General features: G+C 48.1%; 3 protein-coding genes across 9 annotated transcripts in view; all 3 read right to left on the minus strand.

The window, feature by feature from the left end:
* Celsr3 (cadherin EGF LAG seven-pass G-type receptor 3) overlaps positions 1-6,626 on the minus strand; it is a 27,013-nt gene extending 20,387 nt beyond the window's left edge. For all 6 annotated transcript variants that reach the window (XM_041676759.1, XM_041676758.1, XM_041676756.1 and 3 more), the window contains exons 1-2: positions 2,634-6,626; positions 295-945 (exon numbers count right to left, since the gene is read on the minus strand). In XM_041676759.1, coding sequence (XP_041532693.1) covers positions 295-945; positions 2,634-6,366 — 4,384 coding nt within the window. In that variant the 5' untranslated portion in view covers positions 6,367-6,626. The remainder of the gene's footprint in view (positions 1-294; positions 946-2,633) is intronic.
* A 12,710-nt stretch (positions 6,627-19,336) lies between these two features.
* Nckipsd (NCK interacting protein with SH3 domain) lies at positions 19,337-29,744 on the minus strand. Of its 2 annotated transcripts, none has more exons than XM_041677546.1 (13): positions 29,466-29,744; positions 26,912-27,021; positions 26,411-26,615; positions 26,187-26,277; positions 25,435-25,925; positions 24,056-24,226; positions 23,855-23,941; positions 23,637-23,775; positions 23,448-23,528; positions 23,139-23,267; positions 22,951-23,043; positions 22,635-22,807; positions 19,337-20,649 (listed from the first exon to the last, which is right to left on the minus strand). In XM_041677546.1, the coding sequence occupies exons 1-13, from the start codon at positions 29,634-29,636 to the stop codon at positions 20,446-20,448; spliced, it is 2,145 nt and encodes a 714-aa protein (XP_041533480.1). In that variant the 5' UTR covers positions 29,637-29,744; the 3' UTR covers positions 19,337-20,445. The 2 variants fall into 2 exon arrangements, with proteins under 2 accessions (XP_041533480.1, XP_041533481.1); XM_041677547.1 differs by having other exon boundaries at positions 26,912-27,045; positions 29,466-29,574.
* Positions 29,745-31,900: 2,156 nt separating this feature from the next.
* Positions 31,901-56,408, minus strand: Ip6k2 (inositol hexakisphosphate kinase 2). Its single transcript, XM_041677207.1, has 6 exons — positions 56,264-56,408; positions 41,691-42,022; positions 39,615-39,837; positions 38,716-38,891; positions 33,352-33,527; positions 31,901-32,671 (listed from the first exon to the last, which is right to left on the minus strand). The coding sequence occupies exons 2-6, from the start codon at positions 41,890-41,892 to the stop codon at positions 32,171-32,173; spliced, it is 1,278 nt and encodes a 425-aa protein (XP_041533141.1). The 5' UTR covers positions 41,893-42,022; positions 56,264-56,408; the 3' UTR covers positions 31,901-32,170.
* Between the last annotated feature and the right edge of the window lie 14,225 nt (positions 56,409-70,633).

Raw genomic sequence — 70,633 nt, forward strand, 5'->3', positions numbered from 1 at the left:
CCCTCGGCCTCTGACTGGTTGAGCTGCCTGTGGGCACGCCCTCAAACGATCTGGGCGCCATCGAGAACCCGCCCACAGCCTTCGTCGCTCCGCCCCTGACCCCTCCCCTCCAGGGCCTTTAGCCTAGGATTTCTAATTCTCTCCCAGCTTTAGGCATTCTGCGGGCTGACTGGGCTCAGCCGCTCCGCTTACAGGACCCAGTTGCCTTAGAAAGGATGCCCAGTGCTCACTCGCACTCCGTAGTCCCGCCGCTAAACGTCGCCAGGGCTTCATCCGGCCCTGCACCCGACTTACCGGTGAAGCGCGGGCGGCACACACAGGTGTAGCCTCCCTCGCGCCGCGCACAGGCGCCGCCATTGCGACACGGGTTCGAGTAGCAGAGGTCGAGCTCAGTCTCGCAGAAGTCTCCCGTGAAGCCAGGCGGGCAGCGGCAGCGCAGGCCGGCGATGGGCTGGATGGGTCGGAAGAGCGTGGAGGCCGAGGCCAGGAAGGGCGCGGAGGAGTCAAAGCGGAGCACAGACACGCATTTCATGTAGTTCTCACAGGGCTCGCGCAAGCACACGTTGTCATCAAAGGGCAGCACGTCGAGCAGCGAGCGGGCAGCCAAGGCGGCACGGCGCACGTACAGTTGCTCCTGCAGCTCCTCGGAGCTGAACCAGGGCCCTGCAGCGCCTGCCCCAGCCCCACGAGGGGCCAGCGCCGAGAAGCTCACGTTAAGCACGGTGCCCCCCACGTCCGTGTCGTTCTGGATGTTGAAGATGAAAACATCCTCGGTAGGGGTTGCGAGCACTGCAGCCACGCCTTCAAGAAAATGGCCCAGCAGCGGTGATAGGAAGCGCTCTTGCCACATGTTCTCCAGGCGCACAGTCAAGCTGTTGGCCAGCAACTCCTCCGTGATGATGACCACACGCAGCACACACTGTGCTGTAACACTATGCAGGCCATCTGCAGGTAGGGGCAAGGACAGTGATCAGTTTCCGGTCAGTAGCTGCCTCTCCCTGGGACACAAAAGGTCTGAGGCCAGTGATTACCTAGACCTACGAGTCAATAGACTGACCCCTAACAAGGTACAAGTCTAGAATTAGTAATCACCGTGTCTCCCAGCATCAAGGTAACAACTGGCTGCTGCTTCCTACTTCAGCATCCCCAACCAACACGGGGAGAGAGGCTTGAGTCAGTAATTTATCCAGCTCAGATCTGGTCCTTAGCATCAGGGCACTCCACCAGCCCTGCCCCGACAATTCCCAATGAGTCAGTATTCTAACACACAAGAAGTTCTGTAAGTGTTCAGTAATTCATATTCCTAGTCATTGTGATCGATAGGCTACCTCCACTAAGGATAGGAAGAGAAAAAGCCAGGACCATTGGCCATCCATTTCCAGTTTCCCATCTTCCCCCACTGAAGCAGAAACAGCAGAACACTCTCTGCAAGAAACAATGGGGGAGGCAAAGGCCAGGTGTGTGGTGGCGCAGGCCTTTAATCCCAGCACATGGGAGACAGAGGCAGGGGCAGGCAGATACCTGTGAGTTTGAGGCCTACCTGATCTACATAGTGAATTCAAGTCAGTGCTACATAGTAAGACCCTGTCTCAAAAAATAAAACACAAACAAAACTAAAGAAAGAGCCGGGCGGTGGTGGCGCACGCCTTTAATCCCAGCACTCGGGAGGCAGAGGCAGGTAGATCTCTGTGAGTTCGAGGGCAGCCTGGTCTACAAGAGCTAGTTCCAGGACAGGCTCCAAAACCACAGAGAAACCCTGTCTCGGAAAAACTATTAAAAAAAAAAAAAAAAACTAAAGAAAGAATAAGTTCCTTAGCCGGGCGGTGGTGGCGAGGAAATGAAGGCCTCGCCTCCTCTGTCAGTGCCAGAGCTGAGACAAAAGATTCTCCAAGCCTCTGGCACTTCTAGACAGTGATACTTCAAGGGTCTTTCCACTTGGTCCCTTCTCTGAGGGAAGGGTTCATGAAAGTTCAGGGAAATGAAAGCTATTGGATCGCTGGACATTTTCCAAAAGGAAAGGTCCTCAGCCTTTGGATAATAGCATGGACCCATTCCCTGTCTGAGGCTGTCAAAGTTAGCTGCTCTTCCTGACCACTGAAATAAGTGAGGGGAGACTAGACCCAAAGTAACCCTTATCTAAATTTGGGCATGAAATGAATGAACTTTCTGGATTTTCCTAGAAACACAAGAGCATCACAAAGAACCTCTGACCTTCCTTCTTTAAAGAGAGAGGAGCAAGCCAAGCAGCGGTGGCGCACGCCTTTAATCCCAGCACTCGGGAGGCAGAGGCAGGCGGATCTCTGTGAGTTCGAGGCCAGCCTGGTCTACAAGAGCTAGTTCCAGGACAGGCTCCAAAGCTACAAAGAAACCCTGTCTTGACAAAAACAAAAACAAAACCGTAAAACAATAAATAAACAAATAATTTTAAAAAGGAGAGAGGAGCAATTCTTATACGAACAGCTACTTATGGTTCTTACATGCCCTAGAATCTTAAGGATTTTGTAGACTGTCCAAGAACCTGAGTGGAACTGAACTTATCTTACTGGGTACAGGAAGCCACCACTTTAGAGATTCTGGTTTGAGCCCCAAAAAGCTAAGATCATTAGGTCACATGCCTATCCTGCACCCCTCACCTGTTACAGTTACCAGCATAGAGGCCACTAGTGGGCGGTTGTTGTCTAACTTCCGGCTGAGTCGAAGCTCCCCACTGGTCTGGTTGACCACCAGCAGCTGCAGCTCATTGCCCCTCTCAAAGGAGTAAAAGAGGTGGTCAGAGACATCTGGGTCATAAGCTGGGATGCGCCCAATGATGCCTGAGGGGAAGGTGTCAGAACGGTTGGATACATAGTTGTTGAAGAGGATCTGGAAGTTGTTGAGCACAGGACTATTGTCATTCTGATCAACCAGGCGCACATGGACAGTGGCCCGGCTGACCAGGGGAGCAGATGTGGCCTGCACCACAATCACGTACTCCTGACGAGCCTCATAATCCAGGTCTATGAGTGCTGTCAGCTCTCCAGAAAAGATGTCCATTTGGAACAGCTCAGGGATGTTCCCTTCCACAATCTGGTACATGATGTGGGCATTGGGGCCTTCATCTGGGTCCACCGCAGTGATCTGAGCCACCACTGAGCCTACAATGCTGTTCTCCTTCACCCTCACTTCAAATTCCTCCGCTGGGAAGACAGGGGCATTGTCATTCACATCTTGTACAGTCACCTGGATGCTGACTGGAGTCCGAAGTGGGGGCACACCACGGTCCACAGCATAAGCAGTCAGCTCATACACTGGTACTGCTTCCCTGTCCAGCCGCCTCACAGTCCTGACAATGCCAGAGGTGGGCTCAATGGTAAAATCTCCATCTCCATCTTCCCCATTCTGGAAAGTATATTGGACCCGGCCATTGGCATGAGCATCCCGGTCAGTGGCTGAGATCTGCAGAACACTAGTGAAGGGAGGAGCATCCTCAGAGACCAAGCCTGTGTAGTGGGAGGCTACAAACTGAGGAGCGTTATCATTCACATCGTTGACCATTACCTCCACATAGGTGGTATCTGCTTTCTGTGGGATGCCATTGTCCCGAGCAGTAATGGCCAGTGTGTATGTCACTTGGTCCTCGTAGTCCAGTGGAGCTTGTAGTGTAATGGCCCCTGAGTCTGCATCAATGCGGAACTGGGGCAGGTTGTCTTCCAAAAGATAAGTGATGCGAGCATTTTCACCCACATCATCATCAGAAGCACTGATGACCACCACAGTGCTACCCACTGGCCGATCTTCATTCATGCTCACAGAGTAATGAGCACTTTGAAAGACAGGCCTATGTGTGTTGGCATCCGTGATGTTGATATGCACATAGCAGTGATCATGAAGGGCACGGTCAGATGCGGTAAGCACCAGCTTGAAGTAGCGCTCCTGCTTGTAATCCAGGGGCAGAGCCAGTGTCACCAAGCCCACACCACCTTGGGTGCTGATGGCAAAACGGTTCCGAGTGTTGCCACCTGTGATTTGGTAGCTGATGGCACTGTTGGCATCTCGGTCCACTGCGGTCACACTGACCACACTGGTGCCCACAGCTGCATCCTCATTGAGCCGAAGATGATACTCTTTCATGGTAAACTCTGGCCGATTGTCATTGACATCCAACACAGTTACTGTGACACTGGCTGAAGCAGAAAGTGGGGGTGACCCATGGTCTCGCGCTTCTACGCCGAAGAAGTAATGTTCCACAGACTCACGATCCAGGGGACCACTCACAGAGACCCAGCCAGTGGCACTGTTTATCACAAAGGGTGTGTCTGGTGCCACACCAGTTAGAGAATACTCCAGCCTGGAGTTCTCCCCGTGGTCGGCATCCACTGCCTGAATGTGAATGACCGAGTGGCCCAGGGGTGCATTTTCCAGAACAGAGACCTGAAAGGGTGTGCTGACAAAGATAGGAGTATGGTCGTTGATGTCTACCACCTGGATGCTTGCCAAGCCTGTGTTGTTGGACAAAGGTGGCCTCCCTGCATCTTGTGCCCGGATACGCAAAGCGTACTCTCTCTCTGCCTCAAAGTCCAGAGGTGCCACTACCTGGATCTCACCCGTGAGACTGTCGATGGCAAAATGGCCACGGCTGTTGCCGCTGATGATGTTATAGTGCACCAAACCATTGGCGTCCTTGTCCTGGTCCGTGGCCGTGACACGTAGCACCACTGTATGAGGGCGCACATCTTCACGCACCTGTGCCACATAGCGCTTCTCGCTGAACTGAGGCGCATTGTCATTCTCATCCAGCACAGTTATGTGCACTCGAACGGTGGCTGAACGTGGCCCCGGCTCCTGTCCCTGGTCACTAGCTTCTACCACCAGCTCGTAGCTTTCCATGTGTTCCCTGTCCACGCGGCCACTGGTGCTGATAAGGCCCGAACGTGGATCAATCTCAAAGGCAGCAGCTGCCTCCTTGCGTGCAGCTGGCGACCCTACGAAGCGGTAGCGCAGGTTGGCATTAGGTGGCGCATCGCCGTCGGTAGCACGCAACTGCAGGATGGGGTATCCTTCTTCCACATTCTCACGAAGTGTTTCCCGATACTGGGCTTGCTCAAACACTGGTGCGTGATCATTGCGGTCAGCTACTGTCACCGCCACCATGGTGGTGGCTGAGAGGCGCGGTGAGCCATGGTCCTGTGCGGTCACCCGAAGGTAGTGGCGTTCCATACTCTCACGGTCCAGAGCGGCCGCAGTGCGGATGAGGCCACTCTGAGGATCAATGCTGAAAAGCTCCAGCGAGCGGCTGTTCATGAGCGCCGCCAGCGAGTAGACGAGGCGCCCCGCCTCGCCTGGGTCCGGGTCCTGCGCCACGACGCGCAGCACCGCTGTGCCCGCTGCCTCATTTTCAGGTACCAGTGTCTGGTAGTTGTATTGAGGAAACTGCGGGTGGCGGTTTGCGGCACGCCGGGGCCGACCCTGGTTCTTGGAGGGTATTTGCTTGGCTTCAGAACCAGTTTGGAATCCTGGAGGGCGCGGCCCAGGGCGCAGAAAGAGGAAACGGCTGCGGAAGGGACCGCGGGAGCGCATGCGCTCGGGAGCCGGCTCGGGAGCTGTCCGGGGCTCGCGTGGTGCTGAATCTGGCGTAGGAACTGTCCTTACAGCACGTGGTGCTGAATTCTCCCCTAGGTCAGATCCCAGAGAGCCAGGAAGGCAGTTCCGCCAAAGGGGTCCCCTCTCCGTTCGAGAAATCGCGGATCTCTCACCCTGACCCTTGTGTCCTGGGGCCCACAGTTTCCCACAGCAGCGAGAGGTTTCCGCTCTCTTGCGAAAGGCTCTCCTAGCATTACGCTGGAAGGAAACTGACCCGGAGCCATCAGGCTGAGCCAGAAGGTCCGAAGGATGGGGAGGGATGTTCCCCAGATCTGGATTCCCTGGGGACAGAGCCTCAAGCGGCAGGCTACCTCTTCGTAAAGGCCCTTTCCGCCCACAAGAGGAGATCTCTGGATGCCAACATAACAGATATTCTGGCCCATGACCAGCCTCTTGCTCCCGACTACCCAATGCCTGGGCCACCAGCTCCGCGTTTGGTTGCTCAGGGGTCCCTCGTTCGTTCCGGGCGTTTTGCCTACCTACTCGGAGCCTCATGAAGACAGGTTCCCTGACTCCCAGGCCAGACTCTCCATCCTCCCAGACGCCAGGAGAGTCGGGACAAAGAGCTACGGCTCCACTGCCGGTCTGCGCTCTTGGCCCAGTAGCAGTAGCTACCCCTGGGTCCCAGCCCTGGTCCCCACCGCCCCCCAGCTCCTCTCGGCTAAAAGGGAACAAAGAGAGGAGAAGGAGCAGTAGTATCGGGGTCGACGGTCCCCGGAGATCCCACCATAGAGGCCGCCTCGCCATCACCCCCCGCCTCCCGGCACAGCCTCCGCCGCCCCCCGCCCGGGTCCGGGCCTTGGGCCCGCCCCGCCGCTCTGGCCCCCTCCTGGGCCCCTGCCGCCGCCCTGGCCCTCCGCCCCTCGGCCTGTCGCTCCGCGTCGCCACTGCTCTCTGGGCACCATCTACTCCGCGGCCAGAGACCTTTTGGCATACAGCCCCGGCTTTTGCCGCCCCCACCACAGCATCCCCGACGCTGCTGCCGCCTCCCGACGCTCCAACATGGCTCCCGGCCGCTCGGATGGTTTGCTCCACCTCCGCCCCGATGCCCCAAAGCCGGTGGTACAACCCGTTGCGCATGGCAGTTCTGGCTATAGAAGGCGGCGCCGCCATCTTTATTGAGGACAGAAGTGCTGCCCAGGGTGCTGAAAGGAGCGGGGAGTTTCTCCGCGGGTCGCTACCGCCTTCCCTCTCCTGCTAATGCTCTCTCTGTTCATTCTTGGTTTCCTAGCCTTTCTTTAAACTGAGAATCTCATCTCCCTTACGGAGCACTAGGTCCGAACCCTAACACCAATTTTGCTTTTAAAATGTGTTTTCATAATGTTCTGAGTGTTCGCACCGCTCTGGGCAGCGTTACCATGTAGAATCCTGTGACAGGGAGGATAATGACCAGACACAGGCCCGGTCACTAGCAGTTCAAACAGTAGCGCAAACTATTTATTAACAAGTTTAACTTATGAAACGTCGCAAATATCTCCTTGTTTAGCCCTACAGAGCAGGATCTGAAAATGACTCTCCTGAGGCAGGAGGATAAGCCAGCTCTTTCCAGCCTCAACAGTCGCTAGCAATCGCCCAGACTTGGGGCTCCTGCGCTGGACACCGCATCTCTCCAAACTAAGGTTCTTTCCAGTGTTCTGGGATGCCACGTGGAACCCAGGGTTGCACCACAGCGGTGGGCCCAGCTTCCTCAGATCCCCGCCCCTCGCCTGCGACAACTGCATCCTTTAACCCCTTGAAGAGCCTGACAGAAAAACTCAGTTTTCCCTAGCCCCGGTTCAATCTAGCTTTCCGTCCTACTCTGGCACGCGCGCATCTCAACTGACCAATAGCTGGATGTGGCGCAACAGACGTCACAGAATAAGCGGTGCAGGCGGTGCATTCCAATCAGAAAGTCATTGTTTCTATTGGCACAATGGGAGACCCCGCCCCTCTCGGAGGACTCCATTGTATGAGGGAGGAAGGAGGTCCTCGAGGGTTCCAGGACAGACAGCAGAAATAATCCAAAAGGCGAGCTATACCGGTCGGCCTCCAAAAGAGGCATCGGTAATGAGCTGCAAAGCCAGGTGCGGACCACTCTGGCATTCTGACACCGAGGCAGAAGTCAGGCCCAGGATCCCAGAACGCTACACTGGGTGCGGCTCCCCCGGCTGAGTGGTTACTGCTTCAAATAGCCCAAGAACTCCTGGCCAAGACCTCTGGCCCGCCCCCAGATGGTAGCTATGACATCACCAGCAACCAATCAACGCGTTCTCCTGCTTCTCAGTTTCTTCGCTTCCGGGAGGCCGGTCTCACGCGGGTTGTACCCCATGTGGCTGCTAATATCTGGCGCAAGGGCTTCAGTGTGTTTTGGGTCTCTGAGTCTATAGGAGCTATTCCGGGACAGAGTTCCGTGTCAGGTGACATGGTCAGTGCGGCGATGTGTCTGCAGCGGTTGCCGACTTGAGGAGAGAGGAGCGGGACCTGGTTTTGACCGTGCCCGCCGCTCAGTGGAAGTTAGGGGAAGGCACAAATCTGAGGTCGAACAAGGAGTAAGGGAACTGGGATCACTGAAGCAGCGCCTGAATGACGTTAGGGATCTGGACTCCGATACAAGATGCCTGAGCAGCAGTTTTAAGGAGCCTTCCTGGCTCTTGCCGCGTTGGCAAATGTGCAAAGGCACCATGACCGAGGGAAATCGAGTTCCGTTTCCCTTTCCAACAGGGCTGGTGGTTAGCCTCCACCCCACTCTGAGTCATGGTGTTCACTACAGACCGCACTCGGTGCGGCTCCCTGCGTGTAACTGTCTCCACCCTTCTTATTAGGGCTGCTGCAGTCTGGGGGCTCCCTCACCCTGTTTTCTCATATGCACTCACTTCTATGCCCAACCCACAGCAGTAGTTCCTAACGCACTTTCTGGAAAGACAAAAAAAAAAAAAAAGAGGCTGTAAGATGGTTCCGCTGGTAAAAGTGCTTGGTGCCCAAATCTGAACATGAGTTTGGAGTTTGATCCCTGGAACCCATATAAAAGAGGAAGGAGCCAGCCAGTCGGTGGTGGCGCATGCCTTTAATCCCAGCATTCGGGAGGCAGAGGCAGGCGGATCTCTGTGAGTTCGAAGCCAGCCTGGTCTACAGCTCCAGTTCCAGGACAGGCTCCAAAGCTAAAAATAATAATAATAATAATAATAATAATAATAATAATAATAATAAATAAATAAATAAAAATAAAAAGGGCTGGAGAGATGGCTCAGAGGTTAAGAGCACTGACTGCTCTTCCAGAGGTCCTGAGTTCAATTCCCAGCAACCACATGGTGGCTCACAACCATCTGTAATGAGATCTGGTGCCCTCTTCTGGTCTGCAGCATATATGTAGGGAAAATGCTGTATACATAATTAATAAATAAATCTTTTAAAAAAAGTGGAAGGAGAGCTGACTCCACAAAGTTGTCCTCTGACCATATGCTATTCCATAAACTCCATAAAAATGCATCCACATTTTCAAATGAAATGTTAGTTTCTCCCCCTGTTTCAAAGTATAGCTTTGTAGAGGAAAGAGCATCAGAAAGAAGTTCAAGGTCCTCAGAGGAACAGGATCAGTTTGAGCCACCCCTGTCTTTTTAAATATTTATTTATTTATTATGGATACAATATTCTGTTTGCATATATGCCTGCTAGGAGAGGACACTAGACCTCATTACAGATGGTTGTGAGCCACCATGTGGTTGCTGGGAATTGAACTCGGGTCCTTTGGAAGAGCACCCAATGCTCTTAACTGCTGAGCCATCTCTCCAGCCCCACCCCTGTCTTTAAAATAAAATTTAAAAAAAAATCTAAGGGAGCCGGGCGATGGTGGCGCACGCCTTTAATCCCAGCACTCGGGAGGCAGAGGTAGGCGGATCTCTGTGAGTTCGAGACCAGCCTGGTCTACAGAGCTAGTTCCAGGACAGGCTCCAAAGCCACAGAGAAACCCTGTCTCGAAAAACCAAAAAAAAAAAAAAAATCCAAGGGAACCTAAGGGCAAATCATATTTATCTGATTTAAGTTATGTGTATGAGTGTATTGCCTGCATGCATGAGTGTGCACCACATGCGTGTCTGGTGCCTGCAGAGGTCAGAATAGAGCATCAGGTCTCCAGGAGGTGGCCTTACAGATGATTGTGAGCAACCATGTGAGTGCTAGGAAGTGAACCTGGGCCTTCTGCGAGAACAAGTGCTCTTAACAGCTGAGCTACCGCTCCAGCCTCAGAAGGGCAAATTGTTAAAGTGGGCTTAACAAAGTTGTTGGACAAGGGGCTGGAGAGATGGCTTGGTTGTTACGATTCTTACAGAAGATTCTAGTTTGACTCCCAGCACCATCATGCCATTCCAAATGCCTATAACTAGCTTCAGGGGAAATCTAATGATTCTGACCTGTGTGTGTGGCCTGTGTGTGTGTGTGTGTGTGTGTGTACTGATAAACTAGATTCTGAAATATAAAGACAAGAATACCCAAGACAGGAGCTGGAGAGATGGCTCAGTGGTTAAACGTACTTGCTGCTCTTGCAGAGGACACAGGTTCAGTTCCCAGCACCGACATGATGGTCCACAACCATCCTTAACTCTAGTTCCAGGAGATCCAACACCCGTCTCTGGTTCTATGGGCTCTAGTCGTGAACATGGTACATGACACATACATTCAGGCCAAACACACATACACATAAAAGTAAATAAATGTTAAGAATACTGAAAATAGCACTGCTAAAGAAAATCAAAGTTAGGAATTCAACTTCTACTAGGTATCAGACTTGAAAAGGTATTGTAGCTTGTTGGTTTAGGGACAGGTACACTACTGTTACTAATCTAGGGAGATGCCTAAATATGGGAATTAGAATTTTTTAGTTTTTTTTATTTTAGTGTATGAGTGTTCTGCTTGCATATATATTTATGCACCACATGTATGTCTGGTGCTCACTAAGGCCAGAGGAAGGTGGGATTAAAGGTGTGTGCCACCACCACCCGGCTAATATGTCAGCATCTTGACAGTGATTTTATATTTCTAGTGTTAGGACCCCACTCCCAACCCAGTCACCCAAAAAAAGTATATGAATGGTAAGAAGGCACGTATGAAATTGCTCCAGGTAGCATTATTTGTAATAGACAAAAATTGGTACTAGGGCTGTAGTGCAGGCAGAATATTTGGCTAGTCTGCACAAGGTCCTGAATTTAAAACCTAGCATAAAAAAGAAGCCCAATGTGGTGGTGAAGTTCTCTAATTCCAACACCGGGAGATGGAGACAGGAGGATTAGCGGCTCAAGACCATGGGCTACATAGTGAAGAGAACCTGTTTCAACAAGAAGATAAAATGTACAAAAGCCAGGTGGTGGTGCACGCCTTTAATCCTAGCACTTGGGAGGCAGAGGTAGGCATATCTCTGTGAGTTTGAAGCCAGCCTGGTCTACAAGAGTTAGTTCCAGGAGAGTCACCAAAGCAACACAGAGAAACCCTTTCTCCAAAACAAACAAACAAACAAACAAACAAACAAAACTGGCTACTATTATTTTTATGATGTATGTATGTATGTATTTATTTATTTATTATTTCATACCAATCCCAGTTTCCTCTCCTTCCTCTCCTGCTCCCCCACCCCACCCGCTCTTCAGAGAGGGTAAAGCCTCTCCTGGAAAGTCAACTAAGTCTGTCCCATCATCACAGCACTGAGGCAGGAGCAAGGCTCCCCCACCACTTCTGCCGTGCCTAGGCTAAGCAAGGTATCTCTCCATAGAGAATAGGCTCCACAAAATTAGTTCATGCATTTGGGTCAGATCCTGGACCCACTGCCAGTGCCCCATATACTGTCCAAGCCACACCATTGTCACCTGTATTCAGGGGGCCTAGTTTGGTCCTGTGCAGGTTTTCCAGTTGCCAGTCTGGAATCAGTGATCTTCCACTTGCTCAGGTAAATTGACTCTGTGGATTTCCCTGATGACCAAAGATACAAAATAATCCCACACTAGTTCATAAATACATACAATAAAGGGTTATTTATTTAGGGGAGACTCACAGATCACTGTCCTAGATCACAGTCCTCTGCACGAACAGGGAACAGGAACAGAGTCTAGCAACCAGAAGTGAGAGCCAGAAGCAAGAGAGTGAGCACAGGCTCTACAGCTGCATTTATAGTATAAGATGCCATGCCCAAGTGGGCTGGTATCTTAAAGACTATTGGCTGAAGGAGCAGAAGGAGCTCCCATAGCACCTCCCCCTTTCATTTAAATAAGAGAGTTCCAAACCCAATACTATATATACAGCCTGGAGAGATGGCTTAGCGGTTAAAAGCACTGCTCTTTCAGAGGTCCTGAGTTCAATTCCTAGCAACCACATAGTGGCTCACAACCATCTTATTAGATCTGGTGCCTTCTTCTGGTATGTGGGCACACATGGAAGCAGAATGTTGTATACATATAAATAAATAACACTCTGCCTTTCTCATCAGAAAAAGGTTATCTTTAAAAAAAACCTATATACGCTAGGAACAGATATCAAGTATAAGATTAGAATTACAACCAACATGAACAATATTAAGCAAGGAACATATGCTAAATGTCTTAATAAACATCCTATCCTAAGGAGTCTAAGTCTTGTGTTGGAAATGGCTTGACTAGATCGTAAGAGGATGGTAACTACGAGTAACTAATCTTCAACCCCATCGAAGGCCTGAGAAGGGAGATAATATTACTTGAGTAGGCAGGAAGTGCAATCAAACAGCTTAAAAAATGTGCAGTAGATGACAGAGACAAATGGCTGCCTAAGCAATCAGCTAAAGTCTCATTTGCAATGTTGAAGCAACCAACTTCGGCTAAGACCTAGAGTAACTGACAGACCACATTCAGAGGCAGGGAATTTTACAAAACCGTCTTACCCTGTCTTTTCAAGATTTGACAGTCTTTTTTTCTTATATCCTTCTTGTCCAGTCCAGACATCATACACTTTGTCAGTGGTTGAGGCATGGGCAGTTTCTTGCCCAAAGGCCAGTTGTGCCAAGAAGAAGACAAATTCCAAGTGTAGTGTCTTTGGTGCTCAACACTATCTCGGGAATAGATCGGTGCTGCCAGGAGCAATCATGTCTCACATCAACAGAATCCTAAATTATTTAAACGCCATGTTCTGCAGATCTTTGAAGTGGTTGAAGGTTACCTATCTATGCAGAATACAAGGCTTATGTATCTAAAGAACCTAATTAGTCTAAAAGCATAACAAACATGAATGACTATTGACCTATAATACTTAATACCTATATAACTTAACAATTAAGACTTCATATCAGAATATTATACAATCTTTAAACAGCTATACAATAAAGGAGGACAGTGACATAAAAATGTAAACAATGTATAAATATCTTAATCAGAGGCAGAAATATATAATGCAATTTATAAATATATCCTAAAATTGTATCAATAAACATGTCTTAAACAAAGATAGAAACATACATGCATACAATATAACAAAAACTTTGCATAAGTGTACAAGTATTGTAAACAGAAATAATATATAATTTGAACTTGTATCAATATACAAGAAACTTTACCAGTGTAAACTGTCCATAAATAATAGCTCATAAGTACTTACTCTATTAGTCACTATTATTATTATTATTATTAGTGTGAATAAGTTCACAGCAATTACCTATTATCCCATTCAATCTTCCTGTTTTTTTTTTGAGATCTTTAGGCCTACATAATTTCTACCCCAACCCTATGCAAGTAACAATCAACCTCTAAATATTGTCTCTAACTGTGAGGACAAATTTTTTAATGAGATAATATTGAAAACAAAGCTAATTCCTAGAATCAAATAAAAGAAAGGAAAATAGCGTAAGTCTTGCACAATACCTTCCACAGTATAAGCAAAATAATTATTGAACTCCTGGATGTTATCAGTCATTTTTTGTAGTTTTTCAAGATCTTACCTGTCATTAAGTAATTACAATGAATCAGAGTAGGTGTAATAACCATTATCGGTCAGCAGGTGTCACAGTTGCAGCCATGTGACCAAGAGACACTAGCTGCAAGGAACAGCATGTATTGCTTACTTAAGTAATGAAAAATATGCTTTGTTTAATAAAATAAGAACAGTTATTAAGGCAGTCAAATGATTCCGAGAGTTGGGGCCCAAGATAAAGAGAAAACTCAAAGTTTTCCATCAGTTTGAGTTGTGGACTCTGGGCACTGCAGGAATCACAGGCAGCAGTGTGTGGGTTGCAAGCCAGGGAGCACTGAGCAGCAGCTTGTTGCATCTGAGGCACAGCTAAAGCCGTGGGCAGGAGAGTCAGTGCCCAATGAGCCACGGGGCTGGTGGACCAATCCCAAAAAGTGTGGACTGGTCCCCACGTTCTGGAGCCAGATGATGGCGGAAGATACAAAATAATCCCACACTAGTTCAGAATTATGTATAATAGAGGGTTATTTATTTAGGGGACTTACAGATCACTGTCCTAGATCACAGTTCTCTGCACGAATGGGAAATGGGAAGAGTCTAGCAGCCAGAAGTGAAAGCAGCAAGCAAGAGAGCAAATGCAGGCTTTACAGCTACATTTATAGTATAAGAGAGCATGCTCAAGTGGGCTGACATCTTAAAGGCTATTGGCTGAAGGAGTGGAAGGAGCTCCCACAGCATTTCCCCATCACTGTCTTGATCCCTTTGTTGATACTATTGTTCCTCTCTCACTTTGATTGTATTCCAGGAGCTCAGTAGAGTGGTTAGTTATGGATTTCTGCATCTGCTTTCATCTGTTTCTGGAAGAGGGTTTTTAGCTTCTCTGGGCTTGTGGATTGTAGGCTGGTTATCTTATACTTTATGTCTGGAATCTACTTATGAGTGAGTACATACTCTATTTGTCTTTCTGGGTCTGGGTTACCTCACTCAGAATGTTTTTTTTTTCTAGTTCTGTCCATTTGCCTGTAAATTTCAAGATGTCACTTTTTTTTTTAACCACTGAGTAGTACTCCATTGTGTAAATGTACCGCATATTCTTCATTTGAGGGGTGTCTAGGTTTTTTCAGGTTCTGGCTATTACAAATACTGCTGCTAAGAACACAGATGAGCAAATGTCCTTGTGGTGTGCGGGTGCATTCTTCTGTGTACATGCCCAAGAGTGGTACTGCTGGATCTTGAGGTAGACTGATTCCTATTTTTCTGAGAAATTACCATACTGATTTCCACAGCAGATGTACAAATTTGCACTCCCACCAGCAATGGAGGAGTGTTCCCTTTAACCCACATCCTCTCCAGCATAAACTGTCATCAGTGACATCGATCTTGACCATTTTGGTAGGTGTAAGATGAAATCTCAGAGTTGTTTTGATTTGCATTTCCCTGATGACTAAGAATATTGAGCATTTTCTTTTTTTTTTAAATATTTATTTATTTATTATGTATACAATATTCTGTCTGTATGTCTGCAGGCCAGAAGAGGGCACCAGATCTCATTACAGATAGTTGTGAGCCACCATGTGGTTGCTGGGAATTGAACTCAGGATCTTTGGAAGAGCAGGCAATTCTCTTAACCACTGAGCCATCTCTCCAGTCCCTGTTGAGCATTTTCTTAAGTATCTTTAGACCATTTGAGATTCTTCTGTTGAAAATTCTCTGTTTAGATCTGCACCCTATTTTTGAATCGGATTATTTGGTAGTTTGATGTCTAGTTTCTTGAGTTCTTTGTCTATTTTGGAGACCAGCCCTCTGTCAGATGTGGAGTTAGTGAAAATCTTTTCCAGTTCTGTAGGCAGCCATTTTGTCCTGTTGACCATGCCCTTTGCTTTACAGAAGGAAGCATCCCAGTTTCTTTTTCTTTTCTTTTTTTTTAAGATTTATCATGTACACAGTGTTCTGCCTGCATGTATACCTGCTTGCCAGAAGAGAGCACCAAATTTCATTACAGATGGTTGTGAGCCATCATGTGGTTGCTGAGAATTGAACTCGGGACCTTTGGGATAGCCACCGACACTCTTAAACACTGGGCCATCTCTCCAGCCTCCAACTTCTCAGTTTCAGAAGGTCCCATTTATTTATTTATTTATTTATTTATTTATTTTGATTTTCGATACAGGGTTTCTCTGTAGCTTTTGGTTCCTGTCCTGGAACTAGCTCTTGTAGACCAGGCTGGCCCCAAACTCACAGAGATCCGCTTGCCTCTACCTCCCGAGTGCTGGGATTAAAGGCGTGCACCACCCCCCCCCCGGCTCCATTTATTAATTATTGCTCTCAGTGTCTATACTACTGATATTATATTTAAGAAGTGATCTCTTGTGTCGATGTGTTCAAGTTCACTTCCCACTTTCTCTTCTATGAGGTTCAGTGTGGATGAATTTATGTTGAAGTCTTTGATCCATTTGGATTTGAGTTTTGTGCATGGCGATAAATACGGATCTGTTTGCATTCTTCTACATGTTGACATCCAGTTATACCAGTACCATATGTTGAAGATGTTTTCTTTTTTCTATTTTTAGCTTCATTTTCAAAAATCAGGTGTTCATTGGTGTGTGGGTTAATATCAGGGTTAATAATATCTTTGATTTTATTCCATTGGTCCACCTATTTTTATGCCAATACCAAGCTGTTTTCATTACTGTAGTTCTATAATAGAACTTGAAGTCAGGAATGGTGATGCCTCCAGAAGTTCCTTTAGTGTACAGAATTATTTTGGCTATCCTGGGCTTTTGTTTCTCCATATGAAGTTTAGTATTGTTCTTTCGAGATCTATGAACAATTGTGCTGGAATTTTGATGAGAATTGCATTGAATCTGTAGGTTGCTTTTGGAAAGACTGCCCCCCCTTTTTTTTACTATGTTAATCCTACCTATCTATGAGCACAGGAGATCTTTCCATTTTCTGATATCCTCTTCAATTTCGTATTTCAATGACTTAAAGTTCTTGTCATACAGGTCTTTCACTTGTTTGGTTAGAGTTACTCCAAGATATTTTATATTGTTTGTGGCTATTGGGAAGGGTGATGTTTCTCTGATTTCTTTCTCAGCCCACTTATCACATATATATAGGAAGGGTACTGATTTTTTTTTTGAGCTAACCTTGTTTCCTGAATTGGCCACAACTGTAATCAATAGTGGATACATAGCTGAGAGTATTTTCCAGGCAACATTGGTAATAAGCAAACTGCAGTCATATACTATAGAAAATGAACCTCAGATGTTGAAACAGAAGCCAGAGTTTATGATTCCATGACAGAATTTATCAAGGATTGCCTTTGAAGGGAAGGAGCAGCCAGCGATTAAGTGAGCACAAGCGCCGGTGATATTCCTTTCTTGTCTGGATTGTCACTATCTCAATTTATTAAGTCAGGGTCTTTGCGCTGTTGTTTCAGTTTTTTTCTATGTAGCCCTGGGACTTGCACTGCCGACTAGGTGGCCTTGAACTCAGAGAGCACCTGCCTCTGCCCCCCAAGTGCTGGGATTGAAGACGTGTACCACAATACCCAGCTTCACTTTTGCTTCTTTTTTTTAAATATTTATTTATTTATTATGTATACAATATTCTGTCTGTGCGTATGCCTGCAGGCCAGAAGAGGGCACCAGACCCCATTACAGATGGTTGTGAGCCACCATGTGGTTGCCGGGAATTGAACTCAGGACCTTTGGAAGAGCAGACAATGCTCTTAACCTCTGAGCCATCTCTCCAGCCCTCACTTTTGCTTCTTAAGCCCATCCAAATGCTGCCTTTTATTGGCAGTGTTCTCTGTCCCTCTTCCTCCTGCCTAGTCACATCCCACATCTATCTTTCCAAGCAGCTGGAGAGGTGTGTCTGACTTCCCTTCCTGAGAGGAGTCTTTTGGCTCACCATAATCTACCATTATGGCTACAATTCTATGTTATGAGATCATCGCCAGGGTATTCGCTGAAGGAGTCCTGTCCCTCCCCCAGAATGTTTGGAAACATGACCCAGTATTTATGTAACTGTTGTCTAGGACTTCTGCCTCTCTCTCTCTCTCTCTCTCTCTCTCTCTCTCTCTCTCTCTCTCTCTCTCTCACTGTGTGTGTGTGTTTTGTTTTTCGAGACAGGGTTTCTCTGTGTAACAGTCCCAGCTGTCCTGGAACTCGCTTTGTAGACCAAGCTGGCTTCAAACTCACTGAGATCCATCGGCCTCTGCCTCTGGAGTGCTGGGATTAAAGGCGTGAGCCACCACTGCCCAGCTGATGTGTGCAGGATCCCTTAGACAGTCCTGCAAATGTAGGTGTGGCCTTCTTGGAGCGCTACATTGTTTATGTAGGAGCCAGCCCTAGGACAGAGGACAGAACAGCCCGGCTCTACCCACAGGTCTCTGTACATCAAGACAGAAAGCACAGCAAACAGCTGCTGCAGTTTGATGTTGCTGCCTCAGCTTCCCAGGAACCCTCTGCTTTTCACTGAATTGCGTTGTCTCCTGAGAACAATGGTTTCCCGCCTGCAGCACTCCAGTGAAAACAGCGCTGGCTGGAAATCAGCCTCATTAACTCTGGATGTGCAGGGCGTAGGCTGTGTCCCTCCACCAGGAGCCTGCAAGCTCAGCAGTCCGATAGAGCCAGTGGCTAAGGAGGACCACTGCCTGGAAGATCGCTGAGATTCCCTCTACCCCACAGGTTTCCTATGGAGAATGCTCCTGCCACACTTTCCTGAACAACGAGTTAAGGCTCTGCCCTGAGCCTCTATCTACTGCCTATTTTGTGTGAAGGCTACAGGGTGGTAACGTGTCTTTCTCTATTGCTCTGGACCTTTAAATTTTTATTTACATTTTAAAATATATGTATGTGCCCACTACATTTGTGTCTGGTGCCTGCAGAGGTCAGAACAGGGCACTAGATACCCTGGAAATGGGTATTGGGAACCAAATTTAAGCCCTCTTCAAGAGCAGCCAGTGCTCTTAACTGTTCCTTTATTTAAGGGAAAAATTTTACTTTTAATCACGTGTGTATGTATAGGCACTGAGTGTTTGTGCAGTCCCCGAAAGGGCCAGAAGAGGGCACTGGATCCCTTGGAGCTAGAGGAGTTATCAGCAGGTTGTTTAAGACTCCTGATGTGGGTGCTGGAATTGGACTGGGATCCTCCCCAAAAATGTAGATGCTCTTAAGCACTGAGCCATCTCTTCAGCTCCTCCACCTCCCATTTTTTGTAAAATACATTTTACGAGGATGCAACAGAGCACGCATGGGGAGGACAGCTTGCAGGAGCTGCTTCTCTGCTGTGGGTCCTGGGGATAAACTCAAGTACATGCCACCACACCTGGCTCTCTACATTGGTGCCAGGAATCCAAACTGAGGCAGCAAGAACTTTCCTAAGTCATTTCTCCAGTCCCTGCCTTTCAACACCCTGATACAATTCTGGGTGTGTAGATTTGTATAAGGAATATGGACCTCAGGTAAGAAAGACCTGAAAAATCAGATTTAATTAGTCTGGGGGCCCTCACTTTTCCCCTACCCACTTTAATAAGAGCTACCATGCTGACCTGAAAGGAATGAGGTTTTATCCATCTCTGGCCTCTAATAACGCAGGAGTGCACCCTTGACCCCATCCTGGTCCTGGTTAACAGATTCCTTCAATACAGAACTGGTAAGATCTCTGTTGAGGTCACAAAACAAGAAATCATGGTGGACCAATAGTAAGGGCCAGCACGCTTAGGGAGAGCAGATCTGGGAGAAGGGCCTGCTCCATTTTAGACTAGTTATGCAGGGCACATGCGTGAGGCCTGGGTTTTATCCCCAGCATGAGAGGGAGGGACATGGAGGACAGAGAAGGGAAGGAACAGAGAATAGCTGTAACTGTGCAGGACTAGATAACTTTATTTTATTTTTGGTGAGAGAAGATCTCACTAAGTAGCCCTGACTGGCCTGGAGCTATGTAAACTAGGCTAGTTGTGGGTATCCACCTGCCTCTGCCTCCCAAGTGCTGGGATTAAAGGTATGCACCACCATGGTCAGCAAAAAGATATAAATGAAACCCAAAAGATAACTACAAGTGTGTCCCAGGGGCACTGGCTTGGCTGGGCCTCAGGAGAGGCTGAACAGGGCCTTAGGACTTGTCAAGGCCATCACCTCTCTGGACTGCAGATGTCAGTATAAGCTAGAGTGGTGAGGTCCTGAGACCCCATCTGCCCCACCCATGATGCCAGGATCATACAGGGAAGCTCAATTCCTGATGCCTAGGATTTATTTTGGAAGGAGAGCTGTAGCACATAGGAAAATACACATGGCTTTCGGTCTACTTTTTTTTTCCTAGAGAAAATAGATTCTGTCATTGGCTTTCTCAGTACCATCCTCCTGATCCATGAGGCTCCAGGATGAATGGCCTGTCTTGAAATCCCGCTTCCAAGGCAGCAGCCTGGCCAAGGCCTCTGGGGTTGAAAGTAGGAGTCCGGGGACAGCAGTCCCTAAGGGGTAAGGGCTGCACATGAGCGACACTCACTGCAAAGCTAAGGCAAAGAACAGAGCTGGCGGGAGGTGCCTCCCCTCATCCCCAGGACATGGCTCACTGAGGCCCAAGCCTCAGACCAGGCAGTGGGTAGGGATGGCGGTGGCCCAGCCTGGAGCAGCAGCAGGACTCCGGGTATGCACATGGGTATGGGGGTGGCATGCTGAAGAGGCAGCCAATCAGCAAACAGAGGGCCTTCAGCTTGCACATTTCCTCTGCCCAGTAGAATCCCCAGACTGTGGTCCCCAACCAACACTTGGCCCCTTACACCGACTCTACTTGAGGTAAGGGGCCCGGCTCACATTCCTTCGAATTCTTTATCCCCTCATAGTCTGTGCAGAACATTCTTAAAGCAAAGCCCCCGCGTTCCCTGCACCCTGTCCTGGGCTGCAGAGAAGGGAGAAAAAAGAAATGCTAGCTGGGGACCTCTCCCAGCTCTGGGAATTCCTTGTACATCTCCTGGACAATCATGTGGTCCATCTGGCACTGGGGTGAGGCCTCTTCCTCAGCCAGGATGCGCCGCAGTGTAGCCTGCAGGTCTGACATCCGGTGGCGGTGTTGCAGGTAGGATGTGGAGCGAACCACAGCATGCATCAGGGACAAGTACTCCATGCGCAGCTGTGGGAAGAGCAGGTTGGCTCAGAGACCCCAGAGAAGTACTGCAATCGCTCTCAGGGAGGGACTGGCCACTTCTGCCCCATGGACACATGACTACAAACCAGCTTCACTTCTCAAATACCAGAACTGCATTTCTAGGACCCAGAATGTAGTCAACACTAAAACGGCCCTCAGAGTTGCTGAATGAGTCCAGCCACAGAGTCCCAGAATATGGCTGCCCTGGGAAGTCCTGCCAGTCCTATGGTGCTAAGTCCTCTAGATCTCATGTATGTCAGTCAGAATCCTTGGCTTCTTCCTGTCTCTTGCTCCAGAAGATCCTAATTACACCCACGACTTCAAACAGCAATTTACTCTCACACAGCTCACGCAGATCTGTCCTGTGAGCATCCAACAGGAGCAGCCAATCGCCTGCTTCTTATCTCCCGCCTATCTCAGACAGGCAGAACCACACACCTACCATCAGCCTCCTCGTCTTCCCCAAACGTCCCCAACGTGAAGGACTTCCTTCCCATGCCCTTTACTCCAGGAAAGAAACACTGCTTTGATCCAAAAGTTCAGGCCCCAATGCATGTGCCCTGACCCCCGTATCCAATCCCACTGGTTTTCTCTGCTGTGTTGTCCTTACAGTAGGCCTGCCTATTTTCTAGGGCTCTGGAACCTCAGGTGGTCTTGTGCTTTCCGACGCTCTTGTCCTCAGCTCTCAGGACCACCTGCCTTCACTAGAACAATCAGTGGAGCCCACCACCATGTGTTCCCTGCCTCTGCTGCTCGCCTCCTGCCGTGGTCCTCTCTCCATTTCGTGCTTCATTTCTCTACGCTCCCTGGAGAACTCCCTCTGGTCAGCATGGACCAGCACCCCCCACCTTTACAGACCCTTTCCGACCCCATGTTGTTTCCTTTGAGCGCCTGCCTGCATTTGTCTGTCTCCCTGGACAGAAAATGGGTGCCCTTCATTGACTGCTTCCTTCCAAGTCCTTCCTCATTTCCACTCCCCGAGTAATTTCAAAATTTCCCAAACTTTCCATTCAGACTCGATCCTCCAGTGCACTGGCAGGGCCAGCTCGCCACACCGCTCTCCACGTGGCAAATGCAAAGGCTACCTCTTTGTCCTATCTTCTCCCGCTCTAAACACTGGTCTGTGCATTGCTCCTGCTCGCCTGGTTTGGCTCCTGGGTTTCTCCTTAGCTGAACTTCTTGTGTCTTGCTGACTGCATCTGTCTAATTTCCTGGTGGTCACACTCTCTTGGAAGCTTTGTCACATGTCTGAACAGACAACTCCCATAGGTCTCTAGTCCCAACTCACCCACAGCCTCCTTGGTGCCCTGGCGCTTGAACATCTTGCAGGTGTCTCCTAAATATTTTATTTTTTTCAGTTCTGGGGATTGAAGCCAGGGCCTCATGGATGCAAAGCAAGCCCTCTATCAACTGAGCTATACTCCAGCCCTTGTCCTCAATCATAACCCATTCGAAACACAACTCGATGCTTCTCTCAGAAAGTCCTTGGGCCTCCTCCACTAATCACTGGCATTCCTTACACCTAGCTGCTCAAAACTAATCCAGGAGCAAGGTCTGCTGGGTCCACGACCAACACAGCCCAACCTGACATATTTCACCACCCAAATGTCCTCTCGCCACCCACTCACACCACAGGCTTCCTGGCTTCCAATCAGCCCTCACTCAGGAAGGCAGTGAGTTACTTCCTCTTCTGAGGAGCAATCCTAAGACACAGCTACAGCGTCAAAGGCTCTGCAAAACCCCCATTTCCTCATCTCCCCCACCCCAACTCTCTCCAGCGTCCTGCTCCAACTGCCACACAGTTGCCATGAATTCTGACATACCTGTCCTGGCCTCTGGACAGCCTTCCACTGGCACTTGGCCTGGCGCTGGTAGCAGCCGTCCTGCCCCCTCATCTCCACTCAATGTCACACGCACCCCATTCTGGTTGTCATTCAGCTCCCATCCCCACTGCAGCAACCTGTAGGCACCTTGTCTCCAGGTGACAAGTCCGCAATCTGCCGCACAGTGATGTCAATAAGTGCCATCATGTCTGTGTGGTAGAAGATGGAGGCGGTGGCGGGGCTGCTGAACACGTCCTGCAGGAACTTGAGGACAGCATGTGGTGGCTGTGGCTCATGCCTGAAGATACGGACAGGATCATCTAGAAGGCAAAAGTTCACAGGAGTAACGGAGGCCCCACTTGGGGTCCCAGAGTCACCCTGGAGGACTAGGGAAGTCAAGGCAGGGAGGTAACGGAGTGACAGGGCACTGAAGTGGTACCCATGCAGGCTTCTAGGCTCTCACCCCCTCTGTTCAGAAGCAAAAGCAGCTTCTCAGAGAAGATCTTAACATTGGTGTGTTTGCTCAAGGCGGTCATGATGACATTCTGGTCAGGAGCTGAGGAAAGACATGGATGAACACAAGGTAAGAGTGTGGGTGCAGAGCCCACAGAGTCCTGTGGTAGGCCACCCTCCATATGGGCCTCACCCCACCTGTCAGGTGCAGGTTGAGAGCCAGAAGCAGGTTCATGCAGAGGTCTGGCAGCTGCTCTGTGGTGTCCAATGGAAGGCCGTCCTCAACAATGCTTAGCAGGAACTGGGCAAAGGGCGTGCCTAGGTGTTCTGAAAAAGGAGCATAAAGAAATCTACAGGCCTAACTTTTCCTCCCCACATAATCCAGCCTCCTTGGTTTTCTGTGAGCCTTGGGAACACCCTCTTCTTATCAGGCCATAGTCGGCAGATCTCTGGGCCCTGTGTGGGTCCTACCTCTGACTTTGGTTGGTCAGCAATCTGCATGCTTACCATAGTGTGCATAGGGCACCGCCTCTCCCATGGAGAAGACCATGGCCAGGATGAGAGCCGAGTAACAGAGCTTCTGGTGGTCTGGGGGGGAGAGGGGAGGTGGTCAGCAAGCCCCAGAGAGCTGGGCATCCCCAGCAGATGGTGGGAACACTCTCCCAGTGGCAGTGAGCAGCCCCTGCCCCACCTCACCCTGTGTGTCGGTCTGCATGTCTCGTGCCAATTCCACAGGCAGCACGGAGGATACCAGTGTGGAGATGATGGCCGCATCCAGGCTGCACATGGCACCAAAGCACTTGAGGAGCAGCAGCCGCAGTGACGCTCGGTGTTCCTGGCAGAAGAAGCTGTGTGCTCAGTGCCCCGACTCCTGCCCGCATCCTTCTGTGCCCACTCCCTTGCCCCATACGTACCATTTGGTAATAGGCCACCAAGGCCAGGACAGACTCGAACTCATTCCTTTTGCACATTTTTTTGCAAACTTCGGGGTCTGCATCAGTCTGTAGGAAAGAGGAAGAGAGAGTCACCCAGTAGGAGATGAGCATGCGTGGGCAGAAGAGACCTAAGGAGTAACAAGGGATGGCACAGGGTGGAGTCGCTGGTCCCCCCCATACCAGGATATGCAGCAGCTCTTCCAGATAGCAGCGGATGACATCCTCATCCTCGTACAGCGCCCAGCTGCGCTGCTGGGCGTCATCCTTTCTTCGAGCCAGGTCCGCAAAGATCACCTCAAGTCTCTGCTGGTCATGGCAGACCTGTCCTGAGGGTAGGGCTGTGCTCAGATCCTGGGGGAACAGGGCAAAGTGTGGCTGAGTAAGATTCCTGTGTATCACCAGCTCCAGGAAGCCTCCAAGGTCTATCTCTGAGCTGAGGTCCCATGAAAGTTCTCACTCGGCAGGTCAACTCCAGACTTGACCTCCTGGTACAGGATCCTGTTTAAGACACAGCCGTGGGAATCACCAACATCCTGACTCTCCCCCTAGACCTGGATGAGTAGCTCCCATGAGGCAGTAGGCATCGATTCTGTTACTCCTTGGAGGTGACTCAGAATCCTCCTTCCTATTCCACACGACACCAGGCCTGTTGTATTTGACACGAGCTGCTATACCCAGCCCAGGCCTATATACCACTGGTCTATAGCCTTCTACTCACTCCAACCAAAACCAGAGGTGGAGCCTAAGGAAACACCTTTGGCCCTTCCAAACCCCATCAGGTAGCCAGGACTCACTACCCCCATTCCTTCTCCTGACCATTTCCCCTCTCCCCCCAAAACAGGGTTTTTCTGTATAGCCCTGGCTGTCCTGTCCTGGAACTCACTTTGTAGACCAAGCTGGTCTCGAACTCACGAGATCCACCTGCTTCTGCCTCTTGAGTGCTGGGATTAAAGGCGTGTGCCACCACACCCTGAGCCAGTGTCCTAATTATGTCATGGGACCATAGCCATCTTGAAACTCCCACATCTCCCTCACTACCATCCAAGTTGGCACCTAGCTCCCCAAGCCCCTTTTCTCTACACGTCCAAAGCGGGCAAGGTATTGCTCTCACCTATGTCCTGTGACAGCTCTTTCCCTGCACCCAGATGGAGGCCCAGCAGATAGTGGTAAACCCCTCCAGGTGGCAGGAAGCTTCCCCTATTCCCACCTCATCCTGGTCTTATCACCTGCCTCAGGCACCTGCTCCCATACCTCCCGTTCCCATACTGCCTGTGATCCAGCCACGTCAGCCACTGTCTTCCAATTCCTCCTTCCTATGAGCCAAGCTCTGTCTTGCCTCTCGGTCCTTGTCCAGGCTGAGCCTCTGTCTAGAATGTTCTTCCTTCTCTTTTGTGGGTCAACTCAAATGACCCTAATACCCAGCAAAATGAAAGCCAAGAGCCAAAGCTCAGCAGATACCTGTCACGACAGCCTGAACAAATGTGTGGGGCAGGAGTGGGGTGGGACTAGCAAGCTGGCTGAGGGTGGGAAGGCTCCTTGGCCACGCTGCCCACCCTCACCTTGCCCTCTACCAGCGAGAGGAGGACCTGCTCCATGACAGGTGAGCTGGCTGGTACGGTGGCCTGTATGTGACCCACCACGACACCAATGGCCACGCGACACAATTCATGGCTCAGACCAGTGTTTCTCCGCACAAGCTCCATCAGCTCCGCCCCAATGGTCCTTGGCACAGCTGCCTCAGCAGCTGGCTTCTCTTCTGTGGTCTCCAGGCTCAGGGCGTCCAGAGCTTCCAGGTCATCCGTGGCTGAGTTTGTATCAGCTACCACCTCCTCTGCAGGGGGCTCAGGGGATGGTGCCTTGGAGGGAGAGGGCTGGGCCTGGGACACAGTGGTGTGGGCACTTCGGCGAGGTACGGGTGGAGGTGTGGGAGAGCAGCTGGGACCTAGCTCAGAGGGGCTGGAACCGGTATAGAGTGTGTCCATGGAGGTGCTGCTGACTGATGAGCCACTGGACACAGAACTACCCCCGAAGGGTACAATGGTCTGGCCACCTGTGAGAGAAAAGTAACTGCTATGCTGAGGCAACCCATTGAGGGCCAATGCTTCCCTGCCTAGAGACCCTGACCCTGGTACAGGACCCAGTTCCACTGCTAGGCCCTATCTCCTCGGCAAGCCTAGAGCCCCCAACCACCCAAACACAGGGTCTCTATATTTTCTCCACGTTCAGAACTCCCATTTATCTAACATGGGCAGAGCAACTATCCCAAACACAGGGTACTCCCATCCCAATTACCCCAGCCCAGCCCTTTTACCGCTCCCTGAGATCACCAGGGCCTCACGATCTCGGCGCTTCACTGGTGGGGGTGGGGTGGTAGGTGTTGCTCGGCGAGGCTGTGGTGGGACCTGAGAGAACGGAAGTGGGGTCAGTGGGAAGACAGGCTGCTAGCTGCCCCTGTGACCCAAATGGACCCCTCAAGTCTCTGGAGAAAGTCTGAGTCCCACACACCTTCTTCTAGAAGATACCCTCACTCCATACCTGGTAGAGGGCTCCATCTGTCCCAAGATGCTCAGAACTGGGCAGGCTGTGCTGCCGTTCAAAGCCAGTTCGACACATGCCATTGGGCTGCCTAGATGCGGCAGAGTCCAAGTGGTGGTCACTGGTGGATGAGGTCATAACGGAAGCACTGGAGGCTGAGGTACCCCTTCGTGACAATGTCTCTTTCCGGTGATGGATCAGCTTCCTGATAGAGAGACAGACATATCACGGTGGGGAGATTCCTCCCTACTCCCAAAGTCCTCATCTGGTACCTGTGGGATGCTGGGACCTCAGTACAGGTCTCCCTACTTCCATCTTTCCATTCCTTTCTGTGGTACCTCATCCTAACCTGGCTCCATAAGGGAGCCCACCCACCACCATGCTCAGGGGCGGTGTTCCCTTTACCTCCCAGATACTCACTGAAGGAGTCCGCGCTGCTGCAGGGAGCCCACCCACCACCATGCTCAGGGGCGGTGTTCCCTTCACCTCCCAGATACTCACTGAAGGACTCCGCGCTGCTGCAGGCTGTACTTGCCACCATCGCGCATGGCTGTGTTGTGCACAGCCTCAATGGCCCGGTCAATTGCTTGGAGGACATCTTGCTCCATGCCCTAAGGGTAGGTGGGCAGTTAGACCTGGGGGCCAAGTGGGGTTGATCAGCCCAGACCCAGCCTGGGCTGGAACTAGGTGGCAGACCCACTGAATCTAGAATTGCGGACACTAGCAGACAGCCACAATGGAGTATGGGCTGAAATGCTCAAACTGTACGATTCAGAAAGCAGGGGCACAGGGTGGACTCTGCGATGGCACTTTACATCCCCGCCCCCCCAGGATTTTATCTCATACAGGGACTCTTGGCAAAGGCATTTCTGAAAACCATAGGTCTAGAACGAAAGCATAGAAATCCCAGATTGGGACCAGGCATGTACACCTAGCCTATCCTTGGGTTGGCTCAGAGCCCAGAGCGAGATGCCAAAAGGAAGACTCCAGTGTCTAGAATCCTTAATCAGTCTCTCTGAATGCTGCTGGTCCTTCACAAAACCAAGGTCACACTCCAAAACAACCCTGTCCCCACAAAGCCCTTCCAGACAACTGGAAGGTAAGAATGGGTCAAAAGAACCTCCCGTTTCATGCTCCCAAGCTGTCCATCTCTGGGAAGCCACTCTGTGCTGTGGTAAAGACGGAACTCGAAAGACAGGCCTGGATCCTGGCCTATATTGTCATCCTCCGCAACCAGGAGTCCTTTCTACTCCACAGTCAGGCATGGAGGGAGACGTGGGTTACAGCTGTGGACTGGCCAGCCTACATGGCCCACCAGGGTATACAGGAACCCCAGAGCAGAACAGAACACACTCCAGAGTGGAGTTTTGTTGTTTGTTTTGGCTGGCCGGGTGGCTGGTTTTTTGAGATGAGAATCGGTACAGCCGAAGTTGGACTGGAAGCCCAGGCTGGCCTGGAACTCCTGGTAATCCTTCCAAATGCTGAGACTGTGGGCATGAGCCATCACGCTTAGTTCCAGAGTAAGTTTAAGAAGCTCCTCTGATGGGGGCAGATGGATACAGGGGTCTGCAAAGTCCTTTATGTAGCCTAAGAGGTTCAGGGGTGAAGGGGGCAAGAAGACAAGGGATGGGGTTTGGGGGAGGCAAAAACAGAGTAAAATACATATATACACAGATAATATGACAGACGTGGAGAGAGAAGGCCCCAGAGGCAGGCTGTGAGAGACAGAGCAGGAAGACGCAGCTCCACGGCATACTGGGAAAGTTGGAGGAAGAAAGTCAAACGACAGGTAGAGTAAAAATGAGACAGGGATGCGCAGAGACCATTCTTGCCTCCCCGAACTCCCAGCCCTACTGGCCTGGCTGCGGCAGCAGATCCACAGGCTCCAAGGAAGCGGCAAGACATCCCCTGGAGGTCCCCAACAAGACCCCAGTGCTCAGAACGCTGGGCTGGGCGTGACACATTTCAGATCCAACTGACCTCAAGCACCTCTAGGTGAGACTGAGGGTCTGTGAGGAAGCCCCCAGAACCAAGGGTCCCTCCCCTTCTGTAAGACCACACCACAATTCCAACTTTAGCATATTATTTCTGTCCTTGACTGGACTGGGACAGGATGTTTCCATAGCTAGGGTCCAGGGCAGGGCGGGAGCCTGGCACAGGCCAGGCTGCTCTGGGCCCCCCTTCTTCCTACAGATGAACCGGAGAACCACAGGACTACTCCTGAGGAAACAGGAACTGGAGCTGCAGCCTCCACTGGAAGGAAACCAGGCCATCTTCAGAACGGGAAGCCACAGAGGAGGCTCACTTCCTCACAGTGTGGGCAGCTCCCATTCCAGGATGGAGCTCCCCAAATTTCCAAGGAAGGAAAACCCGAGAACTCAGGGCTGAGGGTTTGGGGGAAGTGGAGGCAGTACCAGGGAGCCTTGCCAGCAGGGGCCTTGGCTCCCTCCAAAAGGGTGGAGGGAATAGTCCTTGGACAGGTGGGTGAGTTCGGGATACAGAGATATTACGGGAATTGGGGGGTCAAATAAGGAATGGGAATGCCTATGACTCTGGGGTCCAAGTGTGTGGGTAGGGTTTGGGGTTGAGAACTGGGTAAACAGGTGGTGTATCAGATGGCACCGAGTCCATGGAGGGCACGGTGGTCTTTATGGTAAAGGTGGAGACTCCAAATGGGGCGGGGAGGGAGACGAGAGTGTGGAGTCCTAGGGACTTGGTAAAGGGGAATAATAAGGGTCTTGGGGACTTGAGTCTCTGGGTACAGCTAAGGAATTCTATTTATATGGAGGCTCTGATTGTGGATACAGGGGTGCCTGGAGTGACAGTCTCTGAATGAAGCTTTTTCTAGGCCTGCGATTGGATGTCAAAGGCCTAGTCTTCGGTGGGCGCTGATGGCTCCTGGGGTCTCAGTCCTTATGGCTCTTGGGACTTAAGGTCAGATTCTCAAACTCCCTGTCTGGTAGTAGTCCTGGAGAACCTGGCTGGGCTTTCTGGATCAGTTCTGCGTACTGGTGAAGGGGTTCGGGAGAGGCCTGGCTGGGAGGGACACACTCACCTGCAGACGATGCAGGTAGGCAGGCGGCACGTAGCCGGTCTCGCCACTGCGTGCCCGTGCAGCTAACCACCAGTGGGTGCTGCTGCGCTCCAGCACCAGGAAGGTCTCGCCCGCGGCGAACGCCATGGCGTTGGGCTCCGCCGAGCGGAACGCATACAGCGCGCGGTACATGGGGCCGGGCCGGGTAGCGCCGGGGCCGGGTATGCGACGAAGGTTGCGGTCCCGTGAAGCCAGGCCCTGAGAGCCGCGGCGCGCTGCGCTCGCCCCGCCCCGCCCCGTGACACGCCACGCGTGCGCATGCTCGATCGCCGGAGCCCCGCCCCGGGAGTGAATAGGCTCCAGCATTGGAGCGCTGCGCCCCCTAGCGGCCCTGAGAGGTTCGGCGGGGCGGGGTGTTGCTACTAGGACTCCAGACTCTCGGACCTCAGACTCCAGTTTGGGCGGGGGGGGGGGGGGGGGGGGGGGGGGGGGGGTGTCCAGGTCCTATCTCCCTCTGCCTGGCTATCCCCCCACTCATCCTCTCCCTCCCCACTCAGGTGAGAGCACTGCTTTCTTTCCCACCTCCTGAGGAAGGCGCCCAGGGCTTGCTTGCAGCCGGTGTGTCCCCCGAGACCGGGTGGTGGCACTTTGCTTTGAGGAATACTGATCAGACGCCTAGAAGTCCCTCGCGGGGAGGGGTCCTCTCAGAGTGTCTAGGCCTCACAATATGCCTTAGCACCAAGTCCCTGCTCTGTCACTGAGGTGGTGGACAAGTGTGGAGGATGAGAGACAAAACTAGGTCGTACTGTCCGAAAGGCATCTTTGCTCCCCACACACGCACCCACTTCGGCCACTGGCTGCCTTCCTTCCTGTCCGGAGTCTTTGCAGCTGTTCTCTGCTTGAGCACTCGCTTCTGGACCAAGCTCTAACTTCTTCTACCCATCATTGCTATGTTGTCACAAAGGACTCCAAGTCTATGATCTTGAGGTCATATTCATTCATCTCTCTGGCCCTCTCTCTCTCTGGGTGTGCATCTCCCGGTTTTCAAGGCAGTATGTTATGTAACCTTGCTCTCCTTCCTCAAACTCACAAATAGCCCTCTCCCGAAAAAAGGGGTGAGGGGCAAAAGGCTAACACAATAGGGATTGAATGCATGGGGTTTGGAGAATGTGTTTTGAATTCTGAATGATAGTGTAATTCCAGCACCCAGGAGGCAGAGGCTGGAGAAAGGTAAGTTCAAGATCAGCCTGGGCTTCACAGTGAGACCTGTCTCAAAGGAAAGAAAAAATACAAAAAAGAAAAAGCATCCTTGACCTTCAGCTTATAGTCAGCCCAGACCTCTAAATCTTTGAACCGCCTGTCATTCCTGAGTCCCAGCTGAAGAGGGAATCAGGGGAGCTGAAGTGGCCTACTATCCCCTGAAAGCCTGCATCTAGGGAGCATGGGATGCACATACCATCAGACTTCAAGGTTTTTGTTTTTTTGTTTTCTGTTTTCATTTCTTTTTAAGGCAAGGTCTCACTATGTATTTCTAGCTATCCTGGAACTATGTAGACCAAGCTGGCCTCAAATTCACAATGATTGTCCTGCCTTTACTTCCCAAGTATTGGGACTAAGGGTGTGTGCCTTTTTCCTTTTTCTTTTTTTTAAAGTTAGGGTCTCACTATGCAGCCCCAACTGGCCTCAAACTAACAGCAATCCCACTGCCTCTGCTCCTGAGTCCGACCCCACCTAACCTTCATTCATCTTTGTTTGGGCATGGTAGAAGCAGGCCTAATGGGACTTGGGAGAGCTGTTGGAAGGTTCAGCTGAGACAAGAATTTGACATCAGACCTTGGCTTCTCCATACCAAGTCTGTTTCTGCCAAGTTTTGATTCCCCCTGCCCTGCTCCAGAAGCTCTGCAGGCACACGGCAGAAGTGGACCTTAGGTCTTTGCAAAGACGAGACTGGCACAATGGTAGGACTGCTGGGCAGGAATGGTGACAGGGGAAGCCCAAAGCACCCTGCACGCCCTCTACCTGGGCTCCCGGCTCCCAGTAGACCACAGACCAGTGGCTCCTTGAGACCCCTGCATGTGGTCCAGGATATTTGAGATTACTATGTCTAGACAATTAGTTACTTGCTGCCAACGCCTAGGAGAAATCAAGAACCCAAGGACTGGAAGGCCTGTTGTCCAACTTCTCCTTAAGCTGTGTAGGGCAATGGGAAAACTTATGCCAATTGTACTTCTATGTAAGGATGGTAGAGATCCAGCCAGCATAAACCACGGAGACCTGACTAATAAGCGTAGGGGAATATCTGTTTTTGATGATTGCAAGGTGCTGAACTGGGACTCTTTGGACAAAGCCAAACCATTGTGATGGCTTCAATGCAACCTACAGAGTGGGAACACGGACTGGGAGGCTTCTGCAGGGTGGGAGTCTGCACGCTTAGAAAGAATGACAGCATCACTGAATACAATAAACAAAAAGATCTGTATTAGAACATTTACACTCAGGGAAGAAAGAGGTATCTGCATCATCAAATGTGGAATGTTGAAGAAATAGTTAAAATAAATAAAGACTCTGAGCACGGCTGGGGCTGGCTCAGGCTGGGGTTCACAGAGGCCACTGTCTATCAGCTCCAGGCTGCAGAGGCCACCACCTGGCCATACTGGCCTCCTCCCCAACAGCACAGCTGTAGGGGGACACAGAGAGTCTCTCAGGTACTGAAATAGCCAGCAAGCTCACTCCCCACTTTCCTCACTTATCTCTGTAACAATGTCTATCAGGCTCTGGAGCCCAAAGATATAGCCAGCATCCTGGCCCTCATGTACCACACTGTCCTCGCCGTACAGCCTGCAGGTGGTATGTGCAAAGTCGATCATGCGCACGTCCACTGAACTGGCACCAATGGGTTTGTAGGCATAGGCACCAGCAGACTCGTCAGCCGACTCTTCAGAGAGGTCTTCCAAGTCCTCAGCATCTGAGTCCAGGGTCACTTCTGGCCACTCTTTGCCATCATAAATGACAAGTAGGGAACTTGAATAGAAGCGGTAGGATTCCTGTCGCTCCAACACAGCCTTGAGCTCGGTTAGCTTCTTGAGCACAGGGCCTAGAAGCTCCCGGCGCAGGTACCGCCCATTGTGGAAGAACTGGAAAAGTGCCTCCTTAAAGCCCTGCACGGAAAGCTTCCTCCCATGGTATTTGTTCATGAACATGAGCTGCCCAGTGCCTGCCTGATACACCTGTGGGAGAGATCAGCAAGTAGGGGTCAAAAGGCTTTTCAAGACCTCACCATTACATGAAGGAGGGTGATGGGACCTTGTGGCCTGTAGTCACACAGGAGCGCTGTCTGATCAGCGCCCACCCAGACTATGCCCCATCACCTAGGATCTAGTCCACACTATTCTGCAACTACATCAACAGAGGTGGCTTAATTTTATATCCTAGTATATGGATACACAGATATGGACTCGAACAGCCAGACTAGCCTCAGAGGGCTCAACAAGGTATAAACACTTTCTTTTTTAACCAGAAAGCAATAGACTCAGGTAAGACCAAATGTGGATTTAAAAAAAAAATAATTTGTGTGTGTGCATGTCTGTTCTGGAGATCAAATCCAGGACCTTGTGTATACAAAGCAAATATTCTACCATTGAGCTGTATCTTCAGCTCACTCAAATCTGCTTTGTTTAGGTTTTGGTACTGGGTACTGAAGCCACAGCCTCACATGTGTTAGGTGCACACTCTACCACATGAGATGTTGTTTTAAATAAAGCACACCAGATGTATTTATTACGGGAAAGTGGAAAAAACTGACTGCGAGGAGTTTTAAATTTCCAAAGGAGAAAGACCCCAAATTTGAACTCTTCGGGGACAGCCATCGGACACCTGTAATCTTTGTTAGGAGGTGCACTCTCCTCACCTGCATGCCACACACACGCACACCGATGACTGCAGATGTGCTTTGCTGACATTTTCGAATCTGGTTGGCGGCTTTCTCCTCTGAAGCATCGTCGCCATGCTGACGTGTGCCCATCTTGAGGTCCAGGACACAAGGCACCTCATAGCGGGAAGTTAGGTTCTCCAGTAAGATAAATTCTGAGCAGTTAAGGATAATACCTCAAACGGCAAGTGTTTGCACGTAATGACTACAGAAGCCTAAGTCCACAGGACACCCCATTCATTGGCTATGCTGTCTTCCACAGAAGGAGCTCAGAGCTGAGGAGAGACCTCAGAGGTCCCCTTGAACTGCCAGGGAACTAGATAAATAACAGTAGCCAGTATCTGAACTCAACACAGGCCTAGGGCCCCCAGCCAAGAGATACTCATACTATGTCTGTGTATCTGTGCATCTATACTGGACTATGCATGTGAGCACACACCAAGAGAGGGTGACTGCTTTAGATTCCCAGAGCTGGAGTTACAGGCTGTTATGAGCCACCTGAGTTGGATGCTTGTAGCGAGAACCACAAAGATTATATATATATATATATATATATATATATATATATATACACACACAATACACAATCGGCTATATATTTACCGATTTATTGAGGGGTGCTGCTGAGAACAGATTCACGGGATCAAGGAAGCTGGGAGCCAGCCACATGCTGCTTCACACTGCCTGGCTCCGGTCTTCACAGCCCAAGAGAGTATAGGACTTCTCTCACTCCTTTTAAGAGATCACATCTGCAGGCAAGAAGCCACGTCTTAAGGCTGGTACCCAATGCTATTGGCAGAATGAATTCCCACAGCAGATGCTGGGAACTGATTTAATGGTCTCCAACAGCAGCGTGAGTTCTTTCCAGCTCAGACTTCATTCATCGGTTCTGTGAGATAGGATTTCTCCGTCTAACAGTTCCAGCTGTCCTGGAACTTGCTTATAATCCAACTCTGGCAGAGTACTTCTACCACTGCTGCAAGATCAGGATCGTAAATTCTCTTTGGTCATTTTCTAAAGATACTTTTCATTGTGCAAAAACATCTGTCACAGTCATTCTGACATAAATATGCTGCTGTTCATAAAATGTATGTGTCTAAAACTTATGTTTTCACAAACTCAAAGAATTCTTGTGAGTTCCAGGGAGCTGAATTGAAAGACCCACTTTAAACAGGTTGGATACTGCCCTCTCAATTTCCTGGTCCTAAAAAATTTTTTCTTCCTAAACTTAACTTTGTCCTCTGCTCTACCAACAACTTGCCAGTCCAAGAGACACCAGACAGTTCCACCCCACAAATCCTGGACAGGAGTAAAGCGACCAGCTACCCTAGGATGTGACCAGCACCCAGTTTTCTCAGGTCTCCAAAGAAAGACTTCGACACCCACAAATAAGCAGGAAGCAGTCTTGAGAACCTGCCGTCCCAATCCCCTTAATCTGCCATGCCTAACTTCCCACCTTTTTATTGTAAGAGAAAGGCAGGAACATTGTAATCTGATGGCGTGGCCGTCACCTGGGCACCCTGTCCCTTTAAGAGACAAGCCTGCCTACTCCCAATCTCTCCCCCACCCTTTGGGGCAAGTAGAGTTCCTGCCTCCTGCCTCTCCACCCCCTTTCTCCCCTCCCTCCATAACCCCTTACTCTTATGCCATTCCAATACCCACTAAAGAAACTCTACACAAGCTCTCTCTGCATACCGTTATCTGTTTGTCTCCCACCAGCCAAGGGACTGCGAAGCCTCAGGTAACTTGCCACAGCCCCTCGTGGGACCAGCCTCGGGTCACCCATGTTATGAATAATAAGTTATTCCAAACATCTGGTAAATAAAGAAAAATGAGCATTTAATCTCTTCCCAACTGTACCTTAAGATTATTCTTTGTAAAATTCCAGTCAATGACTAACAAAATTAGGAAGCCATCTAATGAAAAAGGTGGCTCAAAACCAATGACTGAAAAATAAAGCTAAACATCATGTTTCCCAATGGACAATACCATTTTTTAAGGATTCTTGCTTGTAGCCCTAGAATTGAACCTGCATCTGATCAAGTCTTTAGATCCAGTTATCAGCCTATTGGAAAGAGAGGAGTGGGTCATATGTACAAGATACCATAGGGATGTACTAAGTAAAATCCAGACCATGGAAAACTCCATGCCTTTCTAATATGCACATGCATGTATCAGTGCAAAAGAAATCCAGATGTCCGGTACCTTATTCTATCACTTCTTACATCTTGAGACAAGTTTCTTCACTGAACCTGGAGCTCACTAATTGGCTAGCCCAAATGGTGAGCAAGTTCCAGGGGTCTTCCTGTCTCTGCCCCACATCAATGGGGCTACAGACCTGAGCAGTCGTGCTCAGATCGTCTGTGAGTGTTGGATTCAAACCCTGGTCTCCACGCTTGCAGACAAAGCCCTATCTCGTGAGTGTTGGGATTCAAACCCTGGTCTCCACGCTTGCAGACAAAGCCCTATCTCTAACCACCTGAGATAGCACCCTATCAGTGATCCTTGTTTATTCTGACAGGAAATCTCCAAGAAGAAAAAAATGGGTGTAATATATTAAGTCTCCAACACTTCAATCCAACACCACCCATGAACTTTATACAGATCTTCCCTCAAACAGACCAACAGTAAAAACACGTTTACTGACACAATTTGGGAAATAAGAACATGAAATAGGCATTTTCTTCTTTCCTTTTTTCCTTTTTCTTTCTTTTTTTTTTTCTTTTGAGACAGGGTTTCTCTGTGCAACCCTGGCTGTCCTGGAACTCTCTCTGTAAACTAAGCTGGCCTCGAACTCAGAGATCCACTTGCCTCTGCCCTCCCCCCTCACCTCGAATGATGGATTAAAGATGTGCTGACCAGCATGTCCAGCAAAATAGTTATTTTATATAAAAGAATTACTATTTTTGAGAAGTAAAATGGTATTAATGTTAAAATATCCTTTTCTTAAAAAATATCTTTGTGGCTGTGTTTGTACATGCTCATGCATGTAGGTGCACGTGCGAAGAGCAGAAGTTACTGACACGCTTGTCTTCCTCAATCACTTTGCACATTTCTTTTTTGAGATGGGTACTTAATGATTCAGCTAGCGTGTCTGGCTAATGAGCTCCAGGGATCTTCCTGTCTCCTTCCCACTACTGGGATTACAGTCCAGCTGTTGTTATATGGATGCCGGACTCAAACTGGTCCTCATATCTTTACCTTATATGGATATATAATCGGGTAAAAACAGATAAAATCATGTATATCAGACTTGCTTCAGAATCAAATTCAGGGGGGGGAAACTGTTTAAGCAAGGGTAGGTGACATAAATTAACTCAGTGGTAAGGTTTGTTTAGCCTGCACAAGGCCCTGAACCTAAAAAAAAAAAAAAGTCAGTTTCCACCTGTCTCCAGGGTCTAGCCTGATAACTATAGATAGACTTTACTCATCAAAGAAGCTTTTCTTTGAAGGCTACAACAGTCAAAATGCAGAGCTGTGGCGCCCAGTCCCAATGGATACAACTACAAAACAACTCTGGTCCCTAAGTCTAAGGGATCATTGCAGAACGGGGCAGAAAGACCATAAGAGTCAGAAGATTAGGGAATTTGATGTGAGACTGTCTCCCAGCAATGCCGAAAGCCACAGAGAACACGGCAAAGTCCACAAGGTCTCAGTGCTACACAAAGACGCACAGGTGAGTGAGGCATGCTGAGAGTGAAACAGTCTTCTCTAGGAAAGCGCACACCAACTGTTGTCCAATACCAAATGGCCAGTCCTGAAACTATACATAGAAGTAAAATTCTACAGACCGAGCAGGTTATATTTAGGAATATGTGTATATACATACATGTATGTAACAAAACAATTAAGAAAAACACGGGCCGGGCGGTGGTGGCGCACGCCTTTAATCCCAGCACTTGGGAGGCAGAGGCAGGCGGATCTCTGTGAGTTCGAGACCAACCTGGTCTACAAGAGCTAGTTCCAGGACAGGCTCCAAAACCACAGAGAAACCCTGTCTCAAAAAACCAAAAAAAAAAAAAAAGAAAAACACGGGTCAATAATCGGAAAGATAGCAAAGAGGAGGATATGGGAGAGTTTGGAGGGAAGAAGGGGAAGAGGGAGACGATGTAATTATAATCTCAAAAACAAAAGAACTTTAAAAATGTCAACTTTAATCCCAGCACTTGGGAGGCAGAGGCAGGCGGATCTCTGTGAGTTCGAGGCCAGCCTGGTCTACAAGAGCTAGTTCCAGGACAGGCACCAAAGCTACAGAGAAACCCTGTCTCGAAAAACCAAAATAAATAAATAAATAAAATAAAATAAAAATGTCAGTTGCAGGGCACTGGGTATGTGCAGGAGACCGATTCAAATAGGTTAACGTCTAATTCTGAGTGATAAGCACTTAGGAACTCAATTTTAACATTTCTTTCCTAGTAAAGGTTAAGAAAATTCTCAGGAGCCGGGCGGTGGCGGTGCACGCCTTTAATCCCAGCACTCGGGAGGCAGAGGCAGGCGGATCTCTGTGAGTTCGAGACCAGCCCGGTCTACAAGAGCTAGTTCCAGGACAGGCTCCAAAACCACAGAGAAACCCTGTCTCGAAAAACCAAAAAAAAAAAAAAAATTCTCAGGAATTTCAATTCATAAAATTAAAAAAACAAAACCAAAGAGACCCTGGGCGTGGGCAGCGAGGTTGTTTAGTGGGTCACATGAGGGAGAGAACAGACTGTTCTCAGATCTCTATACACATTGTGTCCCCAATCCTTGCCAAATCCAACCCTGGATTAGACTCCCAGAACTGCACAAAACAAAGAACATCTGAGGCCAGGGAATGAAGGTTTAGTGGTTTGTACGGCAGACTGGTGAACGGGGACTGAAACACCCAGGCAAAGGTTCTCAGAGGTCTGTTGGGCTCCTTTACTTAGACTCTGAGACAGGTTCTATTTGCAAGGGAGATGGCAGAACCCATCGACCCAGGGTTATCCTGGGCACAACTCTAATGTGGAAATTAATCAGAGCTAACATGAAACCTAACCAGGCCCATTAGATGGCTCAGTGAGTTCAATCTTTGGAACCTCTTGGTGGAAGGAGAGAACGGACTCCTGAAAGTTGTCATCTGACCTCACATATGATGCTGTGGTGTGTGCGGAAGCATACACAGCCTCACCCCAAAATAGAACACATCAGGCAGGGGTAGTGGCAGACACCTGTAATCCCAGCAACTAGAAAAGAGTGCTCTAGTCCAGTGGGGCTATACAGAGACCTGCTATCGTACAACAACCAATTCCCCAAGTTCTCTCTTGGAACCCTCGTTGCTGCTTCTCTTCGTTTCCCCAAGTAGAAATGCCTTACGACAAAGGATACTGTACTGGTTCCGATGCTTCGCGTTCTCCTTCATCCTCTGTAACTGTTGTTGGTGACATTTCATGCTCCAAGGGTTATAGTGTTTAAGCTGGGAACTTATATTTCCTTTTTTTTCTACACTGTAGTATAAGACTTCAGATTTCTTTAGCAACTCAAATTCTTCTTCTAACTTATGACTATAAAGAAATAAGGATTCAATAAATCATAATGTATTATCAAAATTAAATATAAAAGAATATTGAAGCTTTCTAGAGTGATGGATATTTATTTTCAATGGTTAAAATATACAGTCTACCCAAACTCATCAGATATTTAAATGGGTGCATTTTATCATGTATCTGCTTGTAGAAAGTTGAATAAAAATTTAAAGTTTTTAATTTGCTATTCTATAGCAAGATGTAACAATGGTCTTTCCCCCCAGCTTATGAGGCAGACAGTCTTTATTCCCCCTTTCCAGGCAATAGACCCCTGGCCTATGGTACATGCCCAGGGAGACGCGAAGTGAAACTGCACTGGGATCGGTTCATCTACCTGACCACATCACACACACTTTACATTTTTATAAGTTCTGCCAACCTGTCCTGTCCACACGGGTCCTCACGTTAGCAGAAGCTAACTGATGCCTTTGTCCCCACCATCAGCAAGCAGCCTGAGGCAAAGCAATGGCTCAGTCTGCCTGTGGCCACGCACAAAGCAGCTGTGGAAGGAATGAGTCAATCCTTTATAGCTGCCATTCAGCTGTTTATGCAAAATGGCATGACCTAACCCAGAGCCAATCAGAGACAGCAGGCCTGTGGGACCAGCAGTGAACTTCCTACACACAGGTCCACCAGGAGCTCCTAGCTGCATGGAACCAGACTCTAACCAAGGCCCCAACACATCCTCTCAGCTTTACCCACCTCTTCATCTTCTCCTCTTTCCGGTGCTGGCGCACCCATTCCTTGGGACTCTTTTCTGTTTCTAGGACATGATGCTTTTTGTTTGTCCATCTTAGCAGCTTACTTTTTGGTTCACAGTCTGAATTGTCTACAATGTCCACAGCTCCATGGTCCCCCTTTAGTGGATATGCTATTAAACACAAGTTTCTGTCTTCATCTTCCTCAAAGCGCACTGACACCACACCTGAAAGGGGGCGAGGAGCAGAAGGGACTTTTATTCCCACAGAAAAAAGCATTCTAGATAACATGATTGTAACATTTGTTTTGTTTCTTACCCTGTTCCTTAGTCTCTATGTTGCCAGAGGCCCCAAACTCATCTGCAAACCTAACAAATATCAAAACAGCTAGAAAAAAGTGACACCACACAGACAAGCAATTAGGGAGCAGACATGGCCGAGAGACTTCCTCTCTAATGCACTCAACAAGGGAAGGCAAGGGCCAAAGAATTACAAGACACATTTTTCCATCATTAAAAATGTTTATTATTTTTTATGTAACTCTTCTAATCCTGAGAGAGACACGAAAACATCACCCTATGTATCTCATAAGAAATGTATGTCCTCCACAGAAACTCCGACGGCCTGGAGGCTTGCTTTAAAGCAGAGCCCGAGTGCAGGGGAATGCGCTGAAGGGGAGGGACAACTGGGTGAGCAAAGCAAAGGAGAGCAGCAAACAAACCACACAACACAGACACCCTGGCCAAGGCTTCTCTAGCACCCTGCAAGGGTGGCGAGCCAAGCCTTCTGTCCTTCTCAGTTATGCTTTTATTGGTTTTTGTCATTTGTGTCACAAAAGAACAAAATGAACACCAGCAGATGAGGGGGCAGGAACACAGACACATGGTAGCCTTGAAAGCAGCTCTCCCTTCTGAGTCTCTAGGACCTGCCATGTGTAATTAGACAGTCTCTGAGGAAGGGGCTGCCAGGTGGGAGCATTTCAGCGGTGCCGACGAGCGCCTTACAGCCGACTGGCTGAACACCTTTCCTCTAGGCCTCTCTGCCCCACGATCACTCAATCTGCTCAGTCCTTGCTGCCCGCCCGCTTGCTTGCTGCAGGGAAAATGCATGCTCAGAGAGAGACGACACTTCTGAGGTGGCCCCCAGCTCTGGGCGCAGAGGAGCCGAGGGGGGGATCAGGGGACCACACTTCCCTGTGGGCATAAGGAAGGACCAAGGGGATAAAAACGGGGCAGGGGTGGCCAGCTAACAAGGGAACTTTGGCTTTGTCCTGAAAAAAATAACAGAAAAGGACCAAGTGAGGGTCCCCAACACCCCCAGTCCCGCCACATGCATTTCCAAGTAGAAAGGAAACCCAGTCCGTCCTGTCTTTAAAGAACAGGAAAATCTAAATTGTTCTAGCCTTTTTTATATCTGGTAATACATATTTAAAATTATTTCTTAATAAGTTCTCTTCTGATTTATAAAAGGCTCCCCCTCCTCCCCAGGAAAGAACACACCATGCTGGTGACTGACGTTCCCTTGAAGTACATCATTATAAAAAGAGAAGAAAAAGTCACTACGTGTGAATCAAAGGGTTGCCTTCACACAGCAATTCTGGGGACATTCCGTAATAGCAAAGGACTCGAGCTAATCAGCACAATCCTCCCACTCCTGCATTCCATCTGACTCAACCCTGCTCCCAGCCTACCTAATCACCAAGGCTTCTGGTTTCCTGGAGGACAAAAAGCAGGCAGTAAGAATTCTGGGTAAAATCCTCCTAAAGTCTTCCAGAATTGTCCCCACATGGGGACTATGGGTTACCTTCAGCAGGAGACACCTGAACATGAAAAATAACTATACTTCCACCAAAAATAATCTCAAAGCAAATCCAGAAAACAAAACAATTGAGCAATCTTCCCAGGGCTTGAAAACTGAGGGTGTGAGGTGCTGGGCTGAGGGCCAAGAGGAGAAGGAGAAGGGAAAACAAAAGGGTAAACGAAAGGGAATGAGGGCTCCCAGGACTGCTGCCAGGGCCTTCACTGCCCAAGTGCCTTACATCTTAGCAGCCTGGCGACCCCGCTAGCAGCTGGGGGCTCACCTTTGTACTGAGGAGTGAATTTGCGCATCTCAGCTGGGAGGGTCTCGTAGAACTGATGCTCCCTAGGAACCAGGGGCTTGCACAGGGTTGTCTCGTTGAATCGGAGAACACACGAGTGCCCCCCAACCTGGTGGACAAAGGGCTCCAGCAGGACGCCCTTGGTTCGGGGCTCCACGTCCATGGTCCTGAAGGCTGGGCTCATCCTCCGGACACAGGCAGCAGGAAGGAAGGGGAGGCAGCGGGGTCCAGCGGCCAGCGCGTCCTCCGTCTACTGTCTGTCCTTGGTACGTCTGTCTGTTCTCTGCTCCTAGGTTTGTACAGGCCAGGACACTCTGGCGGAAGCAAACACAATGATGACATGAGGTTTGGAAGTAGCCTGAGAACAGCCTTTCAGTCAGTCCTGGGCCTTCTCAGCAGGAAGACAAACAGCTTGAGCTCACACAGGGCTCCGCCCACACTGCCTACCCCCGCCTGCCTCCTACCAGAAGAGACAAACATTGGAAGAGGGAGGGAGAGTAGGGGCGGGGCAGATACTGGCGGGCAAAGAATGAGCTCCAGGGGCCCCTAAACCACCAAAGCATTAGAAAGCCACAACAACAAGCAAAACACAAAGCCACGATGGCGTAAAAGCACAATTTCCAACACAGTATTCAGATAAAACCTTACCATTTGCTAATTAAGGTTATCACACTTAAAGGTAAAATGGTGCCTTAGGTACTTCGCTAATTATATTTTTATAAAATAGATTTCAATACAGGGAAAACCAACGTACGCATTGTTTAATAAGAACTACTCCTTCAGGGTGTCCACAAATACTGCCCCTTGCCAAAAGCCAAAGCCAAGCCCCATTAACCTTATTAGCAATGGAGCTCTGAACCCGCTTTAATGATTAACGTCTGTATCTAAAAACAACTGATTGAAGCTGGCTAACTCCATTTAAAAAGACACAGAGTATTCTAGGTCACCAACTATTTTTATCAGTTCCATCCTGATCACCAAAAGCTGAGGCACACCTTTAAACTAAACTTGTGCTCCTGGGGCTGTCAGGTCTCTCTCTCATCCTGGTCCACACAGCCTGGTCCTTAGATCTGATTGGGCACACACTGTGTGTACTCAGGTCAAGCTGGTTGGGTTTCCCAGCTGTAGCTTCAGATGCAGGCATCCTCTACTGCACCACCTTTCAGTGACTGCTGGGGATCTTACTGGTGAGAACTACCTCTGTTTCAGGATTTTCCCTGGAAAGAGGAGTAAGGAGGAAGAGCCTGCTGCCAATGTGCCGGCTGCTCTTCACCATGGGTAAAGCACCCACTTTGATGCAGGCTTGCTAATGGTCTTCTTACTTGGCTCTCATGATACTCTGTATGAGACAGACTCTTATAAATTAATAATGGGAGGTTAGGAAACACCCGAAGCTAGTGTCCATTCAGAGCTAAAGCTCCCAAGTGAACCCCAGACTGCTGGATGTCCCAATACAACCGCCTCTAGGACCTAAAGTCTCAGGTCCTCCCTCCTGCTCAGGTCTAGTATTTCTATGGTTCCAATAGAAAAAGCCTAGTCTGCTATGCCTCGGCACCCAAGTTCTTTCTCTGTTTTTTGGTGGTTTGTTGTTGTTGTTGTTTGTCTTTCGAGACAGGATTTCTCTGTGTCTCTGGCTATCCTGGAACTAGCTCTGTAGACCAGGTTGGCCTCCTGAATGCGGGGATTAAAGGCGTGTGCAGCTCCACCCGGCTCTCAAAGACTTCCTGAGAAAGCAATACCAAAGGAAGGCTAATGACTCACGGTCAGCCTGCCAGTACCACATGGGTCAGGCACCATACTTACTAAACTAAGTACAACATGCTCCCCAATGCCCAGGCCTTGGAAACAAATTCCAAAGTCTTTGTCAAGATATAAGACTACCTTTGCTCTAAGAGCAATACAAGGCAGCAAGCAGGCCCCACAAGTCGGGAGGCTGGGGTAGAAAGACTGTCACAAATTCAAGGCCAGTCTAAACTAAACAGTTTCAATTCCCTTGAAACCATTTTTTTTTTTCTAAAAAGAGATGGCTCAACACTGGCGGCAGAAGCCCAACACATAAGCCTAAGACCTGAGTTTGTCCCAAGGAGCCATATAACAGAAGGAGAGAACATACTCCACAGAATTATTCTCTGAACTTCACATCTCTGATCATACAAATATACATCACACACACTAGAATAATAGTTTTTAAAGCCCACACAAAGGACTTGAGTAGTAACGAAGTCAAGCTGAGCACTTGAGTACAATCCCCGGAATCCACAACTGACCGAAACAACGAACGTGGTGAATCATGCTTGTAATCCCAGTGCTGGGGAAACTCAGACAGGAAGATTCTTGGGGCTCATTGGTCAGACAGCCTGGCCTTAGCAGAGTGCTCCAGGGCCAGAAGCCCTGCCTTGAAAAACCAAGGTGGACAATTCTTGAGGAGTAAGACTGACCTGCACCTGGACACACATAGGTATCCATACAAACACATGCATGCACGTGTGGCCTGAGTGTACACACACACACACACACACACACACACTGCATACTACTTCTTAAATGCATTCAACTGAGAAGAAGAGTATCTTCCCAGGTATCTCACTCATCTACCCTCTAATGAAAAATTTCCAGTGGTTCCACACCATCTCTGTACAGTGTGGTCCATGATGTGGACAGAGGCTGGCAGGCCAAATAAGTAGAGCGATGCTCTACTTCCTCCTAGGTCTAAGTGTGCAGTAGCTCTTAGCCATAACACGGCAACTTTGTCACCCCCCCCCCCCCGAGTCTCACTGTAGCTTTGGCTGTCCGGAAGCTCACTCCACCACAGAGATTCTCCTGCCTCTGCTTCCCAAGTGCTGGATTAAAGGCGTGCACCACAGTGGCTAAATTCTCCTTGAAGTTCATACAGAGCGATGCTCTCAGGATAGCGTAGGGAAAATAAGGCTCATTCTTGCCTGAGCCAAGTCTGAGGATAGAAAACTCCTACTGTGAGATGGAACTAGAAAACTGGTGAGACAGTGGTGGAGTGGAGCCAGCCTCTGTGCCGCTCCCCTGCGTGGGGAGACTAACCCTCGGCTCCCTTCCTTCTTTGGGGATCATTTTCTGATCTGTAAAATGAGATTCTGAGTAGGACCTCTGTTTTTCCAGGTATAGTCAAACAAGTGAGTAGTAACCAGTAGCTTTTTTTGGTTTTTTTTTTTGTTTTTTTTGTTTTTTTAATAAAAACTAAGGTAAGTTTTGTTCTGTAATTCTTTTGCTTCGATTATGTTTAACTTTGCAACATAAATTTAAGAATGATGTCACTGTGCAACAGGTCTCACCTTTAGAAGGTAAGAGAAAGGTGCATCTATCCTAAGTACCCTTGTACTTCCGCAAGCATCAACTTTCTCCCTGGACACCTCAGAAGAAAGAAAAGCGCCCAAACACCTGCTCTCAGCTCCACATGCAGTTTGAATAGGATGTTACTAATTTTTTCCTCGAATAAAGCAGAGTCTTGCTTTATAACCTGAAACTTTCAGCAATCTGCCTCTGAAATGTGATTACAGCCATGTGTCACTGTGGCTAGCCTGTCAGTAATTTATAAACATCCAAAGACTAAGGTTCATTTTTTTCAGGAGCCCTGGATTAGCAATGGTTGCTGTGAAGCTTTTGCAACCTGGAGACAACGACAACCTACAGCACCCCAGATTCACACTTAGCAGCTGGCTTAGCTCTCCACACTGGCTACCAGTTGTTCATGAAACGACAGGTAAAAGTAGACTATGACCCATCCTGGAGCAGGTGGACAATGCTCTGCACAGCCCACCCTAAGATCAATTAACTGTCAGTTTAAGGATCTGCGGAACCAGTGCTTGTGTTTGTTTTCCCCAGTGCTGTAAGCTAAACACCTGTGACTAAAGCCCCTGGGCTCTTAGCTCACTAGTCCAGAATTTACTTAATGAGACAACAAATGGGACCCACAGGCGCCACTTACTCTGCCTCAAGAAAAGCCCCAGGGTCAGAGAGTCACCAGGGATTGTGTGAGGAACCACAGCCAAAAGGTACAAAACAACCCTTTCCACTCAAATCTCCACAGCAGGTCTGAGGGCACCACTTACATCTGCTTAGCTACACAGCGGGCCAGCCAGTGGCTCTCCTACCAGGAGTACAAAGCTACGCAAACCACAGAGACAGGCTGAAGCAGAGGCCAGGCTTGACTGAGGCCCCCAAAACTTCACGGTTGATAATGTTTTACATTGTGGCTTCAAGGGTATGGGACTGGGATAAATATGCCAAGAACTCATCAAATCATAGCCTTAAAATCGCCTTACTGGGGCTGGAGAGATGGCTCCATGGCTCACAATGACATACAGTGGAATCTGATGCCCTCTTCCCACATAAAGCTGTACATGCAGAGCAGGGCGGTGTGGTGCACACCTTTAATTCCAACATTCGGGAGGCAGAGGCAGGTGGCCAGCCTGATCTACAAGAGCTAGTTCTAGGGCAGGCTCCAAAGCTACAGGGAAACTCTGTCTCAAAATGCCCACCCCCCCAAAGCTGTACATGCAGATAGAGCACTCATGTACATAAAATAAATCTGTAAAAACTCGCCTCACTTTGAGCATCTCCATCACGTGCCAAGGTCAGCCTAGTTACTATCTTGGTCAAAATTAAGTCATCTTCCTAGCTTTTCTACTTTTTTTTTTTTTTTTTTTTGAGACACCCTAACCACATAGCCCAGCCTAACTCATAACCCTAGATTCCCAAGTACTAGGATTATGGTCATGTGGATAATGCCTGCTTCAATCTCTTCCTCCCTTCTTTTTCAGACAAGAGTTTGCCTGGTAGTCCAGGATGGACCTATTTCTGAGCCTCAGCCTTTTTCCTTAAAGACTCTAAAAAACTACATTAATTCAGTAATTCATCTGTGCACTCATCATGAACACGTGGGTGCAGTACAGGGTGTGCGGAGGTCAGGAGGCACTTTTGGGAGCCAGTCTTCTATTCCAATAAGTGCTGCGCTCCGTGGACTGAACTCAAGTTGTCAGGAATGGCTCGCGCTCTTCTTCAGACTGGTGTGTGCGTGTCAAGATGTCGCCTAGGCTAGCTCTGAGCTCACAATCCTTAGAATACCTTAGCCAGGGTCAGAAACATATGCCACCACATCCACTTTGTAACTTATTACACAAGGTCACATATTGTGAGTTTCCTAACCACTATCTCCACAGTCACACTGGAGTCTTGAGAGTGAGACATAACATGAGTGGGCTCAGGTGATCTGCGGCATTCCCGAGCCACTCGTTCTAAACTGCTGCCGTCTCAGCCACACTCGCCGTCTCAGCCACACTCGCCGTCTCAGCCACACTCGCCGTCTCAGCCACACTCGCCGTCTCAGCCACACTCGCCGTCTCAGCCACACTCGCCAATGCACCCTGCTTTGTTTTCTCTTCCTAATCACCACACAACACACCACGTTTTTATATTGCCTGTCTCCTTTTCTCACCTCTGCTTGAAAACAAGTTCAATGAAGAAAGTTTTTTTTTGTTTTTATTTTTAGACAGGGTCTCCCTGTACAGTCTGGGTTGGTCTAGCACTCACTATACAGACCAGGCTGGTCTTGAACTCATAAGGATCTGCCTGCATATGCCTCACAGTGTTAGGATCAAATGTTTGTGCCACGACGTACAGCATTTAAATTTTTTATTTTATTTTATATGTATGAGTTGCTTGTGTGTGCATGTGTTGGTGTGCTGTGTGTCTGTGCATCACGTGCAAGCACACAAGGCACACAAGGGTGCTAGATTTTCTGTAACTAGAGTTAGAGGGTTGTGAGCACTACAGAGGTATTTACCCTTGAATCTTCAGAATACAAAATAACCAAACAAAAAAAACCCCACCAGCATAGAATAGGTGCTCCACAGAGCTCCTCAGCTCACTACTACGTTATGGCTACCTACAGTCACAGGTCACATCACATCATGGCTATCTGTGGTCATAGGTCACACTACGTCATGGCTACCTACTGTCACAGATCATCAGGATGCAAAAGGCCCCCACTGAGCGTACCATCTAACTTACACCAATCCTAAATACAATTGTTCTTTGTTTTTTTGTTTTGTTTTTTGGTTTTTTTTTTTTGCGGGGGGGTGGGGAGTGTCTCAAAACAAAAAGCTATATAATCTCTATTGTTTAAACTATAAGGACTTACAGAGAGTACTAGATGCAAGGGTATAGTGGCACACACCTCTCTAATCCTGACTCTCAGAAAGTGAAGGCAGGAAGATCTAGGGTCAGGGTTCAGCCTGAGAGTGAGTGGACCAGCCTGAGCTACCATGGCAAAACTCTACCTCAGGAAAAAATATAAAAGAAGCTGGGCGGTGGTGGCGCACGCCTTTAATCGCAGCACTCGGGAGACGGAGGCAGGCGGATCTCTGTGAGTTCGAGGCCAGCCTGGTCTACAAGATCTAGTTCCAGGACAGGAACCAAAAGCTACGGAGAAACCCTGTCTCGAAAAATCAAAAAAAAAAAAAAAGAGTTTGGGGCTGGAGAGATGGCTCAGTGGTTAAGAGCACCAGCTGCTCTTCCAAGAGGGTCTGAGTTCAATTCCCAGCAACCACATGGTGGCTCACAACCATCTGTAATGAGATCTGGCATCCTCTGGCGTGTGGACATACATGGAGGTAGAATGTTGTATACATAATGAATAAATAAATCTTTAAAAAAAGAAAAAATATAAAAGAGAGAGAAATAGAAGGAAGGAGGAGGGGGTGAAGAGAGGAGCAGGAAAGGATGGAGAGAGAGAGGAAGGCAGAACAGGTAGGTATCAGCTTACGTCACAATCAACTGTCCATTTAAAATTTTGAAATTGAGCTGGTAAGATGGTTAAGTGTGGGGCTGGAGAGGTGGTTCCACAGTTAAGAGCAGTGGCTACTCTTCTAGAGAACCAGGGTTTGATCCCCAGCACCCACGTCAGCCACAACTGTTTGTAACGCCAGTCTCAAGGGACTGACACACTTTTCTGGCTTCCTCATGCATCATATATGCATGTGGTGCACAGATAAACATGCAGGCAGAACACCCATACACATAAAAAATTCTTTAAAAAAAAAAAAAAAAAAAAAAGACGGTCCAGGGGCAAAGGTGCTCGCAGCTGAGTGTGACCACCTAGGAGAGAACTGACCCCATAAGTTGTCTTCTGACCTCCTTGAAACATCCTCCAATTCTGAGCACATGGTACTTTTAGCACCTAGAGAGAAGCCGTGATGGCGTATTTCCAAAACTGACACATAACCAAAGACGGTTGCGCAGCAACTTCTGGAGGTTTTTAACCCACCCACAACCAACACTGGCATGGCACATACTCTGGGCCTAAGAACTTCACTCCATATGGGAGACCTGGAGAAATGACCCACACGTTCACAGGTGAAGATTATGGCCCAACACAGCCCCTAAAGTGTATTAAGGCAAGAATGGTCAGAGGAGAAAAACAAAAACAACTTTTCAACTTCTAATAATAACGAAATATAAATGACTTTAACAGAAATGAGAGGTACTGGGGGTTCTTTCTTTGAAACAGAATCTCCTGTAGCCCAGACTGGCCTTGAACTTGCTACGTAGTTGAGGATGACTCTGACCATCTAAGCCTCCTAAGTCTACCTCCTAAGTGCTGTGATTGTAGGTGAGCACTACCACACTCAGATTAGGTGAAGCCGGGGACTGAATTCAGGGGTTAGCACACTTCTAGTAGAGCTACACTCCCAGCCATTTTTTTTTTTCGAAACAAGAGTCTCCCTCCATCACCCAGGCTGGCCTTCAAATCATCATTCTCTTGCTGAGCGTTGGTGAGCCTTTAGTCCTAGTGCTCGGGAGGCAGAGGCAGGCGGATCTCTGTGAGTTCAAGGCCAGACTGGGCTACAGAGTAAGTTCTGGGACAGCCAGGGGTGTTACACAGAGAAACCCTGTCTTGAACCACCCCCCACCCCGCCCCACCCATGGAAAAAAGAACCACCAGCCTCCTGCTTTGACCTCCTGAGGGCTGAGATTACAGGCCTGAACCACCGTTAACGCTTGTTTATCAAGCACTTAAATGTTTACACGGCTCCTCCATTCTTACAATCCTCTCAGACAGGTACTGATTATTGTCCTTACAGGTGCGGACAAGAGGCACTTATCATCCAGGCCTCATTACAGAAAAACAACAGGTACCTGGATCTCTAAGAGCAGTAGAAGGAGCCTACCCTGAGCGGAGTCACAGCTTCCTGGCTGGCTCTTAGGTCTCCCTTACGGCTACTACAGCAGGTACTGCACCTCCCAGAGCAGCGGGCACAGAGACCAGGCACAAGAGCCCTGGACAGACTTCACCTCTGGACTCCAACAGCAGGCATTCATTTTTAGCATAAAAAACATTTTATACAAGTTTATTTCTTCGTTTAAAAAAAGTGTACATATGTACACACAAGTGTCTGTGCCTACGCATGGAAGCTAGAGGGTGGCCGTGCAAACCTCCTCAAAAAAAAGACGCTCTGGTGGAGTACAGGACATCCATCCCCTGCCCCTTCCCTCACTGGATGCGTGGACAAGTTCAAGAGTTGGTGGCACTGTTCTGCATTAGAATGGAACAGAGGCAGAGCCTGCAAATCCCCAGTGTATCCCATAAGATAAAACTGTGAGCTCTCGCTGGGCGGTGGCGGCACACGCCTTTAAGCCCAGTACTTCTGTGAGGCAGAAGCAGGCAGATCTCTGAGTTTGATGAGGCCAGCCTGGTCTACAGAGCGAGTTCCAGGACAGGCTCCAAAACTACACCGAGAAACCCTGTCTCAAAGAAACAAAACAACAACAACAAAAACCAAAACCTGAGAGCTCTGATAGTTCTCTACTCGAGTGAGACTTGGGGTAAGTCCCTACTTAGGAAACTGCAGGAAGACCACAGCACAGCACAGCACAGCAAAGCACAGCACAGCACAGAGGCACTAAACAAATGGACAGCAGAACAGAGACTGGCAAGCTTAGAATTAGATTAATTTAAGGTAAACGTCGCTGCAGTCTTAGCCGCTAACATCTGTGTAAAGACGATCCAAGACTGGGGCAGAGAAGAACTTAGCGGTAGCCAGTGCAGTGGCGCACGCCTGTAGTTCCAGCACCAAAAGGCTGCAGATCTCTTGCGTGAGACTCCATCTCAGAAACTAAAGTGTTGGGTGTGGTGGTGCACGGCAGGCAGATCTACGTTCACCCTGCCTGGCCTCGAGTTCCAGGCCAGCCATGGTGGCACAGTAAGATCCTGTTTCAAAAAAAACAAAAGTTCTTTGTTCAGCTATGTTAGAAAACTATTGTCTTGAGCAAACTACTTCGAAAAATAAAATTAATTAAAACTTAAAATGTGAGTAGGGAGGACAGTTAGAGAAAACATTGCTATCTAATGTTCACTTTATACTTGGGAAACAACAGTCTATTACTCTTATAAAAGAAGCAGAAAAGGGTGATGTAATATTTTTTGCATTTCCCAAAGGGAGCTGAGACAAGTGCCTGCAGCCCATGGGGCAGCACTTTTTTGTGTGTGCAGCTGTAGATTGGAAAGGCTGTTGGCCCCAAAGCAGCCCCAGCTAGAAGAGAAATGCAAAGCTCAAGACAAGGCCTGGTACTGTGAGCTAGTATGAATGGAGGGGTTTAAGATAGAGTGAAATGGCCCAGAGAGCTGAAGCTGTATCATAGGGTCAGCAGTGGGAAGGGAGAGTCCCCTCGCTCATAACCCCTGCCTTGTAAGATCTAGCCCAGACTAACGCCATAAGTTTCTGTCCACGAAATGAAGATGCAGTTTTGCTTTCTGGTCTATAACACGTTTTATTCCATCAACACAAGCTTTAGTCAACAATTTCCTTTTCTTCCTTTTCTTGTCCCTTTATATCTGATACAGAGTCTTGTTATATAACACAGGTCGGCCTCCAACTCAAGGCAATCCTCCTGTCTCAGCCCCCCAAGTGTTAAGATTATAGGGGTGTTATACTTGGCTTTAGACCATTTTTAAATGAGTGGTAAGACTAATGGATACATAAACACTAAATATTTTCTCATTTGCTCAACTGTGAATTTCTATGTATTAAAAAAAAAAAAGTGAGTGAAAAATTTTGTAAACCTTCCATGACAGACAGCAGACAGAAAAAGATGGCCCTGATGGCACAGCCACGTAATCCCAGCTCCTTGGGAGGCTGAGGCAAGAGGACGGCAAACTCAAGGTATGTCAGGATACAGGGCAAGTTCAAGACCAGTTAGCGTAACTTGCAGTGTCTTTACTCAAGAGGAGAGGGGTAGCTCAGGGTCAGCATACTTGTTGAGCATGCACCAGGCCCTGGAGCCACCCCTAAAAAGGAAAGAAGAAAACAGGAGAAAGAAACCTTGGCTGATTTCAACTACCCACAGGAGCTCTGACAGCAGACACTGGAGCGCAATCTCCAGACACAGAGATTCAAGAAACCTGAAGCCTGACATTCACCAGCCCAGAGTAAGATGATTAGGAGACACTTGACAGGAACAAAATGGAAAACAGGGCTGAAGCGTGCACCACGGAGAGCCCAGCACAGTGACGCTGACAGCAGCAGGAGCTGTTGGCATTTTCACCTTTGTGAAAAAGTTTCTGAGGTGCTCATCACTTTGGCAGTAGTTCTTTTTGGCGAGCATTTAATAACACGGCAGGGCTTTCTCTATTGTAATTCACATTTTACTACCTGTTCTGACCTAGAAACTGGATTTCGGATATATAATCATCCCTACCATTTCAGCCTGAACTAAGTTTCATATTCATGGCAAAAGAACAAAACTCAGGCTTCAGTGAGATGGCTCAGGGGGGTAAAGGTGCTTGCTGCACAAGCCTGGCAACTGGAAGTCGATCCTCAAAACCCATGTACACAAAGAGAAAGAGAACCAATTCCAGAGTTGTTCTCTAGCCTCCATAAGTACTCCCTCCCTCCCTCCCTTCCCCCCCACACGTACAATAATAATAGATTTTTAATGGTTTTAAAGATGTAGATCTCTCTATACTACCGAGGCTGTGCTTGAACTTACAGTCCTTTTTGGAATTACAAGTCTGCGACACTGCTCTAGGCACAGAGCTCATTTCTCAATATACCTTGGCGGTTCTTTCCAGCTTCTTCACAGGGAGGATTAATAAGAGTGACTTCAAATCCAGCTACTTACCACAGCCTAAGGTCTCAAACACGAGGAATGATGAATAAACACCAGAAACTCTACGACACAGGTGCTTCGTAAACAAATCAATAGAAAAATGGAACAAGCACATATAAATTAAGAAACTAAAGCGTTGCTGGGCAGTGGTGGCGCACGCCTTTAATCCCAGCACTCGGGAGGCAGAGGCAGGTAGATCTCTGTGATTTTAGGGCTTCTTCTATTGTAATTCACATTTTACTACCTGTTGGTATGGTACTGTAGATACATAGCTAACCTTATTTTCTCCTTGTTTTGAGACATTGTAGTACAGGCTGTTCTAGAATTTGTGATCCTATGCCTCAGTTTTTTTGCATGTGAAGAGTCACTCAAACCCAGCACTTCTTGTCTTCAGAGATATGAGCTAAAATATGTATAAGCAAAATAACATTTCTAGGGGCTAAGGTGATCACTCAAGAGCAGTTTCAAAAGGCCCTGGACCTAACATTCAGCAAAGCAAAGCAAGAAACAACAAAAATATTTATGGATATGTACCCTCCTAAATCAGGCTTTCTTCTTTTTCCCCCTTTTTTAACGAGTGAGGCTGGGGGCTGGAGAGATGGCTCAGTGGTAAGCACACTGGCTGCTCTTCCAGAGGTCCTGAGTTCAGTTCCCAGCACCCACACAGCAGCTCACAACAGTCACATGAGATCTCATGCCTTCTTCTGGTGTATATATATGTAGACAACCCTCCCTAAAAATATGGTAAGGCTCACAACTGCAATCCCAGATTTTGGGAGGCAGAAGAGGTAGGCAGATCTGAATTTGAGGCCAGCCTGCCTGGTCTACAAAGTGAGTCCCACGACAGACTACACAAAGAAGAAACAAGACAAGCTAACTATAGTGGCTCATGTGTATAATCTCAGCATCTCATTAAGCATCTAGAGGCTAAGGCAGGAGGGTTGCTATAAATTCTAGGCCAGTCTGGGTTATTATGTGAGGCCTTCTTAAAAAAACAAACAAATGAAAAGTAAAAAAAAAAATACAATGTGAGCTAGCAAGAGGTCTGTGTGGATACAATACATAGCATTCAGTTACCTGAGTTTTGGTTTGGGTTAGTTTTTCTTTTTGATTTTTGAGACTGGTCTCTCAGTGTGGGCCTGAGTAGTCCAGTCTTGGAACTCAAGGCAAACTACTGCCTCAGCCTCCCAGAAACAGGAGGCCAGGTGTGAGCCACAATCAGCTGAATCAGGTGATGAGTGACAAATTAAAGCCACATACACATCATCTCTGTAAATGATGTTTTTCTTCAAACTTTTTGATGAACTCTCAATTCAATTTTTTGGGAAAGGGACATTTTCTTACCAACACGATATACTTCATGATACACACAACTTGTTATTTTCATTATACACAAAAAGACAAACTACAATTTTAAAAAATAAAAATGTTAGCCGAGCGGTGGTGGCGCACGCCTTTAATCCCAGCACTCAGGAGGCAGAGGCAGGCGGATCTCTGTGAGTTCGAGGCCAGCCTGGTCTACAAGAGCTAGTTCCAGGACAGGAACCAAAAAGCTACGGAGAAACCCTGTCTTGAAAATAAAAAAAAAAAAAAAAAAAGTTTTAAAACGTAATCATATTAAAGTAATTTCTAATTGCTTTCTACTGTAAAAAAAATGTGGTAAGTTTATAAGATAATCATCCATGACATAAACTAATTGCCTTTGCCCGAGGTGGGGGCAAACGCCTCTTACCCTGGCACACTGGAGGGCAGGGGCAGGTGGATCTATGAACTCAAGGTCAGCCTGCTCTACACAGTGAGTTCCAGGCCAGCCAGGGCTACATAAAGAGACCCTGCCTCAAACAAACAAACAAACAACTCTTCCTTTAAAGGTAAATTCTTCCCCAGTGCGTCTCTTTATGAGCCAACAGTGGAAAATTTTCACCTTAACAAGCTGGCCCAAGGACGCTCTAGCCCATCCTTGTTGCCTAGATACCAGTGACATCTCTGGGGCTTACAGGAGGCCCTGACCTTCTCGGCAAAGGAGCCTAAGATTCATCAGTCAGTGATTACTCCCTCTGGCATATTCCAATGTTCAGATACTTGGTTGTATAGACCAAAATCTGTCTCTCCCCAGTAAACTCCAAAGCACAACAGAAGTCTATTACATATAATAAACTGGTTTCTACAATTATAACAGGTCTAGTCCACTTACACACTTGAATTTTATTCTTAAAAAAATCTGAATGTAGGCAAAGGCAAACCAGTCTGAGTTTAATCAACTTGACTCACCCCCTCCCCCCAAAATTTAAGAGGCAATCATGTCAAGTGTAACTATTCATTTGATATTTCTATCTGTGACAGCGGTTGAAATTAAAACAAAACCCTGCAATTATACATTCTCCATGGCAACAACTTAGTAAATAAGCATCTTCCTTCTCTCAAGATGTCATGCTGGGAGAAAACCCTTTTGTCTGCAACATTTTGGATAAGTTAAAACTTTCAGTATTTTTTTTCCTTTTGGGTCTCTCTATATTTTGATCATATTTACCCCTTGACCCCCTCTTACCCTCCTCCCACTTCCTCTAGACCCCTTCAGTACTTTTCCTCAAAACTATTTGAAATTATTTTCTTCTTGCTCTATGAACATTTTGCTGACAAAATGTTTATTTACAAGCGATGACTAGCTCTGTTTCCTTTGGCATGTAAGAGCACTAGATTTCACTAGTTCCTACATTTTCACTCATTTTTCTGCTAGTATAGCTTTCCTGATTTAAAATCCTAAAACAGGACAAGTCATCAGGAAGGATGCAGAAGACAGATCAAATGTGAAAGAAATAAATATTCCCACTCGTGGCAGAAACATCAGTATATTAAAAAAAAAAGGCATCTTCTGATCCATTTTAATGTCTTTAAAAAATAAGTAAGGTTGGATGCGCAGATCTCCCCGCCCCCTAATCCAAGACGAGGTGACTGGCACAACTGACGTTCAATACCCAAAATGGCTGCACGTCTGCGGGCCCAGGTAACAGTACCTGAGGATCAGGGCTGACCCCTTCATCCAAAGATAGAGACCCCATCCTCAATGATGTGGGAGGTGGCGGCCGGGGGACCTCAATGAAACAAGAGATCCTGCCCCCCGGTGACCGCTTCAAACACAAGAGAAAGATCCTGTCGTCGTCCCCTACTCCCCTGTTCCAGCAGACCCCCTCCAGAGCCATCCGCTCACTGGGGACGCTAGCATCCCCCATGACCAGATGACACAATGCCCCCTGCAAACAGGGGGTGACCGCTTCACAATGACAGCTAGAGAACCCCCTCTCCAAACGATCTGCAAGCCCCCAGCGATCAGCAAGCCCGTCCGCTAACAGCACCGAAAACCACCTCCCTAAAGACCCGGGGCGACAGGGTCACGGGCCCGGCGGGGCGGGCGTTACCTGCGGCCACAGCCCAGTCCCGCGACGCTTCCGTCCTATTGTTTCTCTTCCACCAAAATGGCTGCGGCAGCGCTCAGCCCCGCCCCCAGAGCCTCGCTCCCGGCGCCCCTCGCTATTGGCTCGCACCCGAAGCCGCGCAAGCGGACTGGGCCGCCTGAGAGACTCTGTTGCTAGGGCGCCGGGATTCGCTTCGGGGGCTTCCGGAATGGGCGGGGGGAGGGGCCATGCAGGCAGGGGGCGGAACGTTGTCCTGGTGAGGAGGGTGGCCAGTCTGTGGCGTAGTTGAAGTAACTGATGGGCTGTGTGCCAACGGGTCCATTGCCGGATGCCCAGGATACGTGTAGATGAACAGGCAGTCCTGGTTTGCCCTGCACTGGGAAGATTCCTAGGATACAGGAATGTCAAGGCCAATCAATATTCATTCTGTGACAAACCGCAAAACTGGTCATCCTAGCAGATGGATGGACAAAACTGCAAGTGAACATTCGCTGAGATGGATACAGGGATAGCGATACAGAGCGGACAGAAGAACGACTACAGACGATGGAGAAATAAAAGGCTATATGATGGCTCAGCGAGTTAAGGGCACTGAGATGACGTAATCCTTGGGACTCATGGTGGAAGGAGAGAACCAACTCCCGCGGGTTGTCTTTTGATCTCTGCAAAAGCATTGCGACAGGCTTATGCTGGCTCCCGCCCCCTACACACACACACACACACACACACACACACACACACTATAATAATTTTAAAAAATGGTTATTTGACAGGTGAACAGATGAGTGGACAGGTGGACAAAACAAAAGCCATAGGGTGCCTGAAAGAAGAGTGGATTTAAAGTCCTCTGTAAACTGGTGGGTCTGAAGACAGGTCTATTACTCTCCAAAGCATACAAGTTACATAAGACTCCTTTGTCCTGGAGCCTGTGTTATTCAGGAGGACGCTGGCCTGAACGAGTAAGTGTGAGGTCAGGAACGTGACAGGTACCACTGACACCGGGACGAACCTCCTACTTGGCCACTAGCCTTTTCCTAAAGGAGGTCAGTGTTGCAAGCCTGCATCCTGGGCATTTGCAAAGGTGTAGCTCAAACATTTTGAAACTCAAGTGTTTATTGTTAAGTACCTACACTCTGCAGGAAATACAGCAAACAAAAGTGTGTATTTTTTTTTAACTCCCTGATCTCTTAGAGGTGGACAAGAGAGAGCTACTATCATCATCAGATTCCTCGTGGAATCTCCTTCCTTGTAGAATCTCCTTCCGCGAGGCTTTTGTGGCTCTATGCTCACTAGGCTTCTTCTGATTTTTTATTTTACACGTTTCCCTCTGTGTAGACCCACTTACCCAGGCTCATGGTTTTGCTTTTAAAATATTGATTGATTTGAGTAGGGATCCCCCTTTGAAGCTCAGGCTGACATCAAAATTAAGCAATCTTCCTGCTCCAACCTTCCACGGCCCAGTTGTCAGGCTCACAACTTCAAATACCAGCTTCATGTTAACCAACCCCAAAAGTGTTTGCACAGTTCAGTCTCTCCCTGAGATTCAGCTATTGACAGACCTGCACTCTGGTTTTGTGTGCCCCTTGACTATTTTTCTTGTCTTTGTTATTGTTTTGTTTGTTTTGCCTTTATCTGTTGTGCCAGGATATTGTCTGTCTCAAGAATAAGGTCACTGACGTGACCACGACTTCCATATCTAAACCCCTACATGTCTCTCCAGGTCAACATCACAGTTCCCGCCCAGTCCCTTGTTGTTCCCCTCGCTGCCTTCAGTCCACTCTCCACACGTCAGCTTATGAATTAGTAGCCACTCCCCAAAGATGCTCCAGAGCCAGCTGGATTCTCAGGACTCCCCACACCCACCTACCTGTGTCTCCATTGCTGGCCTCCAGCTTAGCCTCTGAGCGTTCTTCATGCTCCTGTTCTGCCCAGCCTCTGGCTCAGGGGTGGCCCTCCTGTTGCTCTCCACGCCTGGAAGCGCAGGCTGTGGGCTGTGCCCCAGCACTCACACAGGCTCTCATTTCAGACGGTGACTTCTCTCTCTGTCCCTCTCCCCGCTGCACTGGCCATTGCCTTTATCGTCTGTCCTGCTCTACTTTTCCCCCCATAACAATTATCATCTTACTGAATATGTTTTACTTTTTTCTTATCCGCATTCTCACACATCCCTCGATGGTCTTCTCCTGCCTCCAGCTCCCAAGGCTGGCATTACAGGCGTACACTTCTTGGCGTTTTTGTCTGTGTCTTCAGGGCTACATATGTCCTAGGTAGGCACTCTGTCACTGGGACTCTATCTAAAGCCCGTGCGCCCTTTCTAAAGTAGGTGTGTGGGGGGGTGTTTTTGTTTTCTTTAGAGATGTGTCCTGAGTACCTCAAAGACCAACTAAGTTCCAGAATTACCTGCAAATTGATTTACCTTAAAGAAGCCACAGAGTATTCAGTGGTAAATGCTATAGAGGGAAAAAAATGACAGTGAGAAGTTAGAGCAAGGGGAGACCGTAGATGCCATTATGGGCCTGGTGGCTGTGCTGTGCTATCCCAATCTCAAGACTGTTTTTGACAGACTAGGCTGGTCTCCAAGCAAGGCCTTTTCTTCTCTGAGCAGGACCAGAATTGGCTAGTTAGACTTAAAAGTCCTGGTTGAGGTCTCCCTTAGAGCAGTCTCACGTACACACTGTAGGCAATTTCACTCTTTAAAAAAAATTCATTTATGTGCATTGGTGTTTTGCCTGCATGTATGTCTGTATGAGGGTGTCGGGTACTCTAGATCTGGAGTTACAGACAATTGTGAGCTGCCATGGGTTGCTGTACTGTCTGGAAGAGCAGCCAGTGCTCTTAACTTCTTAACCGCTAAGTCATCTCTCCAGGCCTGAGAATTCCTCTCTTTAATGAACAGACTCAGACACTCAGAGGTACAACCCCCTGCAGCCCCACACCCACCTTGCTTAGACAGCCATTTCCGAGAAGAGCTAATCTACAAGGTATAGCATATTCCTCAGCAAAATAATAAGATATCTGCCAAACTACGCAGATGTGAGCCCTTCACAGCTGTCTTCCCTGATAAGACCTAAACCACCAGGCACTGCACCATTATAACGCTGCCCACGCTGAGCTGTTGGCAGAGTGCTTGCCTAGCGTGCCTGGTTCAATCGCCAGCATCTATAACCTGAATGTGGTTCCACATACCTGTAACCCTAGCACTCAAGAAGTGAGGCAGGGGGGGTCAGAGGTTGAAGTTCAGGGTCATCCTGCTCTATACAGCAGGTTTGAGGCCTAGGCAACAGGAGGAGTCTTCGCCAAAGAAAGAAGAAAGTCCGCTTGATGGGCTACATGGAAATCCCAACATAAAAACAAGACTTTCCCACGTGTGTGTGCAGAAGTTCTCCATCTGCACCACTGTGCTTGTACAGTAGCAGTGTATCGGAGAAATTTTTATTTCTGTCACTACAGCTGTCTCTTCCTCTTCTTCCTCCCTCTTCTTCCCCCTCCTCCTCCTCCTTCCCTTTCTCTGAAAAGTCAGCAGACTCAGTTTGCCCTCAAACAGCAAGAGCAATTTTGGTCTGAGAGGCTGGTGGTCCCAAACCCTGTGGCTTAGTAGTCAAGGTGACAAGAGAATGAGCCAGCCTGAGAATGAGTTTGTATAGTTGAGAGAAGGGAGCAGGATGGACTTATAAAGTCAGGCTCAGAAACTACTTTTTTTTTTTTTTTTTTTTTTTGGTTTTTCGAGACAGGGTTTCTCTGCGGTTTTGGAGCCTGTCCTGGAACTAGCTCTTGTAGACCAGGCTGGTCTCGAACTCACAGAGATCCGCCTGCCTCTGCCTCCCAAGTGCTGGGATTAAAGGCGTGCGCCACCACCGCCCGGCCAGAAACTACTTTTTGAGTAAACAGTTGAGTAAACAGTTTTTTGAAACTGCGGGGTGGGAGACAAGCCAGACTGCCTAGAATTGCGGGCTCCATGGTGTGTGATGGCGGTGGCCACTTTAAGGGAACCTAAGAGCAGTGGATTCTTAAAGCCTTGGGCCTGATTTATGGCTCTTTTTTTGTCATTGTTGTTTTGTTTTGTTTTGTAGGGGGGCATCCTTTACTACTTCTCTGTTTGATTTCTGAGTCGGGATCTTATTCTGCAGCTCAGGCAACTCACCACACAGCGCAGGGTGACCTCAAACTAGAGCCAATCCTCTGTTCTTAGCCTTCTAATCGCTGGGATCCCAAGCATGAGCCGCTGCAATGACGCTGATCTTCTGCCTTCGGTAAATTCTAAGTTCCTCCACAACCTATACAGCCGCCAGCTGTCAATACTTACCCTAGTACAGCAAAGACTAGCCCCAGGGTTTGGTCTCAGAAGCCTCCACCCAAATTTAGCTTCTGCCCCGAATACCAGACAGTGGTATCAGCACCTATGACTGATGAGTAGAGGCCCAACAGGCACCAGGTTCAGGTCCTTACAGGCCATTGTTCCACCTTCTCTCAACCAAGCTTCCATTCCAGGGCTCCTACATGTGGAGCAGAAAGCTGGACAAGTTAGCCCTAGCGTAGTGAATTCATTCTCATTCCTTTTGCCAAGTGCTTACAGTTGGCTGACATGGACTAGACCCTGGGAACGTGGCAGGAATGGATTTAGCAAGAATTTTATTGAATGATGGAACTTGTGCCCTGTGAGGATGGAGAATGGAAGACAAAGGATGGGAGACAAGGACTGGATCCGATAGACTGTAAAAGAATAAACCTTAATCCCAAGGCAGGGGAAGGTGCCTCGGTGCAGGTGATGTCTGAGCTGATGAACCTGCTGCACGGGGAATGGCCCAGAGGAACCTATCAGGAGACGTGGCAGGTGCAAAGATGCTGAGGTAAGCGCAAGTTTGGCTGGGTGAAGGAATGTGATCTAATGGAAAAATAGCCCCAAATTTCAGGGAAGGATGCACATTGCTCAAAAGCATTAGGCATCAGAGATCTCAAGGTCAGGCCCAAGCAAACCACAGGAATTCCAGGGGAGAAAAAAAAAAGGGCTGTCAAAACAGAGTCAAATTACAAAGGCAAACGTCTGTAGAAGGAAGGAGAAAGGAAAGAGAAACTCTTTAAAATGTTTTAAAATTGATTTTTATTTATGTGTGTGTGCCTGCTTGTCAGTGTGTACAGCATGTGTATGCAGGTACCCAGGAAGCAAGAAGAGGATCATGGGTGCTAGGAAGAGCAGCAAGTCCGCTTATCGGATGAACCCTCTCTCCAGCCCTCAGTAAAGTTCTCAAACTCCAAGGATAAAGAATAATAAGGTATGAGATTATATGAAACAAGTCACGGTTCAAGGAAGAGGGCCAGGTAACCCTAAACCCTTCTCTATACCACAGGCACAATATGGGTCCATCTACACACAACCGAGGGATAGTCCTTCCATCTAGAAGGAGGCAGTAACTCAGTCTGGATAAAAAGAGGGGGAGTCTGGGGTCAGGCCGACAGAACTCATCTGACCTCAGAAGCTGGGCCAGGTCAGCCTGTGTAGTACTTGGATGGAAGGAGAGAAAGTTATAGTACCATGAGGAGAGGAAGCGCCTCCCCAGCTGAGAGTCAAGTAACCACATTTGCCTTTCTCTCCTCTCCCCCTACAAACCTCAAGGAGCCTCACCATAAATTCCTTTTATGGCAAAATGAATTATCCTAACCTCTTTGTGCCAATTTACCGGCTCCTGGTTTAATCTTTCAGATGGTAATCCTATCCCAGCACGTCCAGGGCCAGCTTACAACCTCAATTACTGGAAAAGGAACTAGAGACGGAGGAAGAGAGAGTCCCTTGGAAACTGTTAATGTTCAAATTCTAAAAACTTCCAAACCCTTTATACAGTCACCAATAATATACACTTCCTAAACAGTACCTCCATCCAGGGAACAAGCGTTCAACAAGAGCCTACGGGAACACTTTACAGCAGGCACTCCATGCTGCTCCTGCACAAGCCTCAGGCCATGGCCGTCTCATGACGTAAACTTCACTTGTTCCAATCATTTTGTTTCGTTTTTCAAGACAGGGTTTCTGTGTAGTTGTCCTGGCTGTCCTGGAACTCTGTAGACCAGAGATCCACCTGCTTCTGCCTCCCAAGTGCTGGGATTAAAGGCGCGCGCCACCACCACCATTTGTTCTGATTTTGAAAAGTTTCCATTTAAGAAAAAAAAGTCCCCAACATTTTTAAAAGCCAAAATTGTTTAAAAATTCCAAACATCATCTGAGACTCGAGACAATCTAGCCGTAATGCTATAATTAAAAAAAACGGTGTGAATGCTTGCGAGATGACTGACGAGGGCATCAGCATGGAGACTGGGGAAGGGGAATGGAAAGTGGGAGAGAGAAGCACAAAGACCAGCTTGCCTGACTCTTCAGAGGAGCTGTGGAAAAGAGGGGGGAACGGGTGGAGCTTGTCTCTCTCTTTTTTTCCAAGACAGGGTTTCTCTGTTTCGATTTAGAGTCTGTCCTGGAACTCGCTCTGTAGACCAGGCTGACCTCAAACTCACAGAGATTCACCCTGCCTCTGCCTCTCGAGTGCTGGGATTAAAGGCATAAACCACCACTGCCTGACTTGGAGCAGTCTCTTGAATCAGAGCATTGCGCATGTGCACAGAGACGAAGTAGTCAGGACCCTGAGCCGGCCAGAGTACTGCCTGGATACTGGCAAGTGTATGGGCACATCCTGCCAGGTCCCCAAGGACAGGCAGTGCAGACGCCTGAATGCTAACAGTCCTCCCTTTGTTTATTATGAAAAGCGTGAGGACGGGGGCTGGAGAGATGGCTCAGAGGTTAAGAGCACTAGCTGTTCTTCCAGAGGTCCTGAATTCAATTCCCAACAACCACATGGTGGCTCACAACCATCTGTACCGAGACCTCGCGCCCTCCTCTGGCATGGGCATACATGGAGGCAGAATGTTGTGTACATAATAACTAAAAAAAATCTTAAAAAAAAGCGTGAGGAGTAAGAAAGGGGTAGCAGGTGAGGCGGGATGAGGGTGCTGAGTTCTTGAGACTGCTTCCTGCTGACCTGGGGTGTTGCATGTTGGGGACCTGAGAAAGCTGGGGTGCTGACCACATCCTGGGGTGGCTGGTTGTTTCACTGCTGTCCAGGCTCTGTGGAACTGTCCGGTACCTCTTGGACCTGGTAAGATACTGGCAGAGCAGAGGATAAAGTTAAGTTTAGGTGTTACAGGGTCCCACAGGCCTCCCTTGGGGAAGGAGACAAGGAGGCACAGTCAACGACGACGCAGACACTAGGAGCACGTAACAGCAACAAACCAGATTTATCAAGGAAGGGGCAAACCTTATATCCCCCCCCACCCCCGCCAGGGGAAGGATCTGTTGTCCTGCCATCTGCAGATGTGACTGGGCTGCCCACGTCATCTCTCGCCATGGCTCGGTTGTTGTTGTCAGGGCCCTCAGGCAGACGCAGGCTGGCTTTCAGGAAGTATTTCCTGCACATGCTTCTAATATCGGTCAGGACCAATTAGATTGGGCTTAGTCATTCCACATGTCCACCCCTTTTATTATTTTTACAGGACGCGCTCAGAGGGAGCTAGGATGCCTTGCCCCGGCTTTGTTGACCCCACCTCAGGAGCGCTCAGCATGAACGGTGCTAGACTGGCCAGCTGAACAGACTCTTCCGCATACTTGACTACCGTCCCTCAAAGACCATCAGTTCTGGCAAGCAGGCAGGGTGGTGGGTCAGGCAGTAGTCATTGTATCTCAGTAAGCCATGCATGCCTTACCTTTCCAGGAGGGCTTCGTTCTGGATAAAGAGCTGTTGGTACCTGGATGGTCGCCTTGATAGCCGCTTTTTGTTGATGCGTATGCTGTAGGAGACACTTTAACAAGAGAAGAATTAGCAGTACCGCCCTGGCGAGCAGAGCATATGTAAGGATCCAGGAGGGATCAAAAGTCCTTTTAAATTGTTCCAAACCTTAGTCAAACAATCAGATTCCAAGGACGTCCTGGGACTAATTATATTTAAACGATGAATTTGCTCCCAAAGTAATATGGAATAGCTAAGGAGCTTATCCAACCAGGTACCTTAATATATTGCATCAGTTGAAGTCTTTCTAAGGAGGTATTAGGAACCTTGTAGTGGTTGAGGCAAAACACCTGATATTTAGGGTCACGTGCTAGAAGTGACATGTCCCTCGCCAATGTCAGTTCCTCAGCCCAGAGGTCAGTTTGTTGTAATATATGTATAGCTGGTAAAGGTGTTGACTGGCCGTGTGTGTTAGTGATACCACTCCAGCCACACCCCCTCCCACTCACAGCACAATGGCCATGATGGTAGTGGCCATAATCCCTAAGTCTCTGTCCTACCTACCTCCTCTAATTGAGTTTGGGCCATAATGGTAATGACGTGGAAGTGGGTAGCATTGACAGCAGGAACCCAAATGACTGCTGGTTCTCTCATTAGAATGGCTGTGTGTAAATACACAGGCCAGCAGACTGTCAGGAAGCACGTTTCATGGGAACAGTTGAGAGTATCTATGCGTCATAAGTATTAGTTACCAAAAAGAAGATGGGGGACTGGTGCGGAAGATCCTTCTGTCTATCTGTTGCTTTTGTTGGTTAATGAGTAAAGAAACTGCTTTGGCCTATAGCAGGGCAGAACAGAGGTAGACGGGACACACACATACACACTAAACTGAATGCTGGGAGAAAGAAGGCGGAGTCAGGAGAAGCCATGTAGCCCGCAAGAGACAGACACAGGAACTATACCCTGAAAGTCACAGCCTCATGGTAAAACACAGATTAATGGAAATGGGTTAATTTAAGATAAGAGTTAGCCAGAAATATGTTTAAGGTATTGGCCAAACAGTATTGCAAATAATATAGTTTTTGTGTGATTATTTTGGGAGTCTGGGCAGCAGGGAACAAACAAGCAGCCTCCTACAACAGGGGGCTAAACACAGGCCAGGGTGGCCTTCCAGTCAACTTTGTGGGCTTGTGACACACAGTTACTGTATATTGTTCTGCCTATTGCTTAGTGTAACTTTTATAGAAGTCAGTTCCACTAAAGAGGCTACCTCCCTTTATGGGTGTCAAAGGGCACATACATATCAAGACAGTTGAAGGGGCCACACAAATCCCAGTTGCCTGTAGTGGGATCACACCTACATTTTATGGGGTCTCTATTGACAAATGGGGTAATGTTGGATTTTTGTCTAGGGCCATTGTTAGCTTCAATGAGGCCAGGTCCCAGAGGGGCAGAGGGGGAAATGGGTGTGGACCTGGGAACTGATGTTTTCTCCTTTTCTCTCTCCTTTTCCCTCTCTATATCCTTTTCCTTCCCTTCCTCCTTTTCTTTTCTTTTCTCTCTCTTCAGCCTCCTCTTCATCATCAAATTTTGAGGAAATATTGAACATGGATGGAACGAAGGTGAAAGGTAAGTTGGCATTACATTGTGACTGGCAGTGTTGATTGTGGGCTTTGATCACCTCTGCCAAGGAGGATTTCAAACTGATGATTATCACCAATGAGATATTAATGAAGGATAATTGAGGGGTCACTCCCTAGGCTACCTCTTTTCCTAGTCAGAAACAAAACCCACATCCAGAGCTTAGTCTTCCACATATTTGCTGGGAAAATCCATGGTGCTAACACCATGGTCTCTGTCCAAAACCTTCTAGGTCTGTAGTTGTGGCCCGAAGTCCTCAGCTGGTTAAAAGTGATTTGAGGGCCCCCATATGAGCCTCCTGACAGTGAGAGGGGAAATTACCCATAGTAAGAATGCAACAAACGACAGACAAGCGACAGGCAGAGTGGAAGGATATGTCAGACTGGAGTGTCTTGTGCTTTGTGGGGAGTTCTGGGGTTTTTTTGGCTATGGCCATATGCTGGTACCGGGACTTATGGGCAGGGCCAAAGGTGAGTGTCTACACCAGGGGAATGGTCAGAGGCAGGTAGCCCCGCCAGAGACCCAACTGCCAGTATTGAATGGAAGGCAAAGCCGCCAGTGAACTAGAAAGTAGATTTGCTGCAGGTGGGGGAGAGGGGATCTGTTACAGGTGGAGCATGTGGGGAGGGTCCCTGCATGAAGTGGGTACCTTTGGCAGGCCCTGCCAAGGTATGCCACTAAACAAACATGCCACACACAACAGAGTTAGTGTAAGAGGAAATGAGATTCAAAGAAAGTAGTAAGAGGCAAGAGAGGAGGCAAAGAGAATGAGTTCTTCCTTTTAAAAGGTGTGCATGTCACATAGCTGATGGCAGAAAAGGACCTGGCAACACTTTGGCGGCAGAGGCAGGCTGTTGCTGAGGAAGCTGACATTGGAACTCTTTAATGAAAGAAGCAGAGTTATAAAGAATAGAGAGAGGGCTTGGAGTGAAGCTAAGATAAAGGTTGAAAATAGGGCACCACCTTCCAATTATAGCACCACTGGCAGAATGTTGCAGAGGTCCCATAAATTATCATAAATTACGCCAGGAAGCAGCCATATGGATTGACATTCAAGGGGTATTGAGACCAGGTCTGACTGCAAAGGTGGACACAGTTCCTTCCACGAGGGAGGCAGAGAAATAAGATCCAAGGTCTGTGATTCCTAGCGTCCCACGAATTCAGAGAGGATCGAGTTAATTAAGCACGGGCTGTCCTGTGTGTTGCACCTTTGTGCAAAGAACAGGGACAAAGGACTCCGAGCCCAAGAGAGCTGTGGTTGCCTGATACCAGGACTTATGGGCAGGGCCCAAAGGCGAGAAATCACATTTGAGAGAGTAGGCCTCACTCATGGGAAGAGTGGGAAGTGACTGGAGGTGAGAATCAATGACGAGGGTCAACTGTAGTTGGAGGTTCCTCCACTTCCAAGGACACCAGAGGGGTGCCACATGCCCAGCAGTCACTCCCACGGATCCAGGGGAGCATTTGGTAAAATAAAATATAGATTACATATTTCCAAAACCCAACAACATGGAGGGAAGCTCTGCACTCCAAAGGGAATAATGGAGGCATAGCGAGGATTTCTTGAACAAGACTGAAACCTGGCAGAACAAAGACTGGATGCTGAGGCTCAAGTCAGGCATCTGGAGCTCAGGATGGCCCCTTGGCCTTTGGGCCCTAGGTACCCTGCCCCCTCTGCTCTGCTGCCTGGAATACACAACTCCCGCTGGAGTTGGCAAAATTCTGTCTAGGCACATTGCTATAATCCAGCACTCCGGAAACAGACTCAAGGAGCACTCCATGAATCCAAGACCAGTCTGGTCTACATGGTGAACTGCAGGCCAGCCAGGGCTACTCTGTCCCAAAAGCAAGCAAACAAGCAAACAAGCAAGCAAGCAAACGAGGACATTGGACTGGATTCTTCTTTGACTTGCCCGTGCCTGCGCTCTCAACTGTGCCTTTCCCTTTCTTAAATAACTTTCTATTTTCAATGAACTTCATTCTGCTCTGCCTCATACTGGCTTGTCATGAAATTAATTCCTGAGTCAAAACCAAAGATCTGGTTTTACCTAAGCTGCATTACCTATCAATGGAACTTTTTAAACAACTGCAGGGTGACAACACAGGGTTGTGGGAAAATATTGAGTTGACCCTATGAAATTGTGAATATTCAACTATTTTGGTCTACAAAAATTGGTAGCTTCACACAAGTAATTGAATGAAAACATAAAACCATGAAGTAAGACATGGCAGAAAGCAAACATGAAGCGAATGGAGGTAGAGAGTGGTCCAAGAGCTGCTCTCAGCGTCTCTTCTGGGCAGTCTTCACCTTACAGAGCATTCAGCATCCTGAAGAGGTTGCTGCAATCCTAACCTAGTCCTAATCCCGATGTCATAAATAAGATGTTTAAAAGTTCCATCTTAAATTTGATATGTGTTAAATTGTACAATATGCTTCTTTGAAATTATTTTGATATTCTTTTGAATTTTCATACATATATGTAACATAACTTGGTCATATCCATCTCCCCTCTCCCCAGCCTGCCCCTCCCAACTTTGTGTCTTTTTAAAAAATATTTACTTTATTAAAAGAGAGAAACAGGGAAAGGTATAGGTACTTGTGGAAGCCAGAGGCATAAGATCCCTAGAAATGGAGTTCTTTTATAGAGGCAGTCGACAGAATGGGAAAAGATCTTCACCAACCCCACATCGGACAGAGGGCTGATCTCCAAAATACACAAAGAATTCAAGAAATTGGTCATCAAAAGAACAAATAATCAAATAAAAATGGGGGACGCTGGAGAGATGGTTCAGCAGTTAAGAGCACTGGTTGCTCTTCCAGAGGTCGTGGGTTCAGTTCCCAGCAACCACATGATGGTGGCTCACGACCATCTGTAATGAGATCTGGAGCCCTCCTCTGGTGTGCAGGCAGACATATATTCAGGCAGAACACTGTATACATGATAGATAAATAAATCTTTAAAAAAAAAAAAGAAAAGAAAGATACTCTTGGTCTTTCCTCACTGTCTTCATTAAAAAAAAGAAAAGAAAAAATGGGGTACAGACCTAAACAGAGAACTCTCAACAGACAAATCTAAAATGGCTGAAAGACACTTAAGGAAATGCTTAACATCCTTAGCCATCAGAGAAATGCACATCAAAACAACTCTGAGATTTCATCTTACACCTGTAAGAATAGCCAAGATCAAAAATACCGATGATAACTTACGCTGGAGAGGATGTGGAGTAAAGGGAGTGCAACTGGTACAGCCCCTTTGGATATCAGTATGGCAATTTCTCAGAAAATTAGAAAACAACCTTCTTCAAGACCCAATAATACCACTTTTGGGTATATATCCAAAGGATGCTCAATATTGCCACAAGGACATGTGCTCAACTATGTTCATAGCAGCTTTGTTTGTCATAGCCAGAACCTGGAAAAAACCTAAATGCCCCTTGACCGAAGAATGGATAAGAAAAATGTGGTACATTTATACAATGGAGTACTACTCAGCAGAAAAAAAAATGACTTCTTAAAAATTGCAGGCAAATGGATGGATCTAGAAATAATATTGAGTAAGGTAACCCAGACCCAGAAAGACAAATATCATATGTACTTGTTGGGACCATTTGGAATCCTGGCCTCCAGCTGTTCTTCCCTGCTAGAGATCTTTACTTTCCTTCTGACTTGAGTTACTGAAAGCTGTGTCAAAGTTGTTTACCAGCTCTGCTTCACGAGCACGTGTTGCCTTGGTCTTGAGGATCAGAGGATAAGGTTTTCACCTGTTGGCCCACCTGACTGTTGGGTATATAAGCCTCCGTGGTGCTATTGAATAAAGGGCTTCTTACCAGTGACTAGAGGTCTGTGTCTCTGTCTCTCTGTGTGTCTTTGTGTGTTTCAATCTCCAGCCCCTTGCCCAAAGCTCGCGAACTGTATGGTAGCGCATAGAGTGCAGACAGGCGTTGTGCACTGCATGTACTCATAAGTGGCTTTTAGACGTAAAGCAAAGAAAACCAGCCTACAAATCACAATCCCAGAGAACATAGACAACAATGCGGACACTAAGAGATACATACATGGATCTAATCCACATGGGAAGTAGAAAAAGACAAGATCTCCTGAGTAAATTTGGAGCATGGGGACCTTGGGAGAGGGTTGAGGGGGAGGGGACAGGCAGGGAGGGGAGCAGAGAAAAATGTAGAGCTCAATAAAAACAATAAATAAAATTTAAAAAGAAAAAAGGAGCTCTAGACAGTTGTAAACACAGGACCTTGTGCTGAGAACTGCACTAGACTCCTTGCCAAGAGCAGAATGTGCTCGTAGCTGCTGAGCCGTCTCCAGCCCTTAGTCAGTTAGCAGTGCTGCCAACATGCAGAGGTGTGTGAGGACTTCCAGGGTGACATAAGTGGCCATGCCCACAAAGAAATGCGGCTTTCCCTCCTCCACTTTTTTTCTTTTACAAAGAGATGGGAAGTTGCATTGTCAGGTTGATCCCAAACTCCTGAACTCAAGGGATCCTTCTTTCCTGTCCCCCACGTACCTGGGACCATGGGTGTGTGCTACCAGGCCCAGCACATTCAGCTTAAAATTTACTTACTGTGTGTACATGCATGAACACACAAGTAGATCCCTGGACAGCTCTCTCCTTCCACCATGCGGGCTTCGGGGATCAAACTCAGGTCATCAGGTGGGGGTGGGGCAGGGGGCAAGCAACTTCACCTGCAGAGCCATCTTCTCAGCCCCACATCTAGCTTTTTCAGTTCAGCATTGTATCTGTCAAATCTATTCATGTTTTTGTGTTTTGTTCGTATATACTGATAGACTTCTTTTAGTTGCAATGTATTACAATATTCCATCATATGCCTAACATAAGCTGTTCAGTTATTTGTCCGGGCATCCGTTAGTGGGCATCTAGGTTGATTTCTGATTCTGACTGTTGTGAATATGGCTGCAATGGACACTCTCTTACAAGTCTTTGGTGGACACACC

The sequence above is a fragment of the Microtus oregoni genome, unplaced genomic scaffold (genome assembly GCF_018167655.1).
Source record: "Microtus oregoni isolate MIOR12 unplaced genomic scaffold, Mior012 000028F_ref0000031, whole genome shotgun sequence".
In the NCBI taxonomy this organism is placed as follows: Eukaryota; Metazoa; Chordata; class Mammalia; order Rodentia; family Cricetidae; genus Microtus; species Microtus oregoni.

Coding starts and splice junctions, on each gene's coding strand:
- Nckipsd (XM_041677546.1), bottom strand. CDS start 29,636: ATGTACCGCGCGCTGTATGCGTTCCGCTCGGCGGAGCCCAACGCCATG. Junction 22,808..22,950: donor TTTGCTTCTGAACAGAGGGG/GTGAGAGCCTAG, acceptor TTTGCCTTCTAG/ATGATCCTGTCCGTATCTTC. Junction 20,650..22,634: donor ACTTGTCACCTGGAGACAAG/GTGCCTACAGGT, acceptor CTCTTCCCACAG/CTGCGCATGGAGTACTTGTC.
- Ip6k2 (XM_041677207.1), bottom strand. CDS start 41,892: ATGAGCCCAGCCTTCAGGACCATGGACGTGGAGCCCCGAACCAAGGGC. Junction 38,892..39,614: donor AAAGAGGAGAAGATGAAGAG/GTGGGTAAAGCT, acceptor ATTTCTTTATAG/TCATAAGTTAGAAGAAGAAT. Junction 33,528..38,715: donor GAAGCATCGGAACCAGTACA/GTATCCTTTGTC, acceptor TTAACTGCTCAG/AATTTATCTTACTGGAGAAC.